Source organism: Rhodamnia argentea, chromosome 2 (assembly GCF_020921035.1).
Source record: "Rhodamnia argentea isolate NSW1041297 chromosome 2, ASM2092103v1, whole genome shotgun sequence".
In the NCBI taxonomy this organism is placed as follows: Eukaryota; Viridiplantae; Streptophyta; class Magnoliopsida; order Myrtales; family Myrtaceae; genus Rhodamnia; species Rhodamnia argentea.
This window is the reverse complement of record NC_063151.1, coordinates 23,131,017-23,196,094: the sequence shown is the minus strand read 5'-3', so window position 1 is coordinate 23,196,094 and position 65,078 is coordinate 23,131,017. Positions and strand designations below refer to the sequence as shown.

The 65,078-nt window shown below is 40.7% G+C and overlaps 9 protein-coding genes and 1 pseudogene across 14 annotated transcripts in view; 4 read left to right on the top strand and 6 right to left on the bottom strand.

Moving 5' to 3' along the window:
* Positions 1–3,774, top strand: part of LOC115750752 (laccase-14-like) — a 5,463-nt gene extending 1,689 nt beyond the window's left edge. The window contains exons 3-7 of the mRNA XM_030688297.2: positions 1,522–1,766; positions 1,888–2,013; positions 2,129–2,729; positions 2,812–3,170; positions 3,276–3,774. Of these exons, the coding sequence (XP_030544157.2) occupies positions 1,522–1,766; positions 1,888–2,013; positions 2,129–2,729; positions 2,812–3,170; positions 3,276–3,475 (1,531 nt within the window). The 3' untranslated portion in view covers positions 3,476–3,774. The remainder of the gene's footprint in view (positions 1–1,521; positions 1,767–1,887; positions 2,014–2,128; positions 2,730–2,811; positions 3,171–3,275) is intronic.
* A 6,475-nt stretch (positions 3,775–10,249) lies between these two features.
* LOC115750699 lies at positions 10,250–12,503 on the top strand. Its single transcript, XM_030688214.2, has 2 exons — positions 10,250–10,668; positions 11,873–12,503. The coding sequence occupies exons 1-2, from the start codon at positions 10,324–10,326 to the stop codon at positions 12,083–12,085; spliced, it is 558 nt and encodes a 185-aa protein (XP_030544074.1). The 5' UTR covers positions 10,250–10,323; the 3' UTR covers positions 12,086–12,503.
* Positions 12,504–14,036: 1,533 nt separating this feature from the next.
* Positions 14,037–17,690, bottom strand: LOC115750698 (ras-related protein Rab7). Of its 2 annotated transcripts, XM_030688213.2 has the most exons (7): positions 17,361–17,682; positions 17,201–17,227; positions 16,717–16,816; positions 16,476–16,622; positions 16,151–16,231; positions 15,932–16,077; positions 14,037–14,403 (listed from the first exon to the last, which is right to left on the bottom strand). In XM_030688213.2, the coding sequence occupies exons 1-7, from the start codon at positions 17,411–17,413 to the stop codon at positions 14,340–14,342; spliced, it is 618 nt and encodes a 205-aa protein (XP_030544073.1). In that variant the 5' UTR covers positions 17,414–17,682; the 3' UTR covers positions 14,037–14,339. The 2 variants fall into 2 exon arrangements, with proteins under 2 accessions (XP_030544073.1, XP_048129836.1); XM_048273879.1 differs by lacking the exon at positions 16,151–16,231 and having other exon boundaries at positions 17,361–17,690.
* A 7,237-nt stretch (positions 17,691–24,927) lies between these two features.
* LOC115750697 (dehydrogenase/reductase SDR family member 12) lies at positions 24,928–28,381 on the bottom strand. Its single transcript, XM_030688211.2, has 10 exons — positions 28,212–28,381; positions 28,033–28,094; positions 27,700–27,819; positions 27,463–27,562; positions 27,201–27,281; positions 26,733–26,782; positions 26,479–26,629; positions 26,277–26,333; positions 25,368–25,489; positions 24,928–25,262 (listed from the first exon to the last, which is right to left on the bottom strand). The coding sequence occupies exons 1-10, from the start codon at positions 28,272–28,274 to the stop codon at positions 25,055–25,057; spliced, it is 1,014 nt and encodes a 337-aa protein (XP_030544071.2). The 5' UTR covers positions 28,275–28,381; the 3' UTR covers positions 24,928–25,054.
* A 1,039-nt stretch (positions 28,382–29,420) lies between these two features.
* Positions 29,421–32,216, bottom strand: LOC115750742 (annotated as a pseudogene).
* A 2,383-nt stretch (positions 32,217–34,599) lies between these two features.
* Positions 34,600–37,795, bottom strand: LOC115750700. The gene is made up of 7 exons (XM_048273491.1): positions 37,682–37,795; positions 36,389–36,603; positions 36,097–36,215; positions 35,854–35,978; positions 35,660–35,745; positions 35,449–35,540; positions 34,600–34,880 (listed from the first exon to the last, which is right to left on the bottom strand). Exons 1-7 carry the CDS (start codon positions 37,793–37,795, stop codon positions 34,600–34,602), a joined length of 1,032 nt encoding a protein of 343 aa, XP_048129448.1.
* Positions 37,796–43,136: 5,341 nt separating this feature from the next.
* LOC115750747 (probable choline kinase 1) lies at positions 43,137–46,702 on the bottom strand. 5 transcript variants are annotated; one of them, XM_048274862.1, is made up of 8 exons: positions 46,584–46,702; positions 45,644–46,033; positions 45,144–45,265; positions 44,864–45,059; positions 44,418–44,535; positions 44,192–44,239; positions 43,645–43,745; positions 43,137–43,535 (listed from the first exon to the last, which is right to left on the bottom strand). In XM_048274862.1, the coding sequence occupies exons 2-8, from the start codon at positions 45,995–45,997 to the stop codon at positions 43,422–43,424; spliced, it is 1,053 nt and encodes a 350-aa protein (XP_048130819.1). In that variant the 5' UTR covers positions 45,998–46,033; positions 46,584–46,702; the 3' UTR covers positions 43,137–43,421. The 5 variants fall into 5 exon arrangements, 4 of the variants coding, with proteins under 4 accessions (XP_048130819.1, XP_048130821.1, XP_048130820.1 ...); XM_048274864.1 differs by having other exon boundaries at positions 46,607–46,673; XM_048274863.1 differs by lacking the exon at positions 46,584–46,702 and adding an exon at positions 46,220–46,275.
* Positions 46,703–49,115: 2,413 nt separating this feature from the next.
* LOC115750748 (S-adenosylmethionine carrier 1, chloroplastic/mitochondrial-like) lies at positions 49,116–56,638 on the top strand. Its single transcript, XM_030688292.2, has 12 exons — positions 49,116–49,325; positions 49,551–49,649; positions 50,142–50,224; positions 51,046–51,122; positions 52,773–52,863; positions 53,409–53,462; positions 53,533–53,628; positions 53,889–53,978; positions 54,424–54,475; positions 55,484–55,545; positions 55,661–55,741; positions 56,257–56,638. Exons 1-12 carry the CDS (start codon positions 49,277–49,279, stop codon positions 56,353–56,355), a joined length of 933 nt encoding a protein of 310 aa, XP_030544152.1. The 5' UTR covers positions 49,116–49,276; the 3' UTR covers positions 56,356–56,638.
* A 1,046-nt stretch (positions 56,639–57,684) lies between these two features.
* On the bottom strand, positions 57,685–59,802 carry LOC115750750. Its single transcript, XM_030688293.2, has 4 exons — positions 59,618–59,802; positions 58,927–59,020; positions 58,443–58,515; positions 57,685–58,071 (listed from the first exon to the last, which is right to left on the bottom strand). Exons 2-4 carry the CDS (start codon positions 59,009–59,011, stop codon positions 57,990–57,992), a joined length of 240 nt encoding a protein of 79 aa, XP_030544153.1. The 5' UTR covers positions 59,012–59,020; positions 59,618–59,802; the 3' UTR covers positions 57,685–57,989.
* A 1,238-nt stretch (positions 59,803–61,040) lies between these two features.
* On the top strand, positions 61,041–64,295 carry LOC115750745 (tryptophan aminotransferase-related protein 3-like). Its single transcript, XM_030688290.2, has 5 exons — positions 61,041–61,501; positions 62,362–62,656; positions 62,762–63,054; positions 63,251–63,531; positions 63,856–64,295. The coding sequence occupies exons 1-5, from the start codon at positions 61,176–61,178 to the stop codon at positions 64,065–64,067; spliced, it is 1,407 nt and encodes a 468-aa protein (XP_030544150.1). The 5' UTR covers positions 61,041–61,175; the 3' UTR covers positions 64,068–64,295.
* The last annotated feature ends 783 nt before the right edge of the window (positions 64,296–65,078 follow it).

Here is a 65,078-nt window from a genome sequence, read left to right as displayed (position 1 = left end):
TGAAAATATTTCAGAAGTAGAAATTTTCAACCATTATCAAATGAATTTCTCCGATCGGAAATCAACTTCTGGAATAGAAATAGAAAAATCAACTTACGCTTCTGAGTAGAAGTAAAAAAATCAACTTTTAGCCAGAAGTTGATTTTTGAAGCGGAAGTGTTGCCATGCGCGCCCTTAGGCTATTGTTTTAATTGGTCAATTGGCCATGCGTCAAAAGATACTTATCACTAGTTTCGTAGTACATCGTAACTAAAGAGGAAAATATAATATTATCTAATTATTGATTGGGTGCGTCTTGATGGTTGGGTCTAGACAAACTAAGATCATCAACCATGCTGCTTCTAACGTGGGTTGTTTTGATGTGATTTGGGTATTGAATCGAACGACAAGCCGGGATGTCTAGTTCGGTTGCTCCACAAATACATTATCCATTTGCAAAATGTTATTACCTAAAAAAGTTCCTCACAGCAAATCATTTGTGAGGTTGAATATCGTTAGGTTATAGATATCAGAATTTCATTGACGTCTCGACCAATATACTCATCTGCCATCACGGACGAGACCATTTGAGGACCCTGGTCAAGCCATCATCGATCTGTATCGGGTTGTCCGAGACTTGGATCAATCCATCATACAGACTATTTAGGGCTTAATTCCACTGGGCAGGATATGGATCCAAACCTTGGAATAGCCCTTAGCTTGATTCACATGAGTTGATCTCATTTCCATTTGATCTGGGATTTGGGTATGCGCTATATCAATTTTCCTAGTCATGCCATTGACTTCGTGGTCACTATTGACACATGTCGCCTAAAAGTAGGCACGTGCGACTCTGATGATGAATATACGGGTTCAATAATAGGTGACCATTGATACCATACAGTTTATTTTTATCTTTCAATTCGTGGGGCTCGACCAACATGCCAAAATTATTCAGGTGTGTATTTGTGTGTGTGTATATATAATGAGTATTTTTCATTGGGAACCGCAACGGGCAATTCATTAACAAAAAAAAAAAAGGGTCCTTATTGAATAAAAGTGCAATATCAATCATTGAAGTTACACTATTGTAAGAAACGTTCCAGCATTAAATGAAAGTATAACATCAATCGCTGAAACTAAGTATGACACGATGAAATTTAAGATGGAGACGTCCAACCGTTAGTCAGACCAAATTAAGATCGTTGACCAACAATTAAGCACTTCACAACATTAATGTTGGTGATGACTAACTGATGTCAAACTACACGTCGGCGACCGGAAACCCTAATTTCCGCGAACCCCGGGAGGGTGACGCAGACCTATGTTGAGATTCAATTTATGACGTACTCAGGTACAGGAAATTTGTTAGGTCCACGAGTTGCTGATGTCATTGAGTTATTTATAATGTTTGATATATGTGAGACCATTTCACCTTCCTATATTAAATGCAAGGAGTAATCCTCTTCCTTTTTCAATTTTATCTCAGAAATTTTTCTACCTCAACTGCAATAGTTTGCGCTTAATCAAATTGTTTCACAGGCACGGCGTGAAGCAGCCCAGGAATCCATGGTCGGATGGTCCGGAATACGTCACCCAATGTCCAATACAGCCAGGGACTAACTTCACGTACGAGGTCATTTTCTCAAAGGAAGAAGGAACTCTCTGGTGGCACGCGCACAGCGATTGGACCCGATCAAGCGTCCACGGAGCCATAGTGATCTACCCTGGCGATGGAACCTCCTATCCTTATACTGCACCCGATGACGAAGAGATCATCGTTCTCGGTGAGTCGACTTGGTGTTATCGAAAAAGTTTCAGATATGTTAACTTATGAATCTTTTTTGCAATCTCAATTTGAATTGCGAATCCTTTTTGTCCTTGTCCACAATCTCGGACGTCTCTCAGGATCATGGTACACGGCCGATGTTAACCAAGAAGTCGCCGAGGACATGGTAACCGGGGCAGACACTCCTCGTTCCGTTTCTTACGTGATCAACGGTCAACCCGGCGATTTTGCCAACTGCTCAAAAAGTAAGCCATGAAATCAAACTCGAAATGTCCTAATAGAGAGCTGCGAGGGACACTTGGTCGGAAACCAAACTACCAAACTAAGCTAGCGATCGGCTGTTTTTTTCCTGGCTCGCAGATTCGACGTACCGCAGGGTGGTCGATTACGGCAAGACCTACCTCGTCCGCATCGTGAACGCAGACATGAACGCGGAACTCTTCCTCGCAATCGCCGAGCACAACATGACCGTGGTGGGATTGGACGGCAATTATGTCAAGCCCGTGACGGTGGACTTCATCGTGATAAGCCCCGGGCAGACCATGGACGTGCTGGTCACGATGAACCAGGCCCCGGGCCACTATTACCTTGCCATCAGGCAGTACGACTCTGCCCGGCCGGACGTCACGGACTACGACAAAACCAATGTCACTGCCATTTTCATGTACAGCGGCAACAACACTGCCCCGGCCAATCCCGTCTTCCCTCATAGCTTGCCCACGTACGAGGACTTCATAGCGGCGGACATATTTTTGGGGAAGCTAAGGAGCCTGGCCAGCGCGGAGCACCCCGTAGACGTGCCGATGAACGTGACCACGAAGATGTACATCACGGTCGAGATGAATCAGATCCTCTGCCCGAACGCATCGTGCGAAGGGATTAACGGGAATCGGCTCTCGTCAAGCTTGAACAACATAAGTTTTCTGAACCCCTCAACTGATGTACTTCTTGCCTACTACAGGTATGCATACACTATTACTAGAACTTCAATTTCTTGGATGATGGATCCTTTAAGCCTATGAATCATCAATAAAATGAACCAGGAACTTGAGCGGATACTACACCCTGGATTTCCCCAACTGGCCCCCGACGATGTTCAACTTCACGCAATCGGATCTGCCCTTCAACACAACGGTGCCGATACAGGCGACCAAGGTGAAGATGCTGGAGTACAACGAGGAAGTGGAGATGACATTCCAAGGCACCGAGGTGTTGAACGCGTCGGAAAACCATCCGATGCACCTCCACGGGTACAGTTTCTACGTCATGGGGTCGGGCTACGGGAACTTCGACAACAACACCGACCCATTGACGTATAACTACGACGACCCGTTGGAAGTGAACACGATCGGAGTACCCAAGAACGGATGGGTTACCATCAGATTCAAAGCGAGCAACCCAGGTGAGTTCATCTCGCGACATTTCTTGCCAGTAGAAAACTGAAGTATCAAATGGAGATGCTTAAGTTTTTTTTGTTTTTTTTTTTCTTCTTAATGAAATGCGACAGGAGTATGGTTTTGGCATTGCCATTTGGATCGACACCTGAGTTGGGGCATGAGCACGGTGATGATAGTGAAGAATGGCGGGACTCCGGAGACGAGCATCCGGAGCCCTCCTCCTAACATGCCGGCTTGCGAAGCCTCTTTCGCGACTTATTTAGAGCCACTCGACGACCAAACGGATCAGAACAGGCTCTTCGCCGATTAAGTTTCTAACGCCTCTCTGCCCCGTGCATCAGTAATTACTAGATCATCTTGGTAGGCTGTGTACATCGAGTGCTTGGTTGTTCTACGATAGCCCGGTGACCCGGAATTAGCGTTTCTCTGTGCTGAGAATGAGGATGCGATTATAAGATCTTTAGTGTCGAAAGGGATAGCGGACTCCCGCGTGAACGAAACATCGATTTCTCTGCCAGTTGAATCGCTGGTTGGATTGTCGTTGTGCAGTCACATGGGGGGCGTTCATCGGATTTCTAAATAAAGGCTGTTATGCCCTAATTCATATCATTTCACGTGCTCAAAATATTGCGTTGGAGTTTTTTTCGCGAAAAATAATTTTCAAAAAAATAATTTTCGAATTTTTTGGTGTTTGGTTTGCCGAAATAAGCTAATCAAGAAAAATATTTTGTACCCATAAAAAAAAATTCCTTCAAAAGTGAGAAAAATATTTTCGACCGGCCACAACCGCTTGCCCGCGGCGAGGCCCGTGAGTGAGGCTCGGATGAGCTCGCCACATCAACGAGGTTCGAGGCTCCACCTCACCTAGGGCTGGTCCCCCTGGCCAGCAACCTGCCAAAGAAGAAGGAAATTGAAAAAGAAAGAAAAGAAAAAGAAAAAAAATAAAAATGGCAAAAAATTAAAATTTTGATTTTCAAATAGAATTATAAAAACTATTAAAGTGAATGCAACAAGGAAAATCAAACCGAATTTTTCATATTAAATGACAGAAAATCTTTTCTAGTTCATTTCAGATTTTAACAAACATAAAAAAACATCGTCATTTTCTCGAGAAAATGACGATAAGGAAAATGACTCGCTTGAATGCACATTTTAGAAATACGACATTTTTCGCAAAACAAACAGGGTCTAAATGGGTCGATGAATGTTTCCATTATATATATTGAGTTTTCATTTTAGGCTCCGTTTGTTTTATGAAAAAAAATTTCTTTTTCTCCAATTTCTAGTGTTTGGAGGGCCAAAAAAATACGTGATCAACGGAAAATATTTTCTAACCAACGGAAAATCCTTCACGGTGTTTGGACACGCTTTAGAGCTCCATGTCGACAACAATATCTACAATAGTAAGACTGAAATAGTCTTGCGCACGTACAAGTACGATGTACGAGGATCTTGCTAGCACATATATGAAAGTGGTAGTACTAGGAGTAGTACCAGAGCTTGAAAAGATGAAAGTACAAAGCTGTCAAATATCGACTAATAAATAACCGAATCTGATAAATCAACTTAAAACTGAGATTTGCTCTGATGATGCCCTCTGAACTTCGGCGAAATTGAAGGGGAGTAATTCACGCGCAGGCTTGATTTCCCACGACCGGCGAGAGATCGAGTTCAGATTCCGACATTACTCTGAATGCTCTCGCCTGAACTTTGGACATGTCGTCCGAGATCGTCTCTGTACCTGCAATTGAGAGTTTGTGACAAAACATGGCGATAATCATAAGGACAACAACGGGTTAGGAATCTTGTGATCCCGGTACCGATGCCTTACTTCCGATCTACAGCGCTAGATTGAAAGCAAGTAATTGCCGAACTCAATCTAATGTGCGGGAACCGGCCCGGAATACGGTCCTATACGAAGCAAAAAGAACCCAGAAAACAGGAGCCTTCTATACCCACCAGCAACAGCAACAGCAACAGCAAACCAGGATGCTAAACTTCTGATTCCGAAGAGGAAAAGATGGCAAGTTTGTGCAAGGCTCAAGGCAATGTCCATTGCATGGAACATAACTCTCACACGCTAAGAGGAGACAAAGCTCGTGTAATGGACATTGCCCTGAGCCTTGCGCAGACCCTGCCAACGCAAAAGGAAAAACTCTTCCCAAGCTTTATTATAAGGCTGTGTAGATCGGGTCAACGTGATCTGAGCTGGGAAAGGGATTGCAGGGTTCACTTATAGAAGGGTCGGCCATTGTACTACCGCTGCGGGGTTCGGTACTATCATTTTGGATGGGGCCGTGTACTGTGCTCGACTCTTGGCCGGATCCGAAGCATCGGGATTCCACGGCACGGGACAAGGGTGTCGACAGAGAGAGCAGTGATTACTTTCTTTTTGACTTAGCACGTTGCGGTACAGATAGGCTGCAGTTACGTGGATTAGGTTCAGCATTTTCAAGTAGCCTTAGGCTCCAAAGCCTTTTGAAAAAATGCTGAAGTGTTTAGTTTAGCTTTAAATCAGCATTTAACTTAAAATTGAAAGCTCAATGCAATCCTCGGCGAGGGAGGCCCAAGGTCGAGCGACCTCGAACAAGGCCGCCGGCGCCGTAACCGGCTCGCCAATGGCCCGAAACCTTCGCCGGTCTAGTGAAGGGCTTGAGAATTTTTTTCATAAAAGGTCAAAAAATTACATTCAAAGCCCCTTTTATCAAGTTGTTTTTACCAAACACTATTTAACCCAATGTCCATTTTCAAATGAGTTTTTACTAAACGCAATTAGCATTTTTCAAACTCTTCCAGATTGAAGGCATCTGCATTTCTCCAAATCCCATTTAAATCCAAATCCCATTTAAAATGCTGGACCAAACCCACCAGTAGCTCATAGCATGTCCCCCACTCACTCGATCCAAATCGAATCGCTCTTCTGTACATTATAGAAATTGGGGAAAAAATCTCAAATAAAGGCATGGAATGTCCTAATTCTCTGGGAATTGAAACTTATTTCAAACAAGGGGCAAAATATTCTCAAATAAAGCTCTGAAGTTGTCAAATGATTTGAAAAAAGTAAAGGATGAAAATGCCCTTCTGCCGGCAAGATCATGCTCTTCTTTAAGTTTGATATGGCTACTTCAAATTTTTATTTGAAATAAGCTCCGCCATTAATTTAAGAAAAAGAGGACATCATTATGTGAAATATGTTTTATTTCATAGTTTTATTTGGGAGAATTAAGGCATTTTAAGTTTTTATTTGATATTTTATCAAGAAATCGGGTCCCGAGTTCGTTCGATGATCCGTGTGAACCGCATTTTTTTTTCTGTGAGGCCCCTCAAATTGGAGGACTTATCGGAGTAAAAGCAAGGCCACCATACTGAGTCCTTTACACGTGGCTGTGATGGGCTGGCGCCACGTTTCTCCTTTATGTATAGGTGGCCCGTGGGATGATGAGCACAGGAGCAATGACAAGCTCTCTTCTTCTGGTCGTTATCCCAGAAGGAGTCTGTCTAAGTGCACAAAATGCGAGGAGGAGGGGGCGGTGATTCATAGGCTCGGACCTCAATTACATGCTCAGAATCTGTTTTTAACTCGGCTGATCTTCCCGGCATCCTCTCTCTTTCTCTCAGTGTTAGATCATTTTATGGGTCATTTTTATGCTGTTGTAATTGATAATTCATGATCTTGAATGATCCTTTAAATTACAAACGTTTAAGCATGTTCGCATGAGGTTGTTCGAATCTCTAACGGGGTCCTTTATGCAGGTCTCCATGTTCTACAATACAGGGGAATTGAGAGATTGATGAGGGAGACAGAGGCGAGTGCGATCGGGTGCCTGGTGGGGTTGTGCTCGCTGGTGTCCCCGTCGTGCGATTTCGCAAGATTGGTGTTAGCCAAGATCCACAGATGGTCATGGTGGAACAACCGGCGCTGCGGCAGGAGTGAAGAAAGAGGAGGAAGATCGTAGCAATCCTCCGAATATTGAGCTGCGAAACACCCTTCTTTTGATGAGTTTAAGTGTTGGCTCGAGCAAGCTGCGAAAAAGATTGAAGAACAGCAAGTGTGTCCTGCTTGATCACGTTCGACGCTGCTTATGAATTGGCATCTTGGGCGAGTCCCATGTCATCTTGCAGGCCTTTTCGTAGCTTTTTCTCCTCTCTCTTTCTGCGGCCGAAGCTGTTCGTTTAGATTTCAACCTGTGATAGATGTAAATCGAAACGGACTTACGACCTGTGCTAGCTTACATACACATTGAGGGAGAGTCGAAGGCGGCAAGGGAGTTTACTGCCACCTCGCTGGCGCCCATGGCTAGGCCCTTGCTATGTTTTAGCATGCATCGTCAGATCCATGTTGGGGCAAGCAAAGGGGTCTTACGGCTACCAACATATTCTTCAGGAGAGACATGAAAAGCCAAGAAGGAGAAAGAGTGGAGGCCAGTCTAATTCGGTGGTGATGGGGACGACGCAATCGTACATGCTTGCATTGAATTTAGACCGATTTTCGATCCGGTTTCAAGTTCTCTTGAACCAGGGTTCGTTTCTCAGCTTCAATTTTTCTAGGAACAGAACCGGACCAGGCACCGGGAAAATAGAAACGAACTTTTTCGGGGACACCCAACCAAGCAAGCAGTTTGTGGGAGCTGACAACATGTAAATGCTAGGGATAATAGAAACGGACAACGAGAAGCAAGCAGAAGCCAGCTAGAGACGTAAAGAGCGAGGACGAAGCACCTGGTCAAGGAATGTTCTCGTCAGTCCTGTAGCGCGGGGATGTCGAGCTGCAGTTGTTATTGCTCTGCACTGGAGTGTTGTCTCCTCGGGAGAGCAGAGGGACACAAGATACAGAGCTCGCAATGGGCCTTAGGTTTGGCCCAAGATAACTTGATTCACAGCCCAAGATGGAATGTTGTTGTTGGGCTTCAAGGTTGGACCAAATTGCCCACGGGTCAAGCTTCATGATCATTCATATTGCATTATGGCCTTTTGTTGGGGTCACTGCTTATTGAGGATGATGTTTTTCTAAGTTATTCAGCCGTTATTAAGAGTTTAGGATTTCACAATCCGCTTTTACGAACCCCTTAGCGGTTGCTGTGTTTTCTCTCATCTTGCTTAATGAAAATTAAAAAATAAATTATTGAGTACCTGGATATCTTGGAACCTATTAGGGGTAGGTTCCGGGTATAGGGTACGACAGATGGGTGCTAGGTTCTTAAAAAATGAAGAATTTATTTTGTTTCAAGTTGAACAGAACATAGAACCACTCACCCCTATTGATCCCTAGTGCCTAAAGATAAAGGTCGTGATTGGCCTCCCATTTGACCACATTATGGAGAGGCTTAGGGGTGAATAACCAAACCGACTCAATTAAAATCAAGCAAAATTGGCCTTATTGATCGGTTCTAGAACGGTTCACGTGGGGACTGGTTTATTTCCTAGGTAAAACATTTGGGAACCAACCTTGATCGATTCAGTTCTTGAGTAGAACCAACTTAAACCGATTTGAGGTCGCTTCTCTAGTAGTAGGAGTGAGCACGATTCCATGGTAGAACTTGGAACCAAACCGGTGGGGAACCGATCAAGTTCTAGGTTCTAAGATATGTAGAGTAAGTTTCATATTTTAAAAATTGAGAAATCTATTCCAACGGACGGGTTTCAGGAAACTTGTAATAAGTTTTTGTGTTTTTCTAGGATTTAGGTTCCTCAAAAACCTATAACCTATAATAAGTTTTTATGTTTTTTTAGTATACACCTTTGCACGATTCTGCAAAAATCATGGAGTCCGATGATCGGTGTGTAATAATGAACAACTCGTCTGAGCTTCCATTTTAAGCGATATTTATGATAGAGACTTTTATTTTGTTTTTTTATATTTATTTGTATGTCCAAATATGAGTTTTTATGTTTTTCTTAGTATACGCCTTTGCGCGATTCTGCAAAATTCATGGCATCCGATGATCAGCGTGTAATCATGAATAACTCATCTAAACTTCCATTTCCTGGCGATATTTATGATAGAGACTTTTACTTTGTTTTTGTTTTATATTTATTTGTATGTCTAAATATGAGTTGTGATTATTAAATTGTAGTAGCAAATTATGGTCATTAAAGATAATGATGTACTACAATCGTTCAATTAATAACATATGTGAAAACCGGGTAAATTCTAAAACCTGCGACGAGGTTGGTTCTAGGTTACAAGGTATGCATGGTAGTTTCGCGTAAAAAAAAAAAAGAACATATTCTTCCGGGTAGATTTCAGGTGAAACTTGTATGGAGGCTGAAATCGCTCACCCATATTTAGTAAAACTTGTTTTGAATTGATTGAAAACAAATAATTAATCTCTTATGTATATAACACTATCTACTTTCTTATGTTGAAGTACTTTATTGAGCATTATGTCTATTTTTTTTTAATTGAAATTCCAAACTTTACTCTGTTCAAGCAAAAGGAAACAGAAAAAAATAGGTACACTAGTTCCACGTCGACCTTCAAATCGGCCTACAATTGGCCAGTTTCGAGACGGACTAATTCGGTTCTTATATCTAAAAGTTAGGAATTGATTATGATATGATAAGTTCCAAAAAATTTCATTCGAAAGTTACCCACTTTGGAATCAATCACCACTAGTGAGACTAGTGCCTTCGTCATTGTGTTAAGCAAGGATGGCGACCATTGTTAAGATCGGGACAAGTGACGGCATCACGGGCAACCTTCTCTCTCGCGCGCACGAACATAAAGCCGATGAGGTTCTAGGTTCTTTCTTCTTACGATTTTTAACGTCACGTTAGCCGATTCTTCTAATCAATATTGACGTAAAAAATTCTTGTTTATATTTCTATTTATACTAATAATAAAGAGGATGAACTAAAAAGATCCAATAGAGGTGGAAAAAAAAAAAAAAGAAGTTCGGAAATTTTTTATTAAGATTCAAAAAAAGTTGATTTCATTTCTACACGAACGATCAATCTTCATCATCGTCATCATGTGAAAGTAATAAAGCAATGACTACTGGTTACAACAGTGTGGGAAATTCAGAGTTCTTCTCATTTTATGAACAATTTTTTTTTTTTTGAAAGGGAAAGAACAAGAAGAAAAGGTCAACCTCGCACTTCCCTTCCTCCTACATATATGACCGGCCTGCGAAAGCAACGAAGAAACAACGTAAAACGATGGAGGACTCCGACGAATCGAAGGTGACCGGAGAGATCGAGACCGAATCGCCCCCGAACCCGACGCCCACGAAGAGGAGCGTCCGGACCAAGGTGCCGGAGGTCGAGATCCACCTGTACCGGCAGGGCAAAGGTCCCATCGACGTCTTCACGGCCAGCTTGGGCGGGTGGGACCAGGACCAGCTCGAGGTCCGAGACATCCTCGACAAGTACGGCCTCAAGTCCATCTTCGCCTTCAATCCCGGGTCGGGTCGCGGCGTCCCCATCCGGTTCAACCCCAGGAACGGCCGCTCCATGCTGCCCTACAAGGACGGTGCCGTCATCTACGTCGACGGAGAGCCCAAGGTAGAGGTCACCCGTGTTTCTTGATTTGCTGTTGTTTTTGTGTCTCTGCTTCTGTGGAATCTTGGGTGTTCCTTGTTTTTGTCGAATTGGCTTTCGATTGCGGGTCGGTTTGGAAGAATTTGAATGGCACAATGGGAATGCGGATGCTGTAATTGTGTGACGTTCTGTCATTTTAATTGTGATGTCTGTACTTGGAATTATTTGAAGAAAGGAGAAAGGAACTATGCAATGATTCCACCAGACTTACTAGGAAAAGTTTGAGACTTTGCTTTGATAGCTTCACGGTCTTGCTTATGCCAATTGCAACAGAGCATTGTTGATGGTTATCTGTAGCTATAAGTGAACGTCTCGTTGTGTCTGTTTAAGCAGACAGCTTGTCTCAGTTAGTGGAAGCGAAAACATTAACTTGAATGCTATCGAAATTCGGCTGAATGATTGTTTTGTCCAGGTGGGGGTGAACATTGAAACTTTGGTTAATCTGCAGAGGGATTTATATCTTATGCTTTCAGGGTTTAAACGGTCACATCCCATGCACCACAAACTGTCTGAATGGGATATGTCCTTTGTTATCCACTATGCTTTTCCAAAACAGAGCATAGCATGTAACCATTCTAGGGGTTTTCTTATCCTATCCTAACAGGAATTGACATTCCGGCTACCAAATGCAGCCCTAGAGTCTTACTCGAGATCTTTGGAAAGTTTCAAAAAGATTGGAGTCGTGCGAAATGTCATCAACTAATTGATGGTTGAAGTTTGGATAACTGATCCTTGCAGGCATCCAGATGATATTATCCCAATGATCGGAAAACTTTTTTTTTTTTCTCGATCTTAATATCTGGCGCCGGGAATAGAGGTTTTGCTAGAAACGAAAAAGAAGGAGCTTCATGTGTTTACACCTGCCCACCATGTACAAATTTTCATTTGAAAGTACAGTTTCCGTGGCTTATTTGCGGTGCAAAATGCAAACTGATTGAGGAGTTTTCTTATCATATTTTCCTTTAGTTATGTATGCATGTCATTTCTGCCTCAAAAGCATGGCATATTGAAGTTAATTATGATGCTAGATCGCTATATCTAGTTTCCCTGCAGGTGAATGATCCTCCATGTAGTTTGTACAAGCTATTTCCCATGTATTGGTTTGATCGCTACACTTGCTTATGTAAGATATTATCGAGTAGTGATACTTCTTGTGCTCCAATTGTAGGACTCCCTGGTCAAGCCCATTACCAAGATCTTGGTTGGCGTAGCAGTCACGGCTCTCTTGATATCATTAGTATCCAAAGAAAATCCAGAGTGGCTCCACAAGTTGAACATCTTTGGCGGTAACTTCCCTCCATGGATCCTAGCATGTGTAGTCATTGTTTTCACTCGCATGAGGAAGAGAACTAAGGACTTGCTGAAAAAGTATGGTTGGTGAAGCAACATGACTCCGGCATTCAAATGCCGGTTTGATTTTCGCCAACGTCCTCGAGTCTCGTTTGAAAGATTTGCTGGTGACTGATATATTTTGATATTTGTTCTGTAGTGGAAGGAGCAATAACGGGTAGTAAACAAATCCTTTTTGGAAGTGAAGTAAATTTTGCAGGCAAAAGATGTGCAACTCGTACTCATTTCACACGCACGATGTAACACAGGAATTTTTAAAGTACACTCGTGTGCGATATGCCTATGTTTTCTACGACTGTTTTACACGTCATGGTGATTGTTCGTAATGTCCTAAATCATATTTAGGACCTGTTATGATGTTTGTGTACTTAATTACGACTACACGTCGTTACGTTGTATTGAACACGTGAGGTTCCGTAGGTAAGTGCATGATCATGAGGTTATCCCGTTCCTAGAACAATTTTGGACTCGTAAGTCGTGCATGTAGATAGCTTCGAACAATGTCTGCTCTCAGTATATTTCCGTGCTTCCTTGTTTTACATCTCCACAAAATACAGAGTATTCTACTGATTGCTACTAGAATATGGTTTTTTGGATGATTCAACAATTGATGCAAGAAGATTAAACAGACAACGCATGCAAGATTTTGTGCTTCCCGAACACCCTCGGTAAGAATTGTTAGGTGTTTAGGCAGTGAGATAGGAGTCTTACCGTACCTCAAGCAAACGGAGAGATCTGAGATAGGGTTTAGCTAATGTAGATATTAACTGATCTCTTTTAGGAACCAGTAATGCGTAAACCATTTCAAGCCAAGACCGATGAATACATGAGCGGTACGAATTTGAACCTCTTTTAGAATAGTTTCCGGTGCAAAATGAGGTTAGCATTGTCACGAAACATCCGGCTGCCTGGCACTTCTACATGGATGGCTGTTCTTATATCAGCTGAGAATGGAGGGGCCTAAGGGATCCTATCTACTAGCCGGGGAAAGAATGGCTCGACGTAGCGTAAGACACGCAATCCAAGTCCTTCCCACAGCTTCCTAAGCTACAACATGTCCGTCATTGATTTCTTGTTCTTTTTACTTTTGAGTCGTCCTGCATAACGTGTTTGTCCATGCAGCACGATCGTCTTCACTTAGCAATTGAACTACCTTCCTGAGCTTATACAACTTACTCTAATGGAGTGTCTCACGAGCGACTGGACCCTTTGTTCCTTGCAAAGCTATCACCGTGGAGGGCTTAACCTTCGGAAGTTTGAAAATGTCAAATGTATGTTAAATTCAGGGAGAATTACCTTTTTATAATTATGCACTGATTGAAACCTAAACCTTTTTATAATTATATTAATTCAATTTATTTGGCCAAAAGACACTAACATGGCTCCACTGTCGTTAACGTGACAAATTTTTTAAACAATATTTTGTAATTTTTTTATTAATTTTTTTCTTTTCCTTTGCTTTTCTTTTCTTTTTGATTTAGGCCAGCAGCCTCTGCCGGCCAAGGGTTAGGGCTCGCGACCCTCATGGCTTCTCCAGTGGCTAGCAACCTCCCCCAAACAAAAAGGAAAAGAACAGCAACAAAATTAATTATAAATTCAAAAAAATACTAAACTATTATTCAAAATTTGCTGCACCATTTGCCTAATGGATTGAATTGACATAATTACAAAAGATTTAAAATTCAATTGGCCAAAAACAAAAAAAGTATAAAATAGAATCAGCATAATTGCAAAAAAATTAAGACTTCTTTGGTAATTTTTATGTTAAATTCATACAGTTTTGCATATCAATATCCTTTAGCATTTCACATTAGATAAAAGTGAAATGGTAAGTTCCACGAGATCTGCAACAAGAAATCAAACCAAACTACTTTTTATCTCAGTTCTTAAGTAATCCTTTTGTGCAGCATCAGCAGCCAGCATCAAACAATTCCTGGTCATGTATACTTAACGAGTACAAATGACCAATAATCTCATCATAACAGCATAGAATACAATTCAATAATGATTCCCCATTGAATCAAAAGGCATCTCGCTGGCAAAAAAGGGTTAAACCAATACACCAAATTCAAACATACTGTTTCGGATTGCAACCAAAAAGAACAAGCAGCCGAGATTCTACACATTTTGGAATCAAAAGCTAGGGCATCCAATGCAGGATATCTTGGTCGAGAAAATTAGTTGCCGAGGGTGTGGAATGGCAGGAGGTATCAACAGAATCCCAAAAAATGAAGGAATTCTGCTATCACAGAAAATTTATAATACTCTTTTCAAGTCATTCTCGATCAGCATGCGCATCCGCCTCTTTGCTCTGAGTCTGAAACAGCATCAGGGATGCCCTGGAAATATCTGCAAGCAATTTTGAAGGATCACCACAAAGCAAAGAGAGTTGATGATAAAACGTTGCAGCATTTTCATAGAAATCAACCAACATTTAATGAAAGATGAGCAAGTATAATACATCCCATGTAAATGGTTAAGGGAAAATCATAAACATAACATTCTCATTGAAGATTCCATTGAACTCAGCACTTCAAGCAACTTGTTCGACAAATTAAGAAAAGTTACAAATGGATCTTTCAAATTGTGCAGTATCATGCTACACTTTGTATCACATCGTTAAAAGAATTTTGATCTCCTTGTGTTGTCACGATAGCCCCGAAATGGCACCTGCATGCATGTTTAATTGCATTGATGGACATCTGATGATATCTTCCATCACATGCATCATCTTTTCTTGTGTCCTAGACCTAAAAATTGCTCTTGTTTCACCTTACAGCTCAAAAAGAAATTTCGTTTTGATTAATTGATTAAACTCAAATTGACCTTGTAAAAACAATTACACCTGTACAGTGCCATCAATAATACTCCAATTATTTGAAAAACCAGATTGTGTTTGCAGAGCAGAGAAAATCTTTAACATTTGCAGAGTCAAGAGAAAGAAATCCTGGAAAAGGACAGTGAATCAGAGAATCAAATGAAGTACAGAGGAAGTATAAAACATAAGTACCTAGTAACCTAGTACATATTAGAAAGAGAGCAGAGAAATATGAATTGGAGAAAAATGATAAAAACTCGAAGATTGATGAACACTCCAAAACTTTTATCCATAATGACAATCACAATGTACAGCTCTTTCAGATTAACTATCTACAGTCCAAGTTGCACTCTGTATTTATATCACAAATGGAAGGACAATTCCTTATCATTCAGTAAGATGTCCACGCCAGAGATTACTGCATCTACAAGTCATATGATTCCAATTCCATTGATAAGGCTTAAAAAAAAAAGAAAAAAAAAAGAATTTCAATTTACCTTATTAGAGAAATCCCCATAAAGATTCCTTTAAAAATCCAAAGCCTAACATATTTTTGACGATATACCGCATATGACATAACTTACCTATGTATTTCCATTAGCCAAACATAAGTGGCTCAAGGCTGTAGCAGCAATTAGAAGATTTAAATCATAAGCGTAGCTTGAAATTAGATCTGTTTATCATTTTACGATTGTATGTGTTTCAGTGAAATTGACAAAGCTAACAGAGCATCTTTGGTTATCCTTATTTAATTTATCACAAACTCCCAGATTACCTACTTTCTTCTCCTCCCCAGAGAACTTGGAAGATAAGTTTTGTAGTTCCTCACAGAGGACTTCTCCTTTCCACTTAATTTCATATATTTAACAATAAGAACATCACAAAGTTTTCCTGCTTATTGGTGCTCAAAAAAATCAAATGGTGAATTCCTGGATCTAGAGTTACAGTCATTGTTCTCCAATGTAATAATATCACATTGAATGAATCTGAAGTGATAGATGACCACAGAAACCAGAATTAATCAATGGCATATGACATGAGTAAACAAGTTATACTTACATGTCATGTTCATGATCATTAGCAAGAGCAGCTTTAGCAATACACAAAAACGAGGCATCAACATTGTAGTCCTCCTTAGCAGATGTCTCAAAGTAAGGTATGTTCCCTTTCGAGGCACACCAATCCCTAGCTTTCTTCTCGGAAACCTACAGAAGCTATCTCTGAGCAAAGGAGCAGGAAGGAATGAATTCAGCCAGAAGTGCAACTACAATTGCTTACCACACGACTATTGCCACCATCTATGTCAATCTTATTTCCCAGTAATATGAAAGGAAAAATCCTGGGGTCTGCTGGGTTCGCCTGATATGATAATAGTAATAAAAACCATGTTATGTCGACTGCATAACCACAGAGAGAGAGAGAGAGAGAGGGAGCTTGTATATAACATGATGGTTCAAATAAGAAGTCATATAGTCGAGTTCTTCAGGAGAAGGTAAATAGCATACAGGGGGAAAATAGAAGAACATGACCTAAGCTTTTTATAGTTAGAAATGAGTCAAATGACCCTATCAAAGAGGGAAAAATGGAAAAATTTACCACGAACCTGCTTCAAAAACTCATCATGCCAGTTATCAAGAGTGTCAAACGATTTCATCACATTCACATCATATACTAAGACGCAGCAGTCTGCCCCTCTGTAAAATGCAACCCCGAGGCTCTGAAATCTTTCCTGTCCGGCTGTGTCCCATATCTAAAATTGCAAAACACCCCGTATATGATAAAGATAAGTATCAGCTGTGACTAATTCATCAGTGATGAAGCAACCATTCGAACTTGACACTCACTTGCAGAGTGACCAGCTTATCATCAATTTGGAGTTCTTTGGTAACAAAATCAGCACCTATTGTAGCTTTATACTGCTGACTGAACTTCTTGTGCACATATCTGCATAAACAGTCAAAGAATATCGCGCAAATGCACTACATTCTAAATAAAAAAGTCAATGTCCCCGTCCATCACTCCTCGACTGGAAACAAACGAGAGTTTCTGAGTGAAAAGATGGCAAAGCTAAAACCAAAAGCGAAAGGAGATGGTAGCTTCACAATGTCCCCGCGAATTCAAACATGCCGAACACAAGAAAAGCACTGATTGGTTGGTCAAAAAGACCAACCGCAAAGCTACAAGGGGGAAAACACGAGCAACCCGCAACCCACGGACTTCCAAAGTGGCCGAATCTCACAGCTCCACGGGAAAAACAAGAAAACAAAAGAGATTCCACAAATCCACCATTCACCACCGACAACACGTCGGGACCGACAAAAAGGATACTGGTTCATCAACGACGTCTTGCCAACCCTAAAACCAAGAGCAAAAAATCGAAATCAGCAGACGCAAAACCAAGCCGCCAGCCCAACACGGGAAACAAAGAAAGCGCACAAAAACAAAAGAGGGAAGCGGAGAGAGATCAGAGGAAACCCTAGAAGCGCACCCGCTGTCGCCGAGAACGATGACCTTGAGCAAGGTCCGCCTTCGCAATGACATCGGGGGGAATTTCCAATCGAGGGGTGGGAAATAAAAAGGGATCAATCGAACCCGAAGGAAGAATCGAGCGAAAGAAACCACCTTTCTTCAAAACCCAAATCTGGAGATGGAGAAGAAGATCGCGACTGGCGAGCACGGGAAGAGTCGGTTAAGAACGAGGTTGGTACAAAGAAGCGCCAATTTCTCCCTCTCCCACTCCCTCTCTCTCTCTCCTGCGCAAGCTGTTCCACTGTGATTTTTTTCAGTGAAGTGAGACGATTCTCTCTCTTATTTTTAATTCAAAGCCGGCGATATTAATGAATGACGACGATGATAGGGGGAAAAGAAAGTACGGCGTTCATGCTCATCATCGCGCCGACGTGGAATTGTCGAATCTGTTTTTAAAAATTAATTAATATTCTATTTTTTCGAAACGTGTTTTTCTATTTTCTTTTTCTCTTTCTTTTTTCATATACGTATAATAATTTCCTTGGAATATTACCATAAAGAAGAATGTCCGCGAATTCCTTTTAAGACATCTATTGGCGTCATTCTATCTATCTAAACCTAAGCACATGTTCTTGTGCAATGGAATAATGGTAAAAGCCAGATTGTGAAAAAAAAAAAAATCATAATTTGCATTTTTACTTTTATTGACCACTCCACACCATCACATTAATTGTGCTTGTGAACATATTTACCAGCATATTATTTTTTTTTCGAGTAATGAATTTCCTACTACTACCCAAACCCCCGTACCGCAGCATGACCGCCACCGCCACCGACACGTCCCGGCGTTATTTCGGCTTAATTCTCTCGAGCAATGCGCTCTAATATACTTGTGAGATACTTCAACGTGATTCAATAGCCAATCGGACGGCTATGATCCCCGATTATGCTTCTTATCCCGATTCCTTCATTCGTTCACTCAACAAATTGATAATCCCCGTACGATTTTGTAATTCTTGAGCTGTATCTACGCCCTGATGTTGTTTGAACAATCGTTCACTATTTTCGTAACTAGTGTTTATCAAGCACATAAAGCAATCACACTGCGAAAGACGCCCACCACAAACCGCATGGAGGTAGAAAGCGTGGCCCGACTCTCTAGATTGATTGAGTGTAATAGTTGTAGTAGTTATATTGGGAAAAATATTGTGTGCCGCGTTACTTTACAAAAGTTACATTTTGGTCAGCGACACGTGTCGTTGTTGGGCCCACCTGTCAGAAAGTCTCTCTCCCCACGTGTGCCGGGCCGGCAAATGCGTCCTTTGGAGGAAGCCCAGAATCACAGCCATGAACGTGTCCACGATTGCCTCAGGTCGGGAGTTGTCCACATGGAAGAGGCAGAGGCCCGGTTCGACATCGCGGTCGGCGAAGCCGAGGCAAAGGGCGAGCTGGTAGGGGCGAAAACGGCACTGGGTGGCAGCGGGGAGGAAGGCGAGGGAGAGGGAGTGGAGAGGACGGCAGAGGCAGAGGAGGAGTCTAGTGCCGTTGGGGGAGGCGAGGCGACTGAGGGGGAGAACGGGCCATTGTGGCGGCGGTAGCAGCAGCGAACAAAGCAAGGACAACCATTGCAGAGCAAAGAAAACAGGATTGATGTATGGCAAAGAGACTTATGGTCCCGGGGCTAGTTTACAACGAGCTGCACATGTTTGCAGCTTCAATACGAGAAATTCGACAATAATTAATAACATTAAACGATCTCAATAAAACTACAGGAATTTCAATGCGACACCAACTGCAGTTATGTAATTGCCAAACAACTCGGAATCCCATGGTCACGGCCTTTATGCTGCATTGATCCTTCATTCCCTCGATGAATTGATGATTCTCATTCCTCATTTTACAATCTTCGATTTGCACGTGCAACCCCAGTAGTCGATGGGCCCATCATTTATGACCTTGTCCCTCGCACTTTGCAAGCACAGACCGTCACAAGTCGCGTGGCCATAGCAACCAACCTTTGGCCCGAGGCCGTAGACCGAGTGTAAAGGTTGTAGCCATTAATTGATGTTTCGTCTGCCAGCTCATTGACGACACGAGCCACTCGTTGGGGGTAAGGAGTCCGACTGGAGATCTGGATCCCATTGCAAATTCTGCACACTAAGGTCGCGTCGGGCAAACAGTGTACGTTGAACAGATGGAGCGTTTAGTGAACCGCAAATAATTAATCCAACCATCTAATTGGGCCGTTTGGTCTTGTTGGGCCCTCCCCCCCACCCCCCCCCCCCCCCCCCCCCGGGGCTGGTTTTTTTTTATTTTTTTTATATTAGCCAAGACTTTCGGCCCCGGTTCTTACCCCCAAAAAAAAAAAAAAAAAAAAAAAAAAAGGGGGGGATTTTTTCTTCTTCCCCCCCTCCCCCACAACAAAAAAAAAAAAAAAAAGGGAAGCAAGGGGGGCCCCCCCTCCCCCCCTTTTTTTTTTTTTTTTTTTTTGGTTTGATTTTAATTGGAAATGGGTATTTTTTAACAGAGAGGGGGGGGTTTCACCCCCGTGATCATGTCTAATCGGATGCAAAAGAGCCGGATTCCGATTGCTAGGATTCCCCGGAAGACAGCCGTTTTGTGCCTACGTATAGTCCCTAAATTTGCCCTAAGCTTGCTATGTAAAGAGGTGGCTCATGAAAATCACCGTTAATTGCGTCTGTTTCTAGTGCTGTATAAAGAGGTGGTCCGTGGAAATCATCATAGTTCCCGATAGACCTAGGGCGTTACAGCTTACAATATGTCATCCTCGATTATTATGTGCTTCGATGTGTTTTTCCTAGTGGTTGTCGCTTAAACAAAGATTATTTGCCATTGCTTCGGTTATGAGCGTCGTATGCATGAGCATTCACTTCCATTTCCGGCGAGACAATCCTTCCATCCCCATGCTTTTCATTTTCGGCTTTGGAATTCTTGGTATTAAAGGCCCCGTTTGGTTCAACATTGAAAATGAACATTAGAATTCTAAAGTCCTTTAGCCAAATGAAAATGGTGTTTAGTTCATTTTTTAACTCACTTTGGGAAAATGTAATTGCATCTTAAATGCTCTCCAAAGTTCTTTAACCCAAAATATCTCTCTAGGAACTTTGGGCTAAAGGACTTTTACTAAATGCAATTAATTTTTTTTTTTTTAACTTTATCACCTTCATTTGCCGCGGCCACCGACCACACCCGCCTCCACGCCCACACCCGCTCGCCGCGCTGCCGCTCGCCGCCGCCGCGCCGCCGCCACCATTGCCACCACTGCCGCCCAACCACCGCCAGCCCCCCCCCCCCCCCGGATCCGCTCGCCTGAGACTCCGGCTAGTTCTACTAATATATATGGATCCAATTTCTCACCTTTTTTCCAATGCTCTCTTATAGTAGGATATGTAGCGTCTGAGCATGACATATTTTCACAAGATATGCCTTTGTCATATACACTTCCTACTCATCCGGATTCTTGTCTTCCTCCTCGATACAATACTAGATTTGCCGAACAATGGAGATGACCTACTTGTGGAACATGAGATTATATAAGAGGACGACATCATTAGTAAATGTAATTGCGGTTGACGATTATTATATATTATAAAAATCTCAGTTTTTTCATATATCTTATCAATTTTATTTTATGAATATTTTTAATTAATTACATAATTACAATATTATTTAATAAATATAGATCTTAATAAAATTTTACATTAATTATTGCTAATTATGTTATAAAGATAAGCTTCACAAGAAAAAAATTATAAATAAAATAAATATTATATGTATCAATAATTAAAACATGTTAAAAAATAGGAAATAAACTAAATATTATAAGTACCAATAATTATAACACTTTAAAAAAAAATACAAATTTTCTTTTAAAAAAAAACCCCTCCCACTCGGCAGTTGGATTGCCAAGCAAGGAGGGGGGGCCCTCGCCTTGCTAGGCAGCCAACCGCCTAGCAAGGGGGTTCGGGGCCCAACCTTCTCGCTCGGCACTCCAATTACCGAGCGAGACCCAAATCGCTAAATATTTAAAAAAAAAAATAATTTAGTAGATATTTGTTTTTTTAAATTAAATTGGAAAAAAGCCCAAAAAAAGTGTAAGGGCCTTTCACCGAACATAAAGGAATTATTTCATTGACAATGTGACGGAGAGAAATAGATCAGAGAGGGCATGCAGCAGAACCAGTAGATGTAAAAAAAAAAAAAAAAATGAAAAAACTGACATCATGTACATTATGACCCACTCCATGGTGGCCAGCATGGTTTGACACTTTCCTTTTGCGAAAGGTCCCGAGGTTCAAATTCGTCGGCGTCGGTGATTTACCCGGGGGGTCGTGGCGGTAGGATGGTGCGCTAGCCCCTCCCGAGGAATAGTCGTGCTCCACCGTTGGTTTGAGCCATAGGTCGTCAGCCGCGCGGACACCTCAGTTATCAAAAAAAAAAAAAAAAAACATCATGTACATTATGTTCAAACGAGTTCAGAACTGGACAATAACATAGACACTTGCGCTCATGGCTATATCACAGAGACATATGAACAAACACTTGCGTGAGTTCGACTGGGGAATGAGATGGAGCATAATTAACTCGAACTTAGGACCAGGTTTAGTACAAAGACAGTTCAGGACATACGTAACCAACGAAATGAGCTCTAACGTGATCCGATTTGACCTTGATAGAGAAGATGAGATCTTGGGTTTCCTCCTTCACAGAACAGAGTAGGGATGTTAACCGGTCAGTGAAGCTAAGTGAAGTCACGAGCGGCGACTAGATCGATGACGGAAGCTTCCATGGTCAATGACGATGATTGAAACCAGGACCGGCGGAGGCACCTCGAGTGAGATCTGGACGTTCAGGCGCGAAACAGAGCGTGAAAGGGGAGGGGTCAGGCGAAGCTTGGAGGCGGCCGATGACGTCACTCGCCGGCCGCGACGATGTCAGGGGCAAAACGACGTGAGGAGGACCGCCTGCTTTGATGGGTTTATGGGTTTTTTTTCCCTTTGTGGGCTGTGGTATGGTGAGCTCCAGCTCTAATGGGTGGACCTGATTTCTTTGAACAAGGTCAACGGGACCCAGTTTGAGTGTGGATTCGGGCCAGGTCAGGAGTGGGCTGAACCAGATGGGCCGATCTCCCTTCATTTATCTCTTCAGCTGTTTATTATTATTATTATTATTATTGGTATAAACTAGTATGAATGATAATTGTTGTTTTTTTCTTATTCTCGCAGAAAATGTCCACTTGATTTGTCAGCAAAAATTCAAGCAATCATAACTTACATACGAGATTTCAACCGTATCTGACAACACTTGAGGATCGCATCATAACCACTCTATACGATATGTATTACAACACCAACCACAATTATTCAATCGACAGACGACTTGAAACCCTGGCCCTCTTTTAAGCTTTATTGATCCTCCGCCGCTCACACCTTGAATTCATAGTTCTCGTCCCTCATTCTACAATCTTCGGCCTGCTCTTGCACCTCGGTCCTTTGCTGGCACCCACTTTTGAGGTCGGACGCGACATTTATCAAGAGCACAGATGGCAATCAAAACTCGAAAGGTGCCCAGCACTAGCCGCGTGACCATAACAATCTCGGGGGCCTGTGATCGGAGACTGAGCGTAATAGTTGTGCCATGAGTTGTCCTTGCGTCTTCTAGCCCATTAATGACACGATCCACATCAAGGCCGTAACCACTAAGTGGGGGATCTTGTTCTCATTGCAAATTCTGTACATTACAGTCGTGTCGGGTAAACAACACATGTTGACGCAGACGCAAAAGAACCAGATTTCGATGGCTAGGAGTCTCCATAAAATAGCCATCGTTTGTCTTTGTATAGTTACGTAATTTGCTCTAAGCTTGCTATTTAAAGAGCTGGAATGACCATTCATTAAGTCTCTCTCTATGCTATATGAAGAGATGATCCATGCAGATCATCATAGTTCCCAGATGGACATAGGACGTTTATTGCCTTCAGTGTCTTCTGGATTATTATGTTTGCCATGTGTGTTTCCCCATGTAGTTTTCACTTAAATCGAGATTCTGTGTGGCTGCTTTGGTTATAAGCATTATATGATGAGGATTCACATCCATGTCCGGCAAGAGGAATGTTCCATCTATCTATTTATTATTTTTGGCTTTGACACACTTGGTATTTAAGACCAGTCATTTATATCAACAAGTAATCAAGTCTTTTGCAATCGCACGACTCCAATCTGAGTGGGTGTAAGCTCGGCGATGCCACCGCTAAATGAAGACATGTTGATGATCATAAGCAGCGAGTATCGATGACCGTTCTATATAGCTGTCGATATACAACAGCTATTGATCGACGATTATCATTTGCCACATTATCGGGATGACACAAATAACAGCCAATTGCCGCATCAAACTCGATCATGAAGATGGGCAAGCTCTGCAATATCGGGATGTCTTTTGCGAGCTCTCGAAGGTCAAGAAGCTCCAGCCTTGGAGGGGCCACATCTTCGACAAAGACCCGCGAGGCTTTCGACCAATGCATGAAGAGAAATGGAGCTCCGGTGTCCCCCTAGACTAGATTTCGTCTCTTGCTCAGATTAGTGTACTCCTCCAGTTGACTTACAGTGATTCTTTTGATATAGATTACCAGAAGATGTACGTACTAAATCAGTTTTAGTCAAAGCCTCTTCCAGCAATCCTATAATGGAAACCTTTTTTCCATTTTTTTTTGTCTGGTTAGTCATCGATTCGAGTCCATGGCGCTTTTACTTCTTCAATTTCATGCATGAAGTACATCATCAGTTTGGCCGGTGGGAAGTGTTCAGTGGTCTACTTGATCCCCATTTTAAATCAAATGGGACGATCTCGTCAACGAGAATGGGGGTATGCATTGGAATCAGCAGCTGTTATCTCTTGGTTTTACAGATGATCTGATGGGTATATTCGAAAGGGTGACCTGGGCAACGAACCTGCTAAGACATTTTCAATGGCTTTATACTCCATCATGACCCAAATAGAATTCCTAGACAGAAACTGCACTTTGCAGACTCGCCTGCAAATGAGATCGATCAGATGCAGCAAGTTAATTGCTTTATTTTCCAAGAGATGCCTGTAAAAATCCCTTCACAAACCTTCAAATGCTGGTGAAAGTACGGATAAAGTAAGCAGACCATTGACTAGTAATTTTCTAGCTAGAGTTCCTCGCTGACAACCAAAATGCTTTTCCTTTTTTAAACCCGAAATATCGCCTAAGATTCGGAAGCCATACTCCCATTGGGTGTTCAAGAATCTCGAGAAAAAGCTGTTGATTTTAGTCCTCCAGCTGCTAAATATGAAACGCATATCGCTAAATGTCACACCATAGTAAAATCTTCAAATAGATAATACTAGTCTGTGTTTTGCATGCAAACGAGGCAGGCATGACGTATAGTGGAAGCACCGGGAGAAAGTATACGAAATACTTCATCTATTTTCCTTCTCAATTTACTCATCTCAAAGAGAACAAACGAATCGTACCATCTTTGGGAAACAGGTTCAATGACCATATTTAAAACAACACAGTGCAATATAAGTCTAGAGATCACCAAGAATATTGTCTATAACATCACAAGGAATTGTAACCTTGAAGAGGATAAAAAGAGGCTATCTTCTGAAATTTGATTCGCGGCCCACAACTAGGGTCGGGTATATCATTGAAATGACTCCGCTTCATCAAGCAAGGCCAGATAGAGACCGTAGATTACCAATTATCAAGTCGATATGAGTATGAGAGCCTCCAGTAGCTGCAAACATAAGATGTTTCAGCGCCTGTGCTCTATCGAAATAGAATGCACCAGAGACCAATTTGTCCTTCGGCTGTAAAGCCAACCAAATAATTGTGTCGGCACCTTCCTCTTTAGTTCTGAGCTTTCCAGAAAGCCTTATCAAAGAATAAGAAAGGTAAATAATCAGAGTAAAAAATAAAGCCAAGTAAATAGGAGACAGTGAACTAAGAAAGTAACCGCAAACAAAGAGTTTGCCATACGATTTAGAGAAACCAGGCAAGCTCTTGGCAACACCCGGCGTCTCTGCCCAACCAGGGTGCATCGAGTAGAAGCCGATCCCTCTCTCCTTGTGTACCTCAGCCCACTTTTCTGTTAGCGCAACCTAATAGAACAGATAAGAGTTAACAATGACTATAGAAGTACAGTTCTGAGTTTCCTTTCACACTCGTATCTTTGAGGCTTTGACACCCCTTATCGTATTTTCAAGAACTACTCTAACACCCCGTCTAGTAAGTTTCTGAAATAAAAATAGTAAAAATGAGAAAAGTAGTTTTTCAATATACAGATGAGCGGTTTGAGTAGTTATGCAAATACAGGGGGTGTCCAAAGAATATGAGCAACTCTGGAGGGCATCAGAGTAATATATGAAAACAAAGAAGGTCCCCAAGTAACTTTGCTGAAAACTCAAAGATGTCAACATAATTTACCAATAGAAATAACACAGAATCTCATAAAACGACGAGGATCCATCGCAAACCCCTAATAAGGGATTTTCACAAGCATAACCAGTATGTATCATGGAGGGCCGCTCCCATGCACCTCGAGGGATGGCCAATCCTCAACCTCCACTATTTCGGACATAGTCATGAACTGGGTGGAACTCACCAAAGAATCCAAGCCACAATGAAAACGTATCAACATTCTGAAGCCAATACATATATATTAGGCCATTCACTTAGGAAATAATTAGATAACAGAATATCAGTTCACAAGAGAGAGTAGGTGGTTCATCCCTAGAAGATTTTGAACAAACAGAGGATTTTGACATGCTGATGAGAAAACAGAGTGGGACTATATTGCTCAAATAGCCCACTTGAGTGTTCTGAAAGAGTAACGCCGAAAAAAGAAATAAAGAAGAAATTGACCAGTGAGTAGGTCACACTGCTAACCTGAACTCTCTTGTTTCGAGCATATTGCTTCACCCCATCAAAGTTGGCATCACTATACTGCAGATAAAACACCTATAATTTAGGACAACAAATAGGAAATTTAACCGCCGACCCCAACCAGTTTGGGATAAAGGTGATGTTGCTGTTGAAATAGGAAATTTAAATAATTTTCCAAGTGCTCGAAAGATGCTGAGTTGCTGACCTGTAGATCAGTGGTCAAGGGACTTGCATACATTCCACCAGAAGAAACAGTGATGACTCGAGCATCAGGTGACGCTTTATCAAGCAAAGGCAACATTAATTCTGTCATTGCAAAAGTTCCCAATACGTTCACCGCAAAGTTCAACTCCAACCTGAACTTCCAAAAAATGTAGGAAACAAAATAAGTCAAGGCTTCTAAAGGAGACCATAACATAAATTCATCAACTCTGACAAAGAAAAAGCTTGGAAATGCACCCTTCTGGCGTGGTGATCCGCTTATCTTCAAGCAAGCCAGCATTGTTGACCTGATCATGACATTAGACATGTCAGTCTTTATTGACAAAATGGAGGAAGAAATAGGTACGACAACTTGCAAAACATTTATACTTGATTTTAGCACGAGTTGGAATCACCACACTTACGCATTCCCTTAGGGCTACCCCTAGGAGCACAGACCTATGTAATCTCAGGTAATTGTCCAGTATGTATGAAACGGGAGGACTACCACACTAGATGGGGATTATTGAAAGCCGAAAGAGACCCGGACACCCCATTGATGTGAAAATGAAAAAGTAAAAGAACTTGCCAATAATTCAGATAGTGCTTTCTTATTGAAAAGAACAAGTGAGGGGAATAATCACACAATTGAGAAACCCAAATAAACACGCATATGCAATCCCACAAGCATTAGAGTGGGAGATTGAAAACCAACGGGAGACTTACCAAGACATGAAGAGGCAAATCCTTTGAAGAGAATCTGGATGCAAATGACTTGATCTCATTGACAGAGGAAAGATCACATACCTGCACACAAGATTATTAAGGCATCAACTCACATGTAATCAAATATCTATGTAACTGGTGATCTACATGATCATCCAGGAGTATTAACTTCTCAAGACCTACAACAGGCAAACACCAAAAATCCTTCCATAAGAATATCTCGAGACAAATAAAAAAATAATAAATGGAAACTACTACATACCTCCAAATGCACATTCGGGTTTCCCGTGGTAGATTTTATCGAAGAGAGGGCAGCTTCTCCTCTCTCCTTGTTGCGGCAAATCATATAAACATTAGCCCCACTGAAAGAAAACATTGAACTCGAGATTATTGGCTAATATAAGATAAATTGAGAAGTTCCCTTAGAGAATGTTGAACATGCATTCACGCATGAGAAAGCAAAGTAAGCACATGAATAACACAGTTGAAACACAAATACCGCGAAGCGAGACCCTCAGCAGTAGCATAACCGAGTCCAGAATTAGCTCCTGTAACTATGCAATTCTTCCCTTGTATTGGAGCCTCCATCTCTTCCGACTTGAACTTCTTTGCATGTTCGCTGTTGGAGCAAGTCCATCAATGAGATAAAGAGGGATTTTACAGAAAAGGTGTAAATCAATTGACAATGTCCATATGGAGACTCGTTTACAGAAGGAACCGCGAGTATGTTCGGCGCAAATTACTTTAATTGATTTCTATATTCCAGAACGAGGAAACGAATAAAGCCCAGAAAACCAAAATCAAAGCATGAAATCGGCGCGATCCTACTCACACGAAGCCGGGCTTGGTGAAATTGAGGTACCCATATACCCCGAAAGCCGTCAATCTCCATGCCTGCCCGTGCAAAAGACGACCAGAAAGAAGGAAAAAAAAGTGGAAGCCTTTGAAAATGCACGAACGCAGCAGTTTCAAGAGGAAGAAGAGGATGGTAATGGGTGGTGAAGAACTTACCTTGAGGAGGAACATGGCGAGTGAAGTGAGAGAGATGTGGAGTTGAATTTGCAGCGTTCCCATGAACCCGGGACGTACGCTCCATTGCCACTGCGCCGCCGTCGGAAGCTTGAAGCATCTCGCCTTCCGCCACGTTGGATGCAATCCCACCACTCCTTTGTTTTTGTACTTGTCGATATTTAGAGATATCGTAGAAACATTCATATAACGTGGCACGCGCTTATTTTGTCCTAAATATCCTCAAAAGAGAAATTAATGGTCGGGTTACTGTAACGCTGTGTTTTAGAACGCTAATTCAAGTTAGTAACATAAGTACTGTGCTCATTGCCAAGTCTAAATTCTATCCAAGTAAAATTAGGAGAGAACATTATCCCGTATCCAAATAAAACTTTCTCCATCTTTTCGATTGTGAATAATTTCAAGAGGCCTTATTATTATTATTATTATTATTTGGCTTTGTTCATGCATAGGTAAATTTTATTTGATTGTGTTTATAAATGATTGATGATCGGCTTGCAAATTTATCCTGCGTTCCTTTTCTTTTTTCTTTTTTCGGTCCACTTTCAAATTGTCAATATTTCTTATCGTTAGCCGAGTTCCGTTTGGGCTACTTACCAACAATAATCCGATAATTTTTTTTGGTAATTAGCAACTCATTTACTGATTGAAGCCTGCTCGAATTATATTGCTGGAAATTCAATAAGCGGTTTAAGCCAAATGGAAATGGCTTTACGGCAGCACGAATGAATAAATGAATTTTATCGTGCTAGTTTAAGAGAATCCCCGACTGGGGATGTTAATAATGTTACACGACATGCTTTGTGGGATCAATGAGGAGCAAAGTTCATGCTCATGTTTGAGCTTACATTTGGCAAAGAGAGTAAGTAGTTCTCTTGCTTATTAGGCACACTCACACCAGCAAGCCAGGAAGGAGAAGGAGAGGAAGTAGAAGTGTTTACAGAGATTTGGTGAACTTGGACTAGCCCGAGTGCGACGGTCCGTAACATTTGTCCTTTCCGCTCGCTTGAAGATTTTCCATCCCGATTATTGCACGAGTTTGGCGGCGAAATTGGCCCGGGCGGCATCATCTTCCCACTGTAACTCGGCCCACCAGTTGGCTTCCGCATAGACCGATTCCAAGCTTCCGCGCGCGCTGTTCGAGTCTACCGGCAACTTTCTGAGACGAGGGCACCCCTCTATGGAAAGTGTGCCCAGCTGAGGAAAGGATAGAGTCTGGTCGCAGATGCTCGTTAGTTTTGGAAGACTGCTGATCACTAGAGATTCGAGACGGGAGAATAGTCCTGAAGCAGCCAATTCCTCCGGCGCAATTCCATCCCCAATTATTTTCTCCATCGAATGGCATATGTAGACAGCCAAGCGCCGGACTTTCGGAGCGTGAACGAGCCATGACAAGTCCGTTAGCCCGCAATTCCACACCGTAACCACGACGAGATTGGGAAAGCAAGAGCAATCGGGCGCTCGTCCTCCTCCTGGAGTGATCTCGATCTTCCTGAGCATGGCGCAGTCCTCTAGATAAAGCTCCTCTAAATGCGAGAAGCCGCCGCTGCCTGTTGGTGAGTAACTTATTGGGATGCAGGTCAAGTCCTTGCTATCAGTGATCCCCGCTCTCCTTATGCTTCTCTGCAAACTCGGGCATTGAAATATCTTCAAGGCAGAGCAAGACTCGAACACTACAAATGATAAGTCCGCGAGATGTTGCATGCGCCTTAATTCCTCTAGTATCTCATCTTTGTTCACTAGACCCGAATCCCTAGTTCCTGTACCCCACAGGCTGAACACAATCAACGGCAAGCATTCGATTGCCCCTGCCGGAATTAGGAAGGGGAAGGCTAAATCGTCTAATAGCAACCACTGTAAATGAGTCAATTTCTTGATTTCCATTGGCAGCTCACCGATGCTAGTGTTCGACAAGTTCAAGTACCGTAGGTTAATGAGATCGCAAATCTCTTTCGGAAATAACTCCATATATCTATTGCCAGAAAGGTTCAGGACCATCAAACGAGCCGTCATTGAGTCAAAAAATCCTCTTGGCAAGAGCTTCACTTCAGTTTCCCTGACAAACAAAGTTTCGAGTCGGGAGCACCCAGATGGTGTTCGGTCGATATTCACAATCCGTGTTCCCCATAGAGATACTTTCTCCGCTTCCTCCCATTTGGAGATCATCTTCGCAGACATGTCTTCTTCCTTCTCTATCACTAGTAACTTGTTCTCCCTTTGCCCGTGGTCACGAGCGATCCAGGTTGCCATATCACGGATGACATCGTGCATCTTTACATTCTCTCCCTCAAAATCATCAGGCCCCCTCTCCAATAGACAAGCCAACTTTAAACTCCCCAAGACATACTCTCCCTTATCCCGCAGACCATATACGTCATCGTTGTCTCCTAGAAAGCCCTCTCCAATCCAGTGTTCAATAAGATCGTGCGGTCTTATGGGATAATCCTCAGGGAAGAGACAACAGTAAAGGAAGCAACGTTGAATGGTATAGTCATTTAAGCTATCATAACTGAACTCTAGTATGTGGTACATTTCTTCCATCGTACCTGACAGTTTGTGTGGATTGTTCCTGAGCGTTGTTAGCGCATGCTTCCACTCATGGGGATTCTTTCTGCCAGCCATGGCTCTCCCGACGGTAGTAAGGGCAAGTGGCAGCCCTTTGCACTCTCCAGCAATGTCCTTTGCAAGCTTTGGAATTTCTGGATCAGAATGTACAATCAACTTTCCGACACTATTCTCAAATAATTCCATGGCTTCTTCAGGATTTAGGCACTGTACTTCGAAAGTTTCGTCGGCTCCCATTTGGTCGCATACTTGCTTCAACCGAGTTGTGAATATTACTTTGGATCCGTTCTCGAGACTAGGATGAGGAACTCCAATTTCCGAAAGCTTCAGCATCGCCCATACATCATCAATCAACAACACAAACTTCTTCCGGGTTAAAACTTCCCACAGACGATGGACCTTCTCATCCCGGGGCCATCGATCCCAGCTCTCATCCGGAATGTCCAGCCTTTTTCTTATAGTATCTCGAATGCTATCTTCGTTCACTTGCCTGGATACCACCACCCAAATAACAACCTCGTATCCATGATTTGCGCGGGAAAGTTTCTCGTTGATCCTTTTCATGAGGGTGGTTTTTCCTACACCGCCTGTTCCGTACAACCCGATCACTCCTACTTGTTTTTCCTCCACGAGCCATTTCCACACTTTATTAATATGGGAAATGTCAGGCCCCACGGTATTATCGGAAATGTCAAGCCCCACGGTCTTGTCCATAGGCATCTCGAGCACTCGAGGAGGAGGCAACGGCAACGTCACAATGGCGAATTCTCCACCCTTAGGTTGGTTCTCTCTCGCTTCATTGAGCATTTCATCGACTCTTTTCCCCAATTTATAACTGGACCAGCAGTTTGGCGGAAGACAACGACTGAGAAATTTGATTCGGTCACGTTCCTCGGCTTCTTGAAGAACTTGATCTACCCGATCAAGAAATTTTTGCACCGTGTCTAACCAGCACGCCACTTCTTCTGTGCGCCGTGCGTCTCCTCCTTCTTCTTGAAGTTCCACCCTTGCCAGCACATCTTTGCGCTTGGCCTTCAGCTTGTCAGTTTCGCTCCGCAACGACCGGACATTATCTTTCAGATTAGAGACGTATCCCAAACGTTTGCTGGCAAAGCCCCATAACTCTTTGACGAGTTCTAAAAGAGAACTTGCGAGCTCCATAGGTTTTTTTTCCGGGACGAGATCGAAAGATGGTCTGTTTAGAAGGTTGGAAAGCCGGCGAACGGGTGGAGTTCGATAAGCTCTGCAATATTTGGGTTGATTGTTCCGGCCAGTAGAACGAAGGAAAGGATATAGGAGCCTTTTCTTCACTTCAAGAGCAGAAATGGAACATTTCTTCTTCTTTTCTATTCGTCGGGGTCGAGCCGCGAGGAATCTTATCGTTCAGAAAATGAAATCCACGAATCATTTGAGCCAAGAAAGAAGGAAGGAATCACGATTAGTCTCTTTTAGAAGCACCATATGGACAAAGGCAAAGAATATCAGCGACCTAGTTTGCTTTGATTCAAGGCAATGCTCATCTTCTTCTTCTTCCTTCTTTGTTGTATAGACTGCGAGGAATATGATCTGTGGGGTGAACAAGCAAGGAATTATTGTTTATAGAAGCAACGAACTATTCGATATGTCAAGATTGGTGCTATCCAATATGCAAATCTCAGGTCACTTCAAATGTACATTTCACACTGCGAACACCAAATATATAATATAACTCATAAGATTATTCAAATAATTTCTAACATTTTGCACAACGTCATTATTTAGAAATTAATCTATCGTAAATGATTAACATCTACACATAAGTTGCATGCAATCAACAACTATGTTTTCTTTAATGGATTTGTTACTTCACAAATTATCAACGTAACTTATGGTGAATGCTATTACTAAAATAACGTAAAATCAATTCATTCAGTTAACATTTACATAAATTATATCTAAGTGCTACGAAAATAAAATATTTTATTAATGTTTTGCGATTTGAAGTGTGGAATTGGTTCCTCATTACATTTACATTTATAAAATGACAAGAACAAAAACACGTTGACGAATTATCTCTTTATTCAGTTTAAATTTACAAGTACAAAGAAAAAGAATATTGACAGTAAATCTATTTCGAAAATTAAATAACTAATGACACATCTTATTGAATAAACACACTTGTTATAATTTCAAACACGGCGATATTTTATACAGAAAAAAAAAAAAGTTGGACTAGTCCTCTTTAATTAGTTATGGCGCTGTCCGAGCCGTACCTATTAAAATCTCTAGATGAAAAGTTATCATCATCATCATCCTCACAATATCAGCTGACCTGTAGCGTTTGTGGTGTTTCTACGTAAAAGATCTGCATAAATCTCTACAAGTGAAATGTTTCATTTCAATGATGACCGAGGCAAGGCCCCATCTCTTCACTAGTCTACTACAACATAAGTACGTGACGCTATCGCGTTACACGGCTCCTTCGATTTATGTCCAAATTCGGAGATTTCTATCCTCGACTTCCATTGTACTTTTTCAAATTCACTTATGACCACTCTAGATATGGTAATGTGCTTCATGAAATTGAGAACCAGCAATGAGATTAAAATAAAAGAAGATTACTGCCTCTTTACCGATCCCACTAATCCTTAACTTTTGAAGGAGTTTTTAAGATAATGATAAACCATCTATTCATTTCTTGTTAGTTAGATTCATTATTCATAGCTTTTACACAAAAGGAATTTTACCAGTGTAATCCCCGTTATGGAGGTTAAATTTGTGGAGAGAATACATTTCTTTCCCTCAACTGGACAACAGTTTTGCTATACTTTGAGGAGGCAACTTCATTTAGTAAAATTAATAAATGTGCCTTTGAAAACAATTTAGCAGTACTTTTACTTCTTTTACGAGCATTTTTACTTAATTGACTCGTCTAGTTACATGTGAATCAGCTACAATTGTTAGGCCGAACAAGAGATAGGTGATGCAAGAATTTTCCTGATATGGGCTTATATTAATTGATATTGTAATTTACCTTTTTATAGATTTATCTAATAAGGTAAGATATAAAGATTTTTAACTAGTCGAATATGGACCTGAATTGTGTGGACCGATTTGAGTCCTACCCGTGATGAAATGGCTTGACTGAAATATCTATAAGTAGCGCTCAAATCTCTCCTCTATCGCTCTCTATATTCTTGGATCAATGAGATAGCCCCTCAACTATGTTAATCCATATAGGCTTCTTATGAGAGTTTGTTTATGAGTTCGTAGGATTAGAGGATAGACTTGAGTACTATTTATAGAGTTTTCAGCTAGGCTCTCTCATCATAAGCCGAGCTCAGCTCAAACCACATAATCCAAATCCATATTCAACTAGTTAAGAATCATTATCTCTTACCTTAATAGACCAACACGTAAAATGGTAAATACAATCTCAATAAATGTAAGCCCACATCAAGAAAACTCTTACACGCGAAGCATCGACTTTGACAAGCTAAAGACTGCACATTTAAATTATCCAAACATGCGGATGTAGGTCGTCATAAGAAGTGAAAAAGAAAAATTGCAAAGAAAATTGCATAGGCATAGTTTAGTTCTACATTTTTTGAAGGAAAAAAAAAAGATCAACATTGACATGTATAGTTCTAAGTTCTAACGGTCGCTCTCGCAACGGTTAGCATAGTAACTTCATAAAGTTTACTCACTGTGACCGGTTCAAATTACTTGAATGGACATTTTAGTTCCTAAATTTGCCGATGACTAGTCGAACAAGAGCCGAAATCTTGTCGGCACGTCACTTCAAAACATGGGAGTTGCATACCGATCATACACCGCGAGACACGAAGAAGTTATAGTCATGGTGCTGAAACTTGTGTTCCTTCAACCAGAACCAAGCGGCGCGCTGGTACGAGAACATCGTCTCGCGATCGGGCGTCCTCGGATCGACCCAGAACGGTCCGTGCATCTTGTACGTGCTCATCGCGAATGGAGGGATTCTGATTTCGTACGTCTTAGAGCCGCCGCTTTTCAGAGCTTTAGATTCGGCTCTCGGCGGGACGATGCATTCGAGCCTTTGGTTGTCTTCTGGTATGACATTTTCCAAACCTATGCATCATCAAAGAAATTGTCAATCACTTTCCTTCAGTGGAGCTTGTAAGAAGAACTCTGCAAATTAGCTTGTTGTACACCTTTCGGAATACCCCAAAAAAATCGTATAAATACTATACCTGGAAATTGACATGAACTGTTACAAAATACCACAGCACCGATATACGGACAGAAAGAGAACAATGAGGTTACGTACATCTAACTTCGACAAAGACAATCGATTCATATACTTCTCTAGACAAATGTTAGATACATCAGATCCAAATAGTACTTATCAGGTGATGTCAGAAGTGAGCCCCATATATTGATCGATGAACTTGTTCCAGCACACAACATAAAATTGTCACATCGCCTGATGAAACCATTCTTATTCCGAGTTATCAGGTAGCATTGCTCATATCTTTGAGCTGGGGCAACTCAAAAGCAAAGACATTCGAGAGCACAAAAATGTGTTACGGATTTCGTTGTGCATCGTCGCAAAATCGCGATTCCATAGGAATGCAATGAAACTAATGACGAACATGAGAGAGAGAGAGAGAGAGAAAGAGAGAGAGAGGACACGAACCCTGAGTAGACCATGACAACAGGTGATAAGTGAGGAAAGATGCAGACAACTCCTTTTGGTTTCTCATCACCGGTATCTGAATAATCGGGTACCTAAAAACATAAACCGACCATACAATACATAATTAGTTCATGAACTTCTATCTTGACATTAGATTAGTAGTCGCTAATTCGTGATCCTTGTGAGTTAAGAGATGAGTAACGATATGTACCAAGCGACGGCCACCCAACTATATGGAGTGAGGTCCGTGCTCTCGAAAGTCGTCAAGCCGGGATACTTCTTTGCCAGCTCTTTAATCTAATTAAAAAAAAACATAATCCACCATTTGTAAAAATCATATTGAAATCATGACCAAATGACAATGTTTATTCATGGATGTTTTAGCATATCCAAAGGTTTACTCACCTTTATGGTGAGGGGAACTCTAGCATATGGATTCAGCACCTCATTGTATTGAAAATATAGCTCCCCGTGATGATACTCCGGCGTTTCCTCCGACTCCGACCCTTCTTGCATCCCAAAATCAAAGTCTGAAAATGCCCAACAAAAATTTAAACCCCCGCCCAAAAAAAAAAAAAAAAAACACTTCTTTAGACTGACCCAAAAAAAAATTAAACCCATCAGCAAGAAAGTGGATAGGGATTTTGCCATGAAAGAGATTTTTGTCGAAGGAGTCCGTGCTCGGCACTTCTGAGGATCCGCTCCTGTTGCTTCCATCACTCATGGCATCATTCTCGGACTCCATTGAAGAGCCCTCCCCAGAAAACCTTCATACATCGAGAACATAAATTTTAAACCGCGATAAACGATTATTCGCGACCATTCTGGAAAAATCTACGTGTTAGATCTATCTAAGCAATAATTTTCAATCTACTTTGGCAAATGTGAAAGAAGGGCCGCGTTCAAAGAGATTTAGCTGCAAGCAAGTATCGATAGAGACCTGAGCGCGGTCGGAAACTTCTGGTATGTGAACACTTGAATGGCTGACAAGGAAGGGAAATAGTATTGCACCACCGATTCGCCGCAGGGCAGTACTATCGGGACGCCCGCCCCGTACGCGCTCCACTTCTCGTAAGCTTTCCAAAAATCGCCGAGGCAAAACGAGTCCGCCAGGTCCTTCCCATCCGTTTCGCTCTTGTCCTCCCCATGGCTCGGCTGTGGAGAAAACAATTACATCATGAGGATTTGTTTCCCTAGTTTTCTAGTCACGTCCAACACAACCTAAGACACGCAGGGTCTCGTCATGCCTGTGTCGCAATCTTAGGAAATTCAGGAACGTTCGTGCGAAAAAACGCGACAAGCTTCTCACTACATTTGAAAACAATTAGCCACGTCAAGTCTAGGCTTTGCGCGACGTAATCTCTTCATTTCGGAGCTATGAATCAAAGCATTTCTCTATTTCGCTAAAACAAACGAAAAAGAACAGTCGAAGCACAATAATCTTAATGCCCACCAAATTCGTGACGAGATCATAGTGAAATAAACCCAAACAAGTAAATTGAATAGACTAAAATAAGTACATGAGAACTGTCACGGATATAAATCTTTGAAAATCACCTAGAGAAAAGAACCCCGGTTTTCCAGCCATTTCATTCAAAATTGATTTTTACCATTTTGGCCCAAATTTCATTCTTTTATTATTATCTTTTTCGGTCAATGCCAGAATTTATAATAAATGGTGGTGGGGTTTGCTTTTGAAAAAGACAATGTTATTTCGGGCTCCCATTTATTTTGTGAAAAATAAATAATTTAAAAAATATTTTCCTACGACCAATTGATTGCATCATTTACACAAATATATGAACAGAAAATATATATATATATATATATTATATTGACTAATTGTTTTAGGCGATACAAACGATATCTTTTAAATTATTCATTTTTGGCGAAATAAACAGTGCCTCAATATAATATATTTTCTATTGACTAATTGTTTTAGGCGATACAAATGATATCTTTTAAATTATTCATTTTTTGCAAAATAAATAGTGCCTCAATATAAGTCATCAGCTCAAATAAATAATCAATGGCAAACGCAAATTTCTTAATTAATTAAAGTTGAGTTTATGAGAACATGATTATTTCAAACAGGACATCCTTCCATCGATCTATCTACATTGGAGAAACACCCAAAAAAAAAAAATCACTGCCTTGGAAAAAAAAAACTACAAATGTGCAATTCAACAAAGAAAAAGAACAGAAAAGAAAATGGAGAGGTAGAGAGAGATACCCTAGGAACCTCCTTGACTGGAACAGTGGGAATCACTGAGAAAGGAAGACACTCCATGTTCGTCCGATCCTTCAAATCTGGAACCAGTCTCAAATCCCAGCTTGTTGGCGCCATTGTTATCAACCTCAACCTCTCTCTCTCTCTCTCTCTCTCTCTCTCTCTCTCAGACTGATACAGAGAGACTGTAAAAGAGAAGCTGCCCTCCTCCTCTTCAAGCCTCCAAAGTGGTGACTGGTGTCTGCAACAGCAATGACATGAGGGAATAAGTGGAGTGCCAAATGTCGGGGAGAGGGTTTTCAGTCAATGCCCTCGACTTCGAGACCCATTGAAGATTACTTTCCATTTATCAAAACTTGATATCTCAACCCATTTATTGATTTTCTTGAACTTTTTTTTTTTTGGGATGATGGCTTCTCTTTCCCTTAATCCGGAAAAGAATTTATAGCAAAGGATAAGCCCATCACTCGACAGGATTCCCCCTCTCCTATTCTCATTAATTGCTTTCCGAAATCTGCTAGATACAGAATTAAATTCTAGATACACTCCTAGTATCAACATGCATTAATATTTGGAACAAAAAAAAAAATGCTTTAATATCACATATGTCGACCATTATTTGCATATGATGTCGAATGATATTGGTTGTGTTTGGGAGTGTCCATGGCAATTTGTTCAACATGTCTCCTTCAATCTAAACATGGATTTTTTATCTCCAATTTTTACACCAAAATTTCATGCAAGCCCAATTCTTAAGATGCATTTTATTGCTTTTTAATAAACAATGGACAATATCGTGATTTTAAAATCAGCTAAATCAATTATGATACGATCTTTAAATCTCATGTACATTCTTAAAAGGAAATTCCTTAGCTGACTGTCCCCCTTCTGTGAGACGGTGAGCTATTGACCACAAATTTCGGTTGCGGAAACGGGATCACTTGCTTATCCCGTTTTCACAATTTAGACTCCCACTTTCCTTTTTTTTTTAAATTTTTTGTATTTTTAGTGAAAACTCAAATTAGAAGATAAAATCATAAAAGGGCGACACAATCAAAGTTCTAATGAAACATATCCAATTAATAATATTCAAATAATAAGTTACATCTTTAAAAATAGTAGATATTTTTATCTGGCCAAATAAAATAAAACGCGAATATTGTTCCCAAAATTACAAGAAAAAAATTTCTTAATAACTCAAAAAAAGTGGAACATAATTTTGACTCGATATATCTCTTATTTTATAATAATTAGATTTATCTTTCCAAATCAGATGAAATCTTGAAAAACTCGATCCTTTCGATACTTTATTTAATTTTTTTTTCAATGAGTTTTGGATGATATTCTTAATGCATAGAAAGTAACTCCGAATTTTAAAAATAATGACTGCGCATGTCATGAAAAAAGTCAGTGCATCAAAAATTATTACGATTCCTTATTTTAATTTGTCGAGAACAAGAACCCTAAAGGCCATCTTTAATAAGATCAATAATGAATTGGATATGAAATTGTTGCATATTTAATAACCTTGTGTTTAGGAGATTGTTGCATGCTTCATGAAGGGAAAAAAAGCAGATGAGACTCCCACCCAGCAGTAGCACGTATGGCCCGTGGATGGATGGTGGACAGGTACATAGAGAATGTCGTCATAATAGTGTTTATAATAAATAAGACTAAAGAATAAGATTTTTTTTTTCCTATTTTGTTTTAGAAAAAGAGTTGCTTTCCTTCTAAACTCTAATAACGAGAAAAAGGAAGTTTTAGAAAATCTTGAAAAGATTATATACCGGGATTTTTTTTGTTGCCTTCTTAAAAGAAAATTAAATTGTGTGAGCCGTGAGATTTGAAAAAAAAGAGAGTAAAAAACACTTGCACAACGGATATTTTTATCTTTGTGAATATCAGTTATTTAACTTGTTTTAATATTTGTTCTCTTTGTTAGGGCAAAAAAAAAAAAACATAAAATTTGCATGGGTAAGTTTGACAAGACATGTCTCCATTATATATAGCGGAGACATGTTCCCGCTACCGGCCATCGTGACATGACATGGCAATCGTTTGAAAATGGGTTAATGCCACGAAAAACCTCAAACTGGTACGCATGTGATAAATTTACCGCAAACTATTTGTTTTTTACCACAAAAAATTCTAAACTGATACACCTAAGCAAATCTACTTTAAACTATTTTTTTTACCACCAAAAATCCTAAATTGGTACATTTGTGACAAATTTAACATAAACTAATTTTTTTTACCATGAAAAACCCCAAACCGGTACACCCGTGACAAATTTGCCCTCCGTTAATTTGGGTTAATATCTTGAAAAAACCCAAATTGATACATCTATGATAAACATATGGTAAAAACCCCAAATTGGTATACTCATGAGCTGTCACATGTTATCCAACTCGGCTATTTGACCGTTAGATTTAACGAAAACTAACGGATGGTAAATTTATTACATATGTACCAATTTTTGGTAAATTTGTCATAAGTATGCTAGTTTAAGATTTTTTGTGATAAAAAAATAGTTTGGATAAATTTATCACGGATGTATCGGTTTGGGGTTTTTCGTGATATTAACCCTTTGAAAATTTAAGCTCGATCGATTACGATTCGGTGGGTGAAGACTTACTCCCTAAAACCAAAAAATAAGGTTAACAAAGTTACTTTCAATTGAATGTTTCAAGTGAAAAGTAACCAGTTTTGACTTGAAACATTCAATTGAATTCCAAAATCACTTGATTAGTTTAAGTAGGGAAGAGATCACTTTACTCGCTCAATGGAAAAAAAATAGGCAATCAGAAATTTGCCAAGTGTGTGGTTAAAACTTACTCATAATGCTCAAAATTCTAAATTTGGCAGGAAAATAATATTATTGAGTACTTAATATTCAACCATTATCAAAATACCTTTTTACTTCAATTTCTCTACACTTAAAATTCTGTAGCACTTGGTTTTCAGTTCTATCCAAGGAGTTACATAGCGTTGTGCGTACACTTTTTAAGTGGCTTTCCGTGCTAGAGCAAAGCTGACGTGTTCTCCGGGGAGGGGGATGCTGCATAGCAAAATCATTCTTGAACTTTGGCCCGATGTGTAATGTAGTTCATGGACTTCTAATTTGTTTGATGCGGTCTCTCAACTTTAGCCCAATGTTAATGTGTTCAATGTGGTTTCTGAACTTTAACTCAACATGCAATGTTGTCTTGATTTGTTCAACATGATCTTTAAATTTTTGGTACACATTTAATGAAGTCCCTAAACTATATGAAAATTCATTCCATCAATCAATATTGATAGATGGGACAGAGACGTATGCCGTCTTATCCGTAACGGAGGATGGCTTATCAATCAAGCACATCTCAATTGTCAATTTCAAGACGCAGCTCCTTCTCAAGCATACAAATTTCCTCCTCCAAGAGCATCTAAACGAAATTCTTTCGCGCCTTTATGAGTGCGCAGAGTTCTTGCTTCTTTGAGCCAATTTCTATGAACCGCAAAAACCAGGCACAAATGATGTTTGTTTTTCATTTTAGGGTGCGGTTGCTTCACGAAAGATTCCATGATAAAGGAAGATAATTTCTTTTCAGGAAAACGGTTTGTTTGTTTTTCTTTGTTTAGTGATATATGACCGACGGGTTCTGGTGTTTAGTTCTTCTATGAAAAAGATTTCAATCTCATGACTTTATCTTAGGCCAAAAAATAAATTCGAAATTTTTAGTTTTTTATTTCCTACATTTTTATTTTTTTCTTTTTCTTTTCTTTTACCGCACCCGTCGCTTGGCCGGGCTCGGCCTCGCTTGAGACCGGTGAGGCCAGGCCGAGCCTCGCCAAGCAACCTCAAGGCCAAGACTTGCCGGTGAGGTCAAGCCTCTCCGGCCCGCGCCTATGGCCGGTCACCGGTCCTTGCCGAGGCCTAGCGATCGGCCGAGGGAAAAAAAAAGATAAAAATGTTAAAAATTGTAAGATAACATATTAAAAAAAATCGTGAGGAATAATTTAGGAAAAAGTTTTCACCTATTTATTTTCCTGATTTTATGCATGAATATTTACATTGATCGGAAAGTGATTTCGATTGACTTGTCACTTTCGACGAGCCAAACGAGTGAAAGTTCGGAAAACAAATTTCCAAAAAACACTTTCACTCAAACAAACACACCGACCTTCTATTTACGTGACAATCTATCAAGATTAGCCCACCTTATTCTGTTCCAAAGGACCACATTTTTTTACCCATGCATCTCGAGACTGTGGAAACTCCCTCAGTTTAAGCAAGGAAGAGATCACTTTATTCATTCAATTGATGATTAAAACCTACTACTAACATTCAGCCATTGTTAAACACCTTTTTACTTTCATTTCCCTACACTCAAAATTCTGTACTTGGTTTTCAGTTCTATCCAAGGAGTTCATAGCGTTGTGCATGCGCTTTTTACGTGGCTTTCTGTGGTAGAGCAAAGCTTGCGTGTTGTCCGCGAGCGGGGATGCTGCACGGCAAAACCATCGAATCAAAGACCAAAAGAAAGGATTAGAGAACATTTTAGCTACCATCTGAAATGTACCAGAGCCGAGAAAATGATGCAAATGATTCTTAAACTTTAGCTTGATGTGTAATGTCATTTTTAAACTTTTAATTTGCTCAATGCGGTTCCTCAACTTTAACTCAATCTACAATTTTTACCCCTAAATTTTTAATTTGTTCAATATAGTCCATGAACTTTAACCTAATATGCAACGTCATCCATGAACTTTTAAGTTTTTTAATGTAGTCCATGAACTTTACTTCAATATGTAATGTCATTTTAATTTATTCATGTGATTCCTAAACTTTTGGTACATATTTGATATAGTCCATAAACTATGTGGAAATATTCAATGTTGTCCTTCATTTAACAATATCGAATATTTTCATATAATTCAAGGACTAAAGTGAACATATATAAAAAATCCGAGGACCTTATTGAAAAAATTAAAAATTCAGGAATAATATTATACATTAGATCAAAGTTCAAAGACTAGTTGTCTAATTATCCATAACAGAGACATATGCCGTCTTATCCATAACAGAGGATGGTTTATCGATCAAGCACATCTCAATCGTCGATTTCAAGAGGCAACTCCTTCTCGAGCACACAAATTTCCTCCTCCAGAGCATCTAAACAAAATTCTTTCGCGTCTTTACGAGTGCACAGAGTTTTTGCTTCTTTGAAATGTAACGTTGAAGCAACTCCAAATGAAAGGATTAGAGGACACTCTAGCAACCAACTGAAATGTAACAGAGGCTAATTTATCAATCAAATACTCCTCAATCGTCAATTTCGCTCGGTCGGTCTTGTCTCATACGATGAGATCGAGATCGCCTTTTCTTACAGAGAGAAAGAAAAGTGGATATATAGGCAACTTTTTGTCTGGCAATTGGAAGTTCAAACCTGAATTCGTGTAACAAAGAACCCAGAAATTGCCAAGAGGTCTCTTTTGCAAAAAGTTGGAATGGCAGAGAACAAGATGTCACAGACACATTAGCACAAACAAACCAGCAAAAGCCATTGCTCTTATATATTGAAGTCATACCAATTACATCACCCAAGGAAAACTCGAGGCTTTCCTAACATACAATCTATATCCATCCCACAAGTAGCAAACTGACTATTCATTTCCAACATCGACCTATACGCAAGACTCCGGTGAAGCAACCATCATGTGTCAGCCTTATTCGGTCGAGCTTCTTCGTCTCTGCCTATATCTATTCACTGCAAATACAGTCCGAGCCCAAGAGAGCAGGCTTTCTCAGCCAGTATTGCCTAAATCTTTGCCTTGCGTATTCCTTGTAGTCGAAGTCGATGTCGTTCACATAGCCCTGCAAGTGAACAGAGACTCAGCACTTCTTTATGGATATCACACATGAAATCTTGTTGAATCAAAATGCCTTCAGAAAAAAGAAAATGTGTAGCGAACTGCAAACATACCGAAATTATACCCCACAAACCCCAAAGGAGATGGTTTGCAAGAGTGTACTTCTCTGCATCTTCAACCAGCTGGTTTATTTCAGCATCGTTAGGTTGGTCGCCTGCACAGAGTACAAACCATACATGTGATGTGATTGAAGATGAAGGCATTTCGGTCTAATGCTGACGTACTACTGGCTTGCGCATTAGTCGCCCAGCTCTCTCATCTTAAAATGTACCTTGATGAAGCATAGTTATACAAGAGAATCACTAATTTACATCGGTGCTTTGAAAAAACCTTGTGACTTATATTGATAAATGTTCTGTCAAGTAAATCAGCACAATCTGTGCTCGATACAGATTAGAATCAAGTAAAAGATTTCACGGGCCTATACAAATATCAAACCAAAAGCATGATTTACTACAGAGTTAGAATATAAGGTTGGCCCAAAAGAGTGTAGGTAGATTCGACAGGTATAATAAGCAATGGATAAGCAAATGCAGATCAAACATCAACCAGGTACAAATCATGCTCTAGAAAGATGAGCAAGAAGAAACAGGCACTAACCTCCAGAGCTCAGGTAATTGTGCACAAATCTCTTGCGCTCCTCTAAGCCTATTGACAAATTCATGCATAAATAGAGAAGTTTAGTCCCCGTGACGAACACGTGCCAGCTATTTTTATGATGCACGGTTGGACCAATAATGTACAACAAGAGTGATGCGGATACACAGAACCATCCTATTACCAGGGTGTGATGTTCAGCGGTTCAAAAACGGAAAAAGACAATCACCTGGATATGCCCCAAAGTCCAAAATGTGCGGTGTTTCGGTGTGATAATTTGCCGTCATCTCGCAGAAATGATTCGCTATATCATATGCAATGGGGTTGTAACTCGAATACTCGTAATCCTGTAAAACAAATAGATAATGCTTTAATCACTGTTCTTATTCGATGCAATCAGCTGCAAGAATGTGAAGTCATCCATCTCTCCCTTTAAGTACCAATACAAGGACGAGTACTTTTGGTACTCCGATATGAGAACAAGAGGACAGACGATCATGTTCTATCTATAATTTACGATATGCCGTCCTCATAACCAGAATATTGTTTTTCCTATGCAGAGTCTTATGGTTGCAGTATTCACTATTCAGTATTCACCCATTTAAGCAACAAGGATTAATCACTGCACAGAGACAGATGGTTGTAGGAATAACTTAAACAAGGCAGGAAACTTACAATAATGGTGATCAATCTCGTCTCTTCATCCATCATTATGTTTCCATATTGCAGATCGTTGTGGCAGAAACCAATGGCTTGGTCATCCCGTGACAACTCCTTCTCGAGAACACAAATTTCCTCCTCCAGAGCATCTAAACGAAATTCTTTCGCGTCTTTATGGGTGCACAGAGTTCTTGCTTCTTTGAGCCAATTTCTGGGAACAGCAAAAAACGAGGCATAAGGATCTCTGTTTTTAATTTTAGCTTCTACTTACGTTAAAACCTATCTAGATAGTCACCTCATTCTGTCCCAAAGGACCACATTCTTCGAACCAGGCATCTCAAGATTTTGGAACTCTCTCAGTTTACTTGCTATTAGAGCAGAAACATCCGGATCACGGAGGTCAGCAGCCGAGAGTGTCTGAAACACAACAACATCACCATTAGTAACATTAAAATATGTGTTCAATTGTGTCTCACCCAATCAATTTGTCGATTGCGAAGCGTTCTCGAGAAACTGTTCTAATAAACTGAGAGAAAACAAAGAACAGATTTCAGTTGACTTTACTCATTAGAGACAGAACTACGTCCCCTAAATTCAAAGAGGCCGAGAAGTCTAGTGGTACTCCAGAAAAAATGAAAAACCATAACTTTCTTATGATGCGCCTGTCATGCAATCACGATACTCGTGAAAAGTTTTCTCCCCGCCAAGGTGGATGTAACATAACAAGTCGATAACCAGGAATTAAACCAGAGAAAGGTGCTTTCAAATATCTTGACATCAGAGATAATCGCATACCCTCGCATGGATGAACTCTTCCACCCTTCCTTCCGCGAACCGGCCGAGCAAACGTGGCCCTTGCCCATGCTTCGATATGCACTCGAACGTCTGCACTTCATTGTCCCGGTTGAAGAAGAGCTCGACTCCTTCGCCATAAATCCTGACCAAAACCTTTCTGACGAGATCGCGCTTATCATTCAATGGCCAATTGATCTGGTACACCTCATTAGTCATGGCCCCCTTCAGAGGGATCACCTGAATCGAGTCCATGTCGTCGATCACATCCCCCAATTCAGACGCCACCGACCGAAGCACTTTCTTCAATTCCTCAGGCAAACAACCTTCGACGAATCCGTTCGTTGTCACCGTCATCCTGTCTCTCAGACTATAATCCGCACAAGATTGTACCTGCAAACACGACAATGAAAGATTGATGCAAGTCCTCGCCTACATATATAGAAACAGAGCAGGGTCGGAGCAATTAGCGGCGATTGCAAGTTTAGATTCGTCCCACCAAAAGAACTCGTCAAACATTAATGGAGGGACCCAATTCATAAGAAAATTGAAGAATCGAAGACCCGGAAGATATATTACCAATCTTTGATCAAATAAAGTAAGGAAACGAATCGATTGACCCAAAAAAGAAGCAGAGAAGAATCAAAGACCCCAGAAGAATTCTTCAACCAACAATCATCAAATAAAGAAGAGCAAAAGGAATCAAACCTTTACACGAGAACCACAGAGAGTGACCAGCAAAGAAGAAAGAGCTAAGCCCCGAAAGAGATGCCACCAACCCAAGAACTGAAGCGAAATGATTCCTCTGGCGATTATTGCTATCTTCAGATCATATAAATAAATTCTAGGATTTGCCTTTTCCCCAAATTCTTTTTGTTTTTAAATTTTCAGGAGAGAACAGAGAAAAGGATTGGAAAAAAAAAAATCCACCGCGTAAGCCAACGAGATCTTTTTGCGTTGCGGGAGCCCGACGGGCCCCGGGAACGCGCCAACACGGGGCTGCACCCAATGGGAGCCCGACACGTGTCTCCGTGGAAGAGCCGCTGGCTGAATCTTGCCAGAGATTCCTTAACGGATTTCCAGATATAAAAGTTTACCCGGGATCGGCGATCTGGCCAAGGGGGGCTCTTTTGAAAATCCAAAAAGAGAGAGATGCCAAAAGTCAACAGAGTCCTTTCGCCATCGGGGAGAGAGAGAGAGAGAGAGAGAGAGAGCGCCACGTGTGGCTTCCTGGTCCCCGAGGGGGGCCTCCGATTTCCACGTCAGCGGTGGAAATTTTGATAGGGAGGGAGAATTGGCTGTTGTGGCGCGATGGGGACTGGCCAAGACACGTCACCAATAATCGAGAGCCGATATTTCTACTGCTATCGTTGAAAGTAGGAGAGTTCGACAGATTCAAGCCAATCTTCGCTGCGCCCCCACTTGGAATCTTACGAACGTGGAAAGGGTCGAAAAGGTCGGGTTCGTTATCCTCGCACGTTTTGAGGGGGCGTTGAAATCGCGTCCGGTGTTTCGGATTTGGTCAACGTTGTCGGCTGATCATCGGTGTGGTGATAATTTCATTCTCGGAGGCTTCGTCATCCGCGCGTACGAGCGACTCGGTGCTTCCGTCGGGGATGCGAGGATGTGTGGGGAAGCGGAAGTGGAACCGAGAGAAAAACATGGTGATCCAGAGGGCAAAATTTTCCCTTTCTTGGGGTCGGAAGATGATACATAAGAAGCACTTAGAACTTTCCATAGTAAAGCAAATAAAAGCGGAGTAAAGCCCAAATTAATACAAAACAAACTCTAATCCATAAAGCAAGAAGGATCAATAAAGCATCACTAGGATCGAGCACACACTTGTTCCCTAAAAACCGATCGTCGATCATTGAATTTCGTATCTTTGTCGGTGGTGAGCATAATTTCAAGATAGAACTTGAAATCCGAAATTGGATTAGATAAGAAACCAGTCCGGTTCTAGGTTACAAGATATGTAAAGTAGGTTTCATGTTCTAAACCCGTTCCGATAGGTAGGTAACTTGAAACATGTAACCCGTAACCCGTAACGAGTTTTTGTGTTTTTCTTGGTATGTATCTTTACGCGATCCTATGATATTCGTTGTATTCATGACTAAGACTTTTATTTTGTCAATGTTCCATATTTATTCGTGTTTCTAAATATGACTTGTGGTGTGTGGAGTGTAGTAGCAAATGATGATTATTAAACGTGATGATTCATTGTAATCATTTAATTAAGAATGCATGTGAAACCTCTCTAAACCCTGGATTCGGCCTTAGAACCTATGATAGGTAGGTTTCAAGTTCCAAAAAAATGAGAAACTTATTTTAACAAATAGGTTCTAGATTCCATATGGAACTTGGAACCTACAAAGCCTAGAATCGCTCACCCTTATCGTCTAACCCTTTTCTAAGTTGATTTTGGGATATGTTCATTAGAAATTCTAAAACATGACACGAAAGTGCAATCGAATCCTAAAATTTGCAAAAAGTGCAATCGAGCCCTTACTTTAATTCCGTCCCGTTTGGCTAACGGAAATTGCCGACGTGACATTTTTTAATATTTTCTCTTTCTAACGTGGCCATGACATTACTAAAATGACATCATTTTGGTTCAAATATGTTTTAAATATAATTTTAATTTAAATCGATTTAAAAAATAAGGTAAATTTAAAAAAAATAGGACCATGTAGCCACGCTGCTGGTTCTATTTTTTTTTTTGGGTTGAAAATTATACCTTATTTAAATTAATTTAAATTAATGTTATATCAAAAATCGGATTTGGACAAAAACGACGCCATTTTAGCCACATCATGGCCACGTAGGAGAGAGAAAATATTTAAAAAAAGCCACGTCAGCAATTTACGTCGATCAAACTGGACGAAATTAACGGAAGGGCTCGATTGGATCAATTTGACGAGTTTCGGGACTCGATTACACTTTTTTGCAAATTTTAGGACTTCATTGTACTTTCGTGACAAGTATTAGGATTTTTAGTCAACATGCCCCCTCAACTTTTCGCCCCCTCGACTTTTCGCTGCCTTTACGATTTGTCTTTGTTTGGAAAGAGGGAAGGAAGGATCCTATGCATTTTGTTGATCTTTCTCCCAGATACCTCATCTTCCCAAGCTAGGAAATATGACCCAGTTTTTCTCTTCCTCCTCAAAATTCGATAAGATTCTTTGAGCAGTAATGTGGTCGCCTCCCGGAGCTGACCGTTCGAGATTATTATGGAGAAATTCCTTGTCAAAGAGATACTTCGATTTCACTCTCACGTTTGAGAAATCCGAGAACTGATGATGTTAAATATTTGGTCTTCTTCGTATAAACAAGTCTTGGAATTCCTCGGGGAGCCTTGACAAAATCGATGGTGCTTGGGCCCATGCTCAATCGGTCATGGATTTGGGCGGATTGAGAACCCAATTTAACCGGACTATATGGGCCGGACCGACCCGACCCGTCACAGCCACAGAGCAGCCCCCTCTTCTGAGACAAGCCGAGCGATCAAAAAGGCTCCTCCTTTTCAGCTGCTTCCCGCTTCAGTTCAAGTTCACGATCACACCGTGGTTCGACTTCAATCCGTCTCGTATCAGCTTGAAGTCCATTCAATCTCAGCTCGAAATCGCCTGCGAATTCATGGATTCTTTTGATGCCGAAAGCTCAACGAAGGCCTCTGCTAAACACGGTAAAATGCTCGTCTGTTTGGGGAAAAAAAAATCCAAGCTTCGGCGTCTTCATTTGCTGTTGATACCAATCAAAACCTCGCTCGCTCTCGCTGGCATAAGCTCGTGTTATCTGAATCGCATTGTGGTTTTATGTGAATGGTCGGCGGTTTTGGTGTTGGACTGAACAAGTTCATTCTGGGTTGTGCTTGTGCGTTTCGATGATTTGGGTAAATGCCTTGTAACAGATGGGGTGGACAGCCATTTGGGCAAATGCCAGAAAATAAAGCCTCTGCAAGTTAGTGTCCGGGAAGACCGGCCTTTGGATTTTTGGCGTATAGTATATGGTATGTCCTTTTGCTGGATCTTGAGTTCCTAGGTGTTTAGTTCTCAGCGGGGTATTTACATCAAAGCTGGTGGCAAGTATATAATTTGTCAACATTTTTTGGTCCATCTTGAATTCTTCACGTAATAATAAAGGAAAATGTGATTTTTTTGACAAAGTTTTTCTTTTGATTTATTTTCTCTTATTACATCCTTCAACTGCAGCATCATAAATGGTAAAGAAGGACTCTTTTACAGCCATTTTTTTTTTTATCAATTTTCTCCCTTCTTATGTGCACTTCCTCTTCTTTTACTATTATTCCATTTAGTAAAAGACATCACACTCTCTGTGTGTTTTTGTTGACCTTAGAAAGACATTTCCTCCTGTATAATATTTGCTGGTAAAAATTTCACGTTGTTCCTTTTAAAGAACATCGATCAAATTGCTAGTAAATCTCACAGAAGGAAAGAAGAATTTTCTTTGATTGTCTGATTGTGCTTCATTGACTCTGCAGAGGGCATTGTTGCTGGAGGTACTGCTGGTGTTGTTGTTGAAGCGGCACTTTACCCAATCGACACCATCAAAACTAGACTTCAGGCAAGATTAAATCCTTAGGTGCTCAACCAATCCTTTTGTTTGCCTGCGCTCCAATTGTCACCCTGTGCAAAACTTCGAGTGCAAATTGGTAGTTGGGAGGCTGTTGCAACAAAAAGTGTTGTTTAGCTCTTATTGCTGCAACTCTGGTGACTTGAAGTTAATTTTCTTTTGATGAATATTGGGCTGTTTTTGCTGCCACTGACCAAGTGGCATATGTTTATCTGGAATACTGCCTTTTTATTGCAGTTGTTCTCCCTATTTTACTGTCGTTAGCTTCAGACAAATGCGATTTATTGTGTTTGAATACAGCTGTTCGCTTCAAGTTCTCTTGAAACCTTTCTGTGTCAATGATCTCAACAGAAACAGCTATAAGTTAAGCTGAAACCTTTTGAATTGATGGAAAGTTATAATTTAATCCCCTGTGTTTTGGCAAACCATATAGATGACCTCTTTGACTGAAAAATATATGCTTTGTCCTTTTTAAAGCTATCAATGCATGAAGTTTGTGATTTATCTTGTTTTGGAACATATATGAGCTAATGTTGGGCACCATAACTCCATTGTCTAATACAGATAGAGAATCTCGATATGCAAAACGTAACACCCGATTATTTAAAAGTTTGACATTTGGCAAATTGTAGGTGTTTTAGCCGGAAGAGTTGTTTGGAAGATGTAGGTTGGATTGCAACTTTTTACTTTATTTTATATCACTGCTTATCTTATTTCGCTTTTCTTCTTTTATTGGTAATTACTGTACCGTAATAGCTTAACTTTGGTTCTTTGCATTATATTGATTGGCTGCAAATGACTCTGATGTTAAGGCAGCTCATGGTGGCGGAAAAATCGTATTGAAGGGCCTGTACTCTGGCCTGGCTGGAAATCTTGCTGGTGTTTTACCGTAAGTATTCATAGCTGTAATAGTGCCTTAGATTATTCTTGAAGGAGGAAAGAGCAAATAGCTAGGATTAGCTTTCCACGAAGCTTGTTGTGTGACTATTGCCTCCTCTATCTTCTCATCATTTGGCTATGAAGTAATAAATGATGAAAGCAACATTTTCCTTATCAAATTGAATTGATAGGCAATTCTGACCTTCTGAAGCTGCATATCAAAGGAAATAACGATCCTATAACAGAAGCTATGGTAGAAAAGGGGCCAGTATATCCACACCGAGACACAGTAAAATTACATCACTGAGATGAAGAGTCAAATGTAGGAAAACTTATGTTGAAAAATGCAATATTGTCCTTCTAAAACTGCGGAGAAATATTAGCTGCTATCCTGTAGGTAACCCGTTAGGAGATAGAGTTAAAGAGCATGGCTTTTTTGCACTCGAAATCCTTGGATAAGCGTTTCTGAGTTGCAAATATTACTGAATCATAATGACATTTATTAGGGGAAGCAGATGGAGGGAAAATTTTAGTTTTTCAGTAACTTTCATTCTCTACCCCCTCAATTCTCCTCTCCTCCCTAGTTTCGAAACAACACATTAGGCTTTACAAGGGATTGATCACTCATAAGGATGTTCTGAAGAGATTAGCCCGCCCTACTAGTGGGTTGAGCTTTATTATGTTATTGCTGTAGTAAGTTATCTTGCATTTGCTTCGAATGAAGTTTGGAATTTATTATAGGTGCTCCATAACTTTGAACTGTGTTTGCACTTTCACATAAATGTAAATAGTACCTTCCTAGATTATAAACATGAAAAATAAGTAGGCTCTCTAGAGAAATATGACCTGAGAAATCCTGGAACAATTAATCTAGATTGAGGTCCTTTGGTTATGCACAGCCAGCTGAGTATGAAATGAAAATTTTTCACCGGATTACTCGGCTTCTAATCTTTTACCATCAGATTGGCAGCTGTAGACATGACTTTCTTTGGCTTCTGGATATTAAAAACCTTCAGTTACTCTTGACCCAAGACCCTTGCAATCATTGTCCTTTAGTTTTCAGATGGAGGATACATAGTATTCAGAGTACTCTTTATTGTTGGTAAAGATCTTTCAAAAGAAATCAGGGCATGCCCTTGGAGTTTATCACTTGTACAATTGTATGTGGCATTTTTTCTCTCTTCATTTTATTCATAAAAGGATGCATATTGTTTCGCGTACTTTCTCTTATGTTAGTGGTTATCCTATATGATGGAACAATTGGCCGAGAAGTTGGTCAAAAGATGAGCTTGTTACGTAGCTTTGCTTATTATTATATTTTTTTTTTTTGGTCAAAACGTAGCTTTGCTTGTTTGCCAACTGCATTGCAGGAGCTGCTTATATGAGTCTCATATGTGTCCTATTCATATGCTGAGTGACAGAATGCTTCCTTTTTTACTTCTTTACTTGTCGATGGACTAGGGGGCATTTTTAGTGTGCCATCTTTAGGCAGCAAAACAGGCATGTACATAAAAAAAAGCAGAAGTTGTCCTGGTTTATGTACACCCACTTTACAGCATAAGATATTTCCATCTTCTTTGACAGTATATTGGCAGCTTTAAGTTTTTCTACTGGCTGTCTTTGAAGTCATGTATTGTACAGTAACTGATGATCTGTGCAGGGCTTCTGCAATATTTATTGGTGTCTATGAACCAACGAAACAGAAATTGCTAAGGGCCTTTCCGGATAACTTAAGTGCGTTTGCTCATTTGGTAATTGTTGAAACCCCTCATTGATTATTTCTCTTCCAATTTGAGCTTTTCTCAAACATTTTCCTCATTAGTAGGTTCCTCAATTTCGGTACATTATAATTCGTTGTTTGTGCATGGAAGTTTCTTAGATTTAATTTCATCACACCGCAACCAACCCCCAACTCCCAAACCACCCCACCCACCCCTGCGGCCCAAAAAAAAAAAAAAAAAAACCAAGTACAAAAGGAAATAAAGAAAAGAAAAAGAAAGAGAGGAAATTACCAAAAAGAGCACACACATTTTCCTTGATGTTAGTCTTTTACGTGTCTTGGTATATTCTAGTTCTTTTCCATTGCCAGGCAACACCAATTTGTACCTCCTTTTTGGCAAGTTATATAAGTCATGCCTGTCATCTACAAACTTACGAGGTTCCTCTTGGTTTGGCCACAAATTTGCTGTAAATGGGATATATTTTTGGGTTTGATGCATTCATCATAACCTTCTTTTTATATAAAGGTTATAAACTAGATTAGGCCGTATATTGTATTGAGATGTCCTTGATTCAGACTGCAGGTGCTCTTGGAGGGCTTGCTTCTTCTCTTGTTCGTGTGCCCACTGAGGTATAAAAAGTTTTTTGCCATTTTCATTTCAGCTCCTTCTGAGTCGGTGTTTATAATTGTGTATTTCCAGGTGGTTAAACAAATAATGCAAACTCGGGAATTTGCTTCTGCCCCTAGTGCTGTCCGTGTCATTATTGCCAGAGAGGGTTTTAAGGGCCTTTACGCAGTACGTAGACCTCGATGTATTTTGGAAGATCATTCAAATTTCTGACTACTCATCACTTATTCATCATTATCGATAATGTGGTCTTCCGTCTTCAGCTTTACTCCCTTAGTATTATTTGAAATGAAACAGACAAAGCATAGTAATTTGCCTGTACAGAAATATAGGTGAGCTGAGAAGCTTGTAATTTCTGAGGTCTGCGAATGATCTTTTTTTATTTTGTCTTCAAGATGATAAATATTAATTTTTCATGCCCAACGTAGGGATATGGGTCCTTTTTATTGCGAGATTTGCCATTTGACGCTATGCAGTTTTGCATTTATGAGCAACTTCGCATAGGCTACAGGCTTGTGGTAAGTTTTTCTCCTCTTTTTCTGTAGGACGTAGCATACGATTGATTTCAGCAATTTACTTATGGAGAGTTCTAGTTTAATTAAGGTCTACGACTAGACTACCCAAGTTAATAGATAATTCACCAATTTATTGTCGTCCTTGGTTTACAAGTTCTCCTTTTGTATCACAAGCAAGCGAATGAGGAAAACGTTTTCTTGGTATTAGCTTGCAATAAATGAAATGTCTGCATGTCTCATTAAAGAGCAGTTTTTTATTGTCATCATGCACTCATAGGACATACTATGGTCTTGGATGTTGTAATATTCTTATTCAAAGAAAATCAAGTTTTATTTGCTTTGAATTGATAAAACATGTCAGAAACCAAAGAAATCTCTCGTACATGGGAAAGAAATTGTGGGAAAGAAATTGCTGTCGTGATGTCGTAATTCTTTTGGTTCATTGCAGGCCAAGAGAGAATTGAAAGATCATGAAAATGCTATCATTGGTGCTTTTGCTGGTAAAGTTTCTGCCTGTGCAAAATCGATATCTTTTTTATTCTCATAGACTGAGTTGCAATCTGGCTGATTATTTTATTTGAAAACTTTGATTGTAGAGTTAAGCTGCATATGCAGAATGCAAGTGCAAACTATTATCATGGTAAAAAATGAGAACACAACCCTTAATCAAGGTAATTTACAGATAATAAACCGTGTACATTGTTACAAATTGAAAAAGTAGAACTTTTTGGTTGTTAATAAGGGGTTGCTGTTGCTTACCATCAAAAATCAAATCGATATACAAAAGAGATGTATCTAAAAGGTTGAAATGATGAAACCTCAATACTGTCGATATAAGTAGTAATGTCTTTTGAACGGGAGGGATGAAAAAGAGAAGTACTCCCTCCATCAGAATTACTGGGATTCCAGATTTCAGAATTACTGTGACGTCTGGGAATACACCAAAAGTAGATTTACCATCTATTAGGTTTATACTAGAGTATAGTTTTTAAAGGGGTACTGCATCTGTTTTTACTCCAATACTGCTACTTATTAATTTATATCGACTGTCTAAAATTCAGATATTCTGTTGGAGCTGCTTTCCATCTGTGATGCATGACTAGCTGTCACTGCAATCACTGTAATCACTGTCCTAAAATATCATAACACCTGGCAAAATATTTGTCATTTACTTTCAGTAGAAAAGCATTGCTACTTTGTTAGTAACACCTCCTCTTGGTTTCAGTTCCAATGAGGCAACCTTGTTGATAAAATTCAGGCTCATCCTATTAGCTGAGAAGCTAAATGCAATATGAAGATATCTTAAGTCGTAAACAGCATCGATTGGGGCCTGCCCTAGAGCATTATCATGGAGTATAACTCTCTCCTTGGCTCATTCCTTCCGAATTCATGAGCCTAAATTTTAGACTTATTGTTAATAAAATCCTGGTTAAGATGGCTGGATGATTAGGCAGATGACAACTTTCCTCTCAATGTACACTTCTTAATTGAGATCGTGGTGCTTGTAGGTGCGATTACTGGAGCCATAACAACTCCTCTTGATGTGATTAAAACTAGATTAATGGTTCAGGTAGTGGGCGTGTTTATCTTTTCTTCTTTGTTTTGGTTCCTTTAGGTGTGGTATGCCTGCATTTTGGTCCTCAGTCATTCTTGATGTTTCTTTTATTTCTTCTTTGAGTATATAGGGAGCAACAAAACAATATAGAAGTATTTCCCACTGTGTCAAGAACATTGTCCAAGAAGAAGGACCTGCTGCTCTTATGAAGGTTCGATTACTTTACATGAGTGCATTCACATTGTAGAACTAGTTACTGGCTTCTTCAGGTCTTATACTAGCACGAGTGTCCGTTGGGAATACTTTAATGGACAGTCACAAGTCCAAAAGTTAATATTTTCTTCTTTCCTGGTTGATTCATCTATTTTCCATTTGGTTGAGGGTTTCATTGTGTCTCACCATTTGCTTCAGGCCATTTGAGCTTCTGGGGTATTGCCTATTCTCCTGTTAATATAAGTAATTATCCGATTACCTGCACTAGCCTTGTGTAAGTGTTTCCTTTTTGAATTCATCGTATTATGCTATCCCAGCATTTCCAAGCTCCGCTAGTATGTCTTCAATTCCACAGAAGCTACTCTAACATGAAGGCGAATCAAATTTGAGTCAGGGTAGGAATAGATGAACTACCATTTGGTCTTGTATACCGGTTGAGGTTGTGAGGAAAGAACTAAGTTCGAGTATGGATTTATGGACTTGTTGAAGTAATCAAAAGTTCATGCGCTGCAGGGAATGGGACCAAGGGTACTCTGGATCGGTATTGGAGGTTCAATATTCTTCGGTATACTTGAAAGAACAAAGCAGATACTAGCTGATAGGCACTCTTAAGTCTCAATAGTCATCTTTGTTTGTATTTTATGATCCTTGCAACGCGAGACTAGTTTTGGAAGTTCAGGCCATCGATTTTCACACGTGTAGTTTATGTACAATCAGTCATATAGTCGATGTGACTGATCGTGTTGAGAGAAGGTGACGGCCATTTCCTTTTTGAGCTGGGCGATATCAATAAGCATTCAGTAGCTTTTTTGGTTATGGAGATCTAAATATCAGCACTAGATTATTTTCCTTCATGTACTTTTGAAAGTTTTAAATGCAAATGCACGTCCGTCCATCTATTGACATACATTAACAAATTCATATAATCTGCAAGCTTACCATTCCATTTGATTTTGTGACGTTTCTGTGCATTGTACAATCATTTCTCCGCGTTCGATGATGACTCATGCGCCACCAAGGCCGATAGAGAGGCCCTCATTTTGAGCTTCTTAGGAACAAAGACGTGAAAACTTTTTACACAGGCTCATACATTGAACACAACAATGTAAATTATTGGTGATTGATCATATTTCACGTTCACACGTGAATTTAGATGAACTGTAACTGGTGACTCCACTTCTGAATGTATCTGAAATGAGAGGAAATTTGCAAGAACATTTAGCACGATACCACCATTCATCACGGATTCTAAAAGTTCCAAGTTCGAAAGGATGCTGAGAGAGCCCCAACATGCCATCCAGAGTCGCTCCATCTTAAGTACCAATATCTTTACGTAGCATGGATGTTCAAGACAACAAATCTAATAACTAAACCAAAGTTTTTAGACTATTAGTTTATATTCGTTGCATTTTGGTTTGATTCTTGCCAGACCACATACCCAGCCAATAGATCTAATGATTATGCATTACTTCCTTCGGATTAAAAATATTCTATAGCCAACAGATAGGATTCATAACATAATTTTTGTACTTTTTAATGCAGATTGCAATGGTAAAACTACACAAATCTGATTCATGCCAGATAACACCATGATTCTGAAATCACAAAAGTGCTGAAACCGAGCCAGACTGTCCATCTTTAGTTGGGTCTTTCAGAACCAGAAAGTAGAGCAATCAAACCATACAAACTTAGAAAGCACGAACCCATTTACAGGTACGAGAGCCTCCTTTCCCCCCAAATCCACATTGATAAGAACTAAACCATATCATAAAGGATTATACTGCAAGTCCATACCCCCTATACATCCAAGTGAAAGAAGCAATAAAACAAGCCACATAAGATTCTATTGGAAGCACACTAGATGAGTACATTCGGGCCTTAGGTTTTCAATGCAATCAGGACTACCGTATTTTTTGCTTTCCAGTGAATTCACAGCACAGCTTTCAAAATGTCAATATTCCAAGCTTGTTTGAAAGTAGTAGTGGTACACAAAGAATAGTCAAGGTAAAAGTACGAAAAGAATAACAATACTTGAGGAAAGGACAAGGCAAGGCATCCGAGACTAGCCGTGAAAATGTCTTGCGGGTAATGCAGATCATTTAAACTTCACATGCCAGCTATTGGTCCCGATCCGATAAAACGTTGACGACCAGACCGCAATTACAAAATTCTTGCTAGATAGGTGCATGAGACACATGCGCACTTCACCAAAATAGTTCCCAAGCCTAAGTATGAAACAGAGAGCATCATGTCCTATGGTGTCGATCACTTCTGTCAAACTGCCACGCCCATTTAGCTCCCTCAAATTCATGCGCTTCGCCATACATGCTGAAACATCATTGCAAAGAAAAGTTCAATTATCAGCTCTTCATCCATTGATTTGATTGCAACAGAGGACGAATGTTGAGATAAATCAATCTATGCTCTGTAAAGTTCAGTATTAACTTTCGCACTATCCAAGTTCAGGCCATAATCAACACAAGAACTTTCACAGAAGTACCATAAGAATCTCCTAACAGCAAAAGTGGAGAAGTAGGATATCCCGACTAGAGGTAAATGAAAGTAGGTGATTTAATGACAGGAAATTCAGAAACTAGAAAAATTGCATGAGACAAGATCCTCCATACACGATAGTACATTATTGCCGGGCTATGAGAGAGAGAGAGAGAGAGATTCTAAGGATCAGACTATTGATTTACCTTTTGCAGAGCGTAGTTACATAACGTGAAGTGTTGTAAAGCATGAACCACAGCAAGACAATTACCAGAGTATCTGTGGATGTTTAGGAAATCCCGAGATGAACATGAAGAAAGGGTAAACCATACCATATTTCTCAAAAATGACTTATATTAATAAACTTCAAGAGAAAGGAAATTCACAATCCAGACTAAACCCACATGCTTGCCTTGACAACGACATTGAAAAAACACGACTCTTTTGAACAGACTAGAATTCTCGATGAGGTACAGCATGGAAGTCATTGCAAGCAACAAAATTTTTGTATCAATCCCGGACATGTACCAGAATGGGAGAGTCCTAATTAAGCCTAATGTAGAACTCCAGGACTTGTTAATAAACTAACTGTATAACACCATGAGAGAACATTGACTGCGTTCACAGACAAAGAAAAAGACATGGAACAACACATTTGATCGAGGTAAAAGAAATTATGAATTAGGATACTGAACAAATAGCGTTCCCACCAATCCAACATGTAGAGCCCAAAGGTGACATTATAAAGGTAGATTTTACGTTGAATCCAATTCATTGCTTCTACCTGCCACAGAAACCAAATGCCAAAACATAGCCATCAGCAAGGTATTCATATATTCTAACACTGGTCGTCAAACAAGGAAAATTTTACTAAATAACCCACAAAATAGGAAAAACAAAACTATGAACAGGAGAGCGAAATGCTATCTCCCAAACAAAGAATCGTTTCGGATCAGGAGGTAACTCTCTCGTCGAATGATAACGAAGTGGTTTGCGAAAAAGATCGAGCTCTGGCTTAGCCGAAAACTCAATGATCAGATCAGATCATCGTATATTCGAGATTTCATCAGCTGCCCATAATTTGAAAATTGAGAAAGACCAAGAAATTCAAAATGTTGGCATCCCAGTCAGATTGAGACCAAACGATCACAAGACAACCGCGATTACTGAACAAGAATTAGGAACGGAAGTACAATTTCAGAGACGCAATCAGCCCCCGCGATAGAGAATCCAGCTAATTTCCTAATCAATGTAAGAACTGAACCACGATTGAGGAAAATGAGCTCGTGAACCGACGCCGGCGATCTTGAATCGCGAATCAGCAAACAATCTGGAAGGAGAAGACAGATCAAGGCGATGGACCAACCGCAAGAGATCTTACCAAGAACTAATTACTCACTTTGACTTCAACGCAGCAAATGAAGCAAAAACCATAAACGGGCGGCGTTCGGCGGCAGCTCGTTACCGGCGCGATGGGTGCCGGTCGTCGATTCGGTCAGACCCGATTTAAGAGAGAGAGAGAGAGAGGATGAGGGACGGAAGGTGAGTGTCAGAAAACGAACAGCAGCTTCTCCGGGGTTTAATTTCTTAATTGATTTTTTTTTTAAAAGTTGTACTCTATTAGAATTTCAAAATTGAAATTTTTCCGTTTAAACAAAAATGGGCTTTCGGAATTTCTTCATCGTCAAACAGAGGCCCACAAAAGTCAACCCATTGGGTTGGCAAGCCCATAGCAATGGTCGGCCCAAGGACTTCTTTTTTTGTGTGTGTGTGTGTGCGTGTGTGATTGATTTCCGACGATTTATTCTTATTTTCACATGTATTAAAAAAATGTTTCTTTTCTTCTCGTGCCATATATTCGATTAATTATTTTCATGAGACATTTTTTCTGTTGGAATTTTTTTTAACCATACTTTGGGGTATTATCTTTTTGACTTACAATTTCGAAGTCGTTCCACTTCTTATATTTTAAGTTAATTTCAGATTAAGTCAATTTCGCCGCATTAACATACGCCTAAACTATCGCAGCGTAAAGCAAGTAGAAAAATCTTTATAGCGTCCGGTTTATTACGGCCGTGGAATCTGAATCTTGTCGATTAGAAAATTGGATTTTCTTGAAATGGAATCTTCTCCATTGAAGAAAAAAAGGGGGGTGAAAAAAATTAAAGGGAAAAGTCACAAATTATCTACCCTCGCTCTCAATTCATCACCAGCCACTCAGCACCGACGACCAAGCATGAAAGTTTGAGCTTCCCAAAATGATATGATATTCTATCGTCCACTAGCTTTTTTATTAAATGCTGTTCGAATCTCGAAACCGTTGTCTAGGTCAGCCGGCGTGAATTAAAAGCGTGCTCTCTTGTTTGCCCATGTGAAGTTCGCCGGGGCATGTCCTCATCAGTCCGCGGCCAGCATGGAGAATGAATTCGTGAGAAAGTATAAAGTCGCTAGCTCGACAGTTTGATACATTTTTTTATTGAACGATCTTACAATCAATAAGCATTTTATATAAAATATGCGTGATAATAATATGTGAATTTATAATTGAGATAGTATCGTCTTTGATAGTATTATCGTAGAATCATTCATCACGAGAGCAATTAGGACAAGGGTGCGAAGAAAAGGTAACATCCGCATTCGTGTGTAATGATGTCCCGGCAATAGGAAAATCGCATATGGTACCTTTTGCTCTTATTTTGGTCACAAATTGGATTTTCTGCCGAACGCCCCGTCTCGTTGATGTCGTTTTCTTAATGCTTGTCACCAACCCTCAAGACTATTTCACCGGTTATTATTGTCTGTTCTTCTCTGCTCGATTCCCTCGTTCGTTCTCCTTCTCTGTTTTAATGTCCACAACAGGACAAACACTCTCTCTCTGTCTCTCAAAATCTTGTTGTTTGGAGATACAGAGAGAGGGATAGAGTTTTGGTGACTGGAGCATGGCCGGATCGGAGAGCTCAATCTACAAGTCGTGCTTGGTGTTCTCCCTGACTGCGAATCTCTTCTTTGGGGTGAATCTTTATGTGGGTCGCCGTGCCGCGTGGAAGCGGAGCAGTGATGAGGTGGATACCCGAGGCTCGCTGAGTTGGAGCGGGAGAGCTGCGGCGGAGGCCGAGTCGGCGGCGGCGGAGGAGTGCTCGGGCCACGGGAGGGCGTATCTCGACGGGATGGTGGTCGACGGGAGGCCAGTCTGCGAGTGCAACACTTGCTACGGCGGTCCAGACTGCTCCCTCTTCTTGCCCTCTTGCTCTGCCAATGCCGATGGGTTAGTCTCTCTCTCTCTCTCTCTCTCTCTCTCTCTCGCTCTACGTCTCGATCAATCTCGTCGACTTACGACAACGACCGCATAACTACCCCCGCCCCTTAGGGGAAGAGCAGAGCACCCGTCACTCTCAATTGTGCATTGTTTTAAGTTGAACTCACGTCAATCATTTACAACAGGGCATGAGATCCTTCCTCTTTTCTTTTTTTTTTCTTTCTGTTTTTTTACGCTGTTAGGACATGCACACAGGTTCTTCCTGAGAAATTTACAGAATCAGTATTGATATTGGCCCTTTGAAACATTCGTGTGATGCCAATGTGATGGATGAGGACTTTATTGATTCTTGTTTTTTCTTTTCTGGGAGATTACGATTGAAAGCTGTGCTTCTTTAAGGATACACATACGGTTCGAACATGTAACTTTTGATCAATGTCTTCCACAAACGAATGTTAGATGCCTACCTGTAATTTTTTGGGTCACTTTATCGTTTCAGTCCTGGAAACTGACAGGTTCACCTATAGCATTATCATCTGCAATACGTGGTGAAGTTAGAGGCCATGAGTGCGGTTCTTTGTTCCGTTTTCACATTTTGCTAAAGTTCATGGATCAGTGATCCACCTGCATGTGTCGCTTATGGATCGGAACCCTTCTTCTTAGTCACAGCATAGGGGTTTTAAGTTTTCAGACTTGCACGGCCGGCCTGTCTGGCTATCACGAGTCTGTGAGAGTGTTGACTCGAAGGATACAAATCCCCTTGTGTTCGTAGCAGTTTATGGTCTTAGAACAAAGAGCGGCATTTTTACCGCTCTTTCGAAAAATTCCTTAATTCAGTCGATTGATTGTTATTTTTTGTTTGGTTGCAGGGGAGATCCATTGTTCTTGGAGCCATTCTGGAAGCAGCATGCAGAGAGCAGTGCGGTAGTGGTGGCGGGGTGGCACAGGATGAGCTACTCCTTCAGTGACTACACCTTCTTGTCCAGAGAGCTTGAGTCTCTCCTCAGGAAGCTCCACTCCCAGGTTGGGAATGCCGTCACAGACGGCAAACACATTGTTTTTGGTGTTGGCTCTGCCCAACTCCTCAATGCTGCTGTCCATGCTCTCTCTCCTGACAACTCTTCACATCCTGCTTCAGTCGTGGCCTCGATCCCTTACTATCAGGTTAGCTTTTCGTGGACCCTATGATTCATCCCGCTCTGTCGTTCGGCTCATTTTCGATGCAATTTCACCTTTCCGGGTATCGGTACTTTTCTTCTTTTTTCGTAGCTTTATCAAATGCAAACAGAGTTCTTCGACTCGGCGGGCTGCAGCTTTCAGGGTGACGCAGCACGGTGGAAGAATGCGACCAACACCACCGGAGACATCATTGAGTTCGTGACTGCGCCAAACAATCCCGATGGACTGTTGAATGAGGCCGTTCTCCATGGCCCTAATGTCAAAACGATATACGACCGTGCTTATTACTGGCCTCATTTCACCGGGATCCCTTCCCCGGTAGATGAGGACCTCTCCATCTTCACCATCTCTAAGCTCACTGGTCATGCTGGCAGCAGATTCGGGTAAATTTTCCAAAACCGTTACTCTTTTTCCCAAGACTGTGATGTTAACTGCTATATATTCACAGTTAATACTTCCCACAGCTGCTCTATGCTCATTCAATTTCAAGTTGCTCAGTAAAATGCTATTGGAATCTTCTAGCTTACCTATTGGAATTGGAGCATCATTCCTTTCTTTGTTAACATTGGCTATAAACAGATGGGCATTGATAAGGGATGAAGACGTGTACCAAAGGATGAACTGGTACGTGCAAGTGAACACAATGGGTGTCTCGAGGGACACTCAGTTAAGAGCTCTGAAGCTTCTGAAAGTGCTCATCGAAGACGGAGGGAGGGAAATATTCGAGTTCGGATACAAAATGATGACCAAACGCTGGGACAGACTGAGGAAGACAATGTCCGTGACGAACAGATTCTCTCTCCAGAAAATCCCACCTGAGAACTGCACCTTCTTCCAGAAAGTTAGGGAACCAACTCCAGGTGAGATTTTGCCACAATCCTAGAACTTATGTACGACGTGAGGAGTGAAGGGATACGACAACAGATCAATATACATGTTTGGAGATTTGTCAGCATTGATATTTTCAAAGTATGCACTGAAGGTGTCACACAGCTTTTGTCTGAAAACTCGCTTTACGAATGCCCATTAGAATCTTACAGACATGTAGTTAGAAGAGTTCTTTAGCTGTAGAACCACCAGTCTGACTTATAATTCACTTTAGCCGAATTCCTAGGAGTGTCAGATGTGAGTTTTCTCTTTATTAAACTATATACTTTTCACAAGTTGATGAGCATTTGTGGCAGCTTATGCGTGGGTGAAATGCGAGAGGGAGGAAGATAGGAACTGCATCGAGATCCTAAATGCGGCCAAAATCCTCGGTAGAGGAGGGAGCGTCTTCCACGACGACGAGAGATACGTGAGGCTCAGCCTCATTAGGAGCGATGACGATTTTGATGACTTGATAAGCCGACTAGAGAGGCTAGCCTCCGGGGAAGATGGAGCCAAAACCATCTGACCGTGAAGAGAAGAATAACAGTCAATCTCGCGTTGATCTGTGAATCCTGGTTCTGGACAAGGCAATTAAATCATGGGATCTGTATGTACATATCCTGTGTACTACAGCGAGTGTCATGACTATTGACCTCATCAAGAAAGAGAGATGTTATCGGTCTTTAACTCAGTGTGTACTGCAGACATTTGGTTTATAGCAGACAATGAAGCAAGACCATATACAGTTTCCTTTCTGTGACAATGTTCGGTCAAGTCCTATGACGATCGAAACCCTCGTTTTGTGTTTGCTGGGACATGTGACAAAGGAGAAAGTCTGGTTTTGCTAAAGCTCTCCTTGAGAGAGTAGATACTCTTCAGTTAGAACACTACAATAACGGACAGCATATTAGATTCGAACTGCTGCGCCTGATGATCATCCTCCTCGAGATGTATGGTTTGCTCAAACTGTCATCCTCCTGAAGTTGAGCATCCACACTGCGTTAACTCTGCCCTTGTGTGCACTCTGTAACTCCGCCCTGTTCCCAGATAATTCCTCAAACAACTTTTTCTTTCTGGCCAAAGATTGCCGAAACAAACTCTCTGTCTACCCTTTTGCCCAAAAAGTACTATAAAGTGGAAAACGAATCGGAAACCATGAGCGAACAGCACAGCAGATAGGTCCCAAGTTCAGACAATAGAGTCCTGTGGTTTGATGGCTTCATGGTGCAACCCCAAACTGGAGAAGCAGAGGAGTTTCATATCAGCATGGGACAAGAGAATAAATCCATTGGGAACTCATGAATGCATGCTAAGCCCAGACATGTCAATGGTGAGGAGTTCTTCTATATGTTCACCTGTTTATAAATGACAAAATAAGTAGAAAGAAACAGACAGTGCCCACCACCATAGTGCAAAGATCTGAAATGAAATAATACTCAAAACCGTTGACTTTTTCTTCGTGTAAAACTCTACAATGCATGGACTCATTCCCTCCCGGGAAATTAGTCAAAAAAAAGTCATAAACCTATTGCAGGCA

What these genes read in the sequence shown, in the direction of transcription:
- LOC115750748 (XM_030688292.2), top strand. Translation starts at nt 49,277, where the DNA reads ATGGATTCTTTTGATGCCGAAAGCTCAACGAAGGCCTCTGCTAAACAC. An exon ending in TTGTTCGTGTGCCCACTGAG is followed by an intron (nt 53,463 to 53,532) that starts GTATAAAAAGTT and finishes GTGTATTTCCAG; the next exon opens with GTGGTTAAACAAATAATGCA. An exon ending in GTTTTAAGGGCCTTTACGCA is followed by an intron (nt 53,629 to 53,888) that starts GTACGTAGACCT and finishes TGCCCAACGTAG; the next exon opens with GGATATGGGTCCTTTTTATT.
- LOC115750699 (XM_030688214.2), top strand. Translation starts at nt 10,324, where the DNA reads ATGGAGGACTCCGACGAATCGAAGGTGACCGGAGAGATCGAGACCGAA. An exon ending in ACGTCGACGGAGAGCCCAAG is followed by an intron (nt 10,669 to 11,872) that starts GTAGAGGTCACC and finishes CTCCAATTGTAG; the next exon opens with GACTCCCTGGTCAAGCCCAT.
- LOC115750700 (XM_048273491.1), bottom strand. Translation starts at nt 37,795, where the DNA reads ATGGCGCCAACAAGCTGGGATTTGAGACTGGTTCCAGATTTGAAGGAT. An exon ending in AAGTTTCCGACCGCGCTCAG is followed by an intron (nt 36,216 to 36,388) that starts GTCTCTATCGAT and finishes CGATGTATGAAG; the next exon opens with GTTTTCTGGGGAGGGCTCTT. An exon ending in AGTTGGGTGGCCGTCGCTTG is followed by an intron (nt 35,541 to 35,659) that starts GTACATATCGTT and finishes TTATGTTTTTAG; the next exon opens with GTACCCGATTATTCAGATAC.
- LOC115750750 (XM_030688293.2), bottom strand. Translation starts at nt 59,011, where the DNA reads ATGAATTGGATTCAACGTAAAATCTACCTTTATAATGTCACCTTTGGG. An exon ending in GTGGGAACGCTATTTGTTCA is followed by an intron (nt 58,516 to 58,926) that starts GTATCCTAATTC and finishes AAACATCCACAG; the next exon opens with ATACTCTGGTAATTGTCTTG. An exon ending in GTAACTACGCTCTGCAAAAG is followed by an intron (nt 58,072 to 58,442) that starts GTAAATCAATAG and finishes ATGATGTTTCAG; the next exon opens with CATGTATGGCGAAGCGCATG.
- LOC115750747 (XM_048274862.1), bottom strand. Translation starts at nt 45,997, where the DNA reads ATGACGGTGACAACGAACGGATTCGTCGAAGGTTGTTTGCCTGAGGAA. An exon ending in GTCCTTTGGGACAGAATGAG is followed by an intron (nt 45,060 to 45,143) that starts GTGACTATCTAG and finishes TGCTGTTCCCAG; the next exon opens with AAATTGGCTCAAAGAAGCAA. An exon ending in CGAGATTGATCACCATTATT is followed by an intron (nt 44,536 to 44,863) that starts GTAAGTTTCCTG and finishes TTTGTTTTACAG; the next exon opens with GATTACGAGTATTCGAGTTA.
- LOC115750698 (XM_030688213.2), bottom strand. Translation starts at nt 17,413, where the DNA reads ATGTCATTGCGAAGGCGGACCTTGCTCAAGGTCATCGTTCTCGGCGAC. An exon ending in ATCGTTCTCGGCGACAGCGG is followed by an intron (nt 17,228 to 17,360) that starts GTGCGCTTCTAG and finishes TCTTGGTTTTAG; the next exon opens with GGTTGGCAAGACGTCGTTGA. An exon ending in AAGACGTCGTTGATGAACCA is followed by an intron (nt 16,817 to 17,200) that starts GTATCCTTTTTG and finishes CTGTTTATGCAG; the next exon opens with ATATGTGCACAAGAAGTTCA.
- LOC115750745 (XM_030688290.2), top strand. Translation starts at nt 61,176, where the DNA reads ATGGCCGGATCGGAGAGCTCAATCTACAAGTCGTGCTTGGTGTTCTCC. An exon ending in TGCTCTGCCAATGCCGATGG is followed by an intron (nt 61,502 to 62,361) that starts GTTAGTCTCTCT and finishes GTTTGGTTGCAG; the next exon opens with GGGAGATCCATTGTTCTTGG. An exon ending in CATGCTGGCAGCAGATTCGG is followed by an intron (nt 63,055 to 63,250) that starts GTAAATTTTCCA and finishes GGCTATAAACAG; the next exon opens with ATGGGCATTGATAAGGGATG.
- LOC115750697 (XM_030688211.2), bottom strand. Translation starts at nt 28,274, where the DNA reads ATGGGAACGCTGCAAATTCAACTCCACATCTCTCTCACTTCACTCGCC. An exon ending in ATTTGCCTCTTCATGTCTTG is followed by an intron (nt 26,783 to 27,200) that starts GTAAGTCTCCCG and finishes TGTCATGATCAG; the next exon opens with GTCAACAATGCTGGCTTGCT. An exon ending in CTCGAAACAAGAGAGTTCAG is followed by an intron (nt 25,490 to 26,276) that starts GTTAGCAGTGTG and finishes CTGTTCTATTAG; the next exon opens with GTTGCGCTAACAGAAAAGTG.